Genomic DNA, 72089 nt, shown 5'->3' with positions numbered 1-72089 from the left:
TCAACGACACAATGAATGACACGAAGTAGTTGCCAAGCAACTACGTATTGGCTTCTTCTCCTTGCTTCCTTGGACCCCTACCTAATATAATTAAATATATCTATATACAGTAAAACCCTGGTTTGTGATTAATGTGGAATATGAGCGTTTTGCAAGATTTTTTTTAATTTTAACTAGATATATACGAGTGCAGCCTTGATATACGAGCACCAGGTCCAACAATGCAGATGAGCTGAAGGCCGCTATCAAAGCAACCTGGGCATCCCTAACACCTCAGCAGTACCAAAGGCTGATCGCCTCCATGCCACGCTGCATTGAAACAGTAATTCATGCAAATGGAGCCCCGACCAAGTATTGAGTACATACTATACTGTACATGGACATACTTTTCAGTAAGCCAACATTCCTGTATTAAAAATACTTTTTATTATTGGTCTTATGTTATATTCTAATTTTCTGAGATACTGAATTTTTGTTTTTCACCAGGTATAAGCCATAATCATCAAAACTAAAAGAAAGAAAGGCTTGAAATGTACCACTTTGTGTGTAACGGATCTATAAAAAATATATGAGTTTCACCTTTTGAATTGAATTACTGAAATAAATTAACTTTTGATGATATTCTAATTTTATGGGATGCACCTGTATATATACAAAATATATAACTAATATTAATAAAAACTGGCAGCTGATGGGTGAATCTTGTATAATAGAATTTTGCCAGATAGAGTGTAATTTAAATGGACAAAAGGACAGTAGAGGTTAATTTTGTCTTTATGATCAAATCATTAGGTGTATGTTTGGACAAGTCTTGTTAAATAACGTAATGCCCTTTAATTTTTCTCCCAGCATTAACATTAAATGGTGCTCAAACTGTGGTTATATACAGTTTCAGCTCTGGGAGGATTACATTACATTAAAAAAAATGCATGCTCCCCAGATATACCAGCACATCACGCTAGGCATGTTAGCTGGTAGCTACATAGCAGGCAGGCTGCACATTTACAGCTTACTTACAAAATTACCAGCCTATCACATCAGGCATGTGGGTCTATCCCCATAGCAAGGGAACTGCAAGTGTGAAGACCATCTGCTATGTTAAAACCAGCCCACATGCCCTTCAGCCTTGGGGTATGCTTTGCGAAAACACCCAACAGGTCCCCCAACTGAAGCACCAGTGCCAGATGCTGACGGCCACCAGGCTCTTAGACATGAGCAGTGGCCTGCCAACACATACTTCTGGTGAGTGGATAAGTATACGCAGGTGCTGGATACACGTGGTGTTGAAGTTTGGAACATTTTCAAAAGTTTGAAAAAATATAGAAGGATGATTTATGGACACTGTTTCATTTAAGATAATTTTCCAGGTAGAACTTTCTTTTACTGTGTGGAGGATTTATTGTTAGTAGTATATTTATTACCATTGATTGTTATATTGATTTGGTTTATGACCCCGCACTGCCTGATTTTTATATGAAATTTCTTTAATGAAAAAAGTAATAATACCTTAAATGTTGTCCCCAATTTTTTTGCACACACTTAAAAAAAAGGATTGGCAAAAATACATGTCTCTCCTTCACTCCTATCAAGAAAGATACTCTAACATCTCTTTTATCTCTGATGTTACTGGAGATTTACTCTTTCTCGTTTGGTTTCTATGACAATAAATACACGTGAAATATTTTTTTTATGCTATAAAATATTTCTGTATCTTCTCTCACTGTTTGATCTACCTAAGTCTATCGTCTCTTTGTTCAGCACCCTGCCTATTGATGTACCCTATCTCTATTTCAGAAGGTATTTTCTAAGATATACTGTCTTGCTTAATTTCCATTGTTTCCACTTTCTTCCTTGCCTATACTTTTGCTGGTTCCTGCTGAATATTGTGATGACACTGCCCACTACTAGGGTTGCACAGGTATCGGTTTCATGGTATTAGAGCATTTTTACAATTATAAGTAATCGTGAAAATTCTCGGTATGGGCACCAATACGGATACGGGTACTGGTGGAACCCTACCCACTACCTAAAGGTTTCTCCTCAATTAAGGCTTCATCAGGGAGGGAGTTGTGTGGACAAAATGCTTGGTGCAAGGTTGTGCAAAAAATATGGTTTTCTCTGTTGCAGCCATGAAAATACCTGGTGTTTCTAGGTAAAAGCAACATACAGTATGATCTCTTCCCATATGGCCCATGCACTGTCAAATGACAAAAGGAATGATGTCACTGCTTCTTTTAGCATCAGACACAGCAGATCAAAAAGTGGGGTACAGGGCTAATAAAATGGGCATTGTATCATGTGATCACTGTGACAGTTACAGTACATTGATCACACATGTAAACCTAGGCTTCATATTGCAAAGTGTTTCCAAACAGTGATCAGCACAGCACAGCACAGCACAGCATCCCTAGAGCAGCAAGCCAGTGTCCCTGATCATTAGACACACTCGTATAGTGTTTCCATACCAGCCATAGTGTCCCTGATCACTGGACAACCAGGTACAGTGTCACCATATCAGTGCAGTCAGTCAGTGTTACTGATCACCATCACACTAGTACAGTGTCACTAGACCAGTGCAGTAATCAACAGTGTCCCTGTACAGTGTCACCAGACCAGTGCAGTCAGCCACAGTGTTCCTGAAACAGTGCAGCCAACAACGGGGTTCATGATAGCTGCCATAATAATACAATGTCAACATACCAGTGCAGCCAGCCACTTGACCCCACTTGTGCAGTCAGCCACAGTGTCACCATACCAGTGCAGACAGCCCCTGATCACCACTACATCAGTCACAGCGTTGCCAGACTAGTGCAACCAGTAAAAGTATTCCTGATCACCGATAAAATAGACCAGTGCAGGCAGCACAAGAGTTTCTAAATGCCACCACACAAGTTCCAGTGTTCCCAGACCAGTGTAAGGCAGCAACAGTGTTCCTGATTGTTGCCATCCCAGTATACAGGGCCAGATTAACGTAGGGGCTATTGGAGCTGCAGCTCCAGGCCCCTACCTTTTATATAGGCCCCGGGTTGGCCATATTCACTGTTACCGCTCTTCTGTCACTTGTAAACACAGAAGTCTGGCTTCTATGCTCGCTTCCCCAGGCAGCTCCCTCAGAACCTCCCCACACAGCGCGAAGGCCGGACAAGGAGGGACAGTTGCCGATGCATGGATGTGTTTATGGGCTTCAGAGACAGCATCCCATGTTGAATTAGGCATGCATGGCTTCACCCTTCCTCCTCTGGGTGCATGCCAAGGCACGGCCCTTAAGGCCCTTCAAAATCCTCAGCACCAAGCCCATGATGCTCTTAATCCGGCCCTGCCAGTATACCCAGACCAGTGTAAACTAGCAACTGTGTTCTGATTGCTGAAACACCAGTCCCAGTGTCTTCAGACCAGTGTAAGGCAGCAACAGTGTTTCTCATCACTGCCACACTAGTCCCAGTGTACCCAGACCAGTGTAAGTAAATAACACTTTTTTCTGATTACCACAATACCAGTTCATGTTGCCAGATTAGGGCTGCCAGTGTTCTTAATTTCCACCACACCATTCCCACCCAGTGTCACCAGTAGAGTGCAGCAATCAACTGTATTCCTTCCTGATCACTTCCATATCAGTCCCAGAGTCATCAGACCACTGTAACCCAGCAACAATGTTCAGCAGTGTCATCAGAGCCAGTGCAGGCAGCTAAAATGTCACTGATCGCCGCCACAAGAGTCATAGTGTCACAAGTCTAGTGTAAGCCAATAAAAGTGTTCCCGATTGTCACCATACAAGTGTAATGCCGAAACAGTGTTTCTGATCGCTGCCACACCAGTCCCAATGTCACCAGACCAATGTAACCCATCAATAGTGTTCTTGATTGTTAACTTCATGTACAAGGGATATAGTTGTTTAATATACTGCCATCTTGTGGTCATTTCGGTTACTGCATCTTTTTCAGTGTTCCCTCCTATTCTATGATGTATTTCCCCTTCCTGTTTAGTTAGTGTGGAGGAGAAAATAAAGTACTGAGTGCAGAACCACGTCGTGTCTGTGGAGTTTATCAATGGTAGCAGAGGATGGTTTCCAACTATAGAGTACCACCTAAGTTTGACGAAATCAGACCATACGAGTGCTGGAAAAATGAAATTAGTATTTGGAAACTTGTTACGGATTTGGACAAGAAGAAGCAGGCACTAGCGGTGGTGTTAGGGCTCGAGGGGCGAGCCAGAGAGACCGCTTTGGAAATACCCGCGAGCGATCTGAATGAAGACAATGGTATGGAAACCTTGTTAGCTAAGCTGGACTCTGTATTCTTGAGAGAAGAAAAAGACCGCGCTTATGAAGCGTACTCTCATTTCGACTCGATTTCCAAAGACAGCGCGATGTCCATGGCAGACTACATTATAGACTTTGAGCAGAGATACAACCGCATGAAGAAATACAACATGACCTTGCCTGACGCTGTGTTAGCGTTTAAACTACTGGACACGGCTTGTCTTGAAGAGAAGAGTAGGCAGCTAGCACTTACAGCGTGCACGGATTTAACATTTGCATCCATGAAGTCAGCGTTAAAACGGATTTTCGGAGGAAAAACCAGTGGAGCAAGTGGAGGCAGCTTGACTCAAGATGCGGCGTTTTTCACGGAGCAGAGGCCACCAGGTAAATTCAGACGGAACAACAGCCAGTCACAGAATAGACAGTGGCAGCCACAGCAAGGTACAAACCCGCTCGACAAATATGGTAAGCGAACAAAATGCGTAATTTGTCAGAGCACGTACCATTGGGCCAAAGACTGTCCTCATCAGAGAAATGAAGTAAAGCTAGCAGAAGATGAAAATGTCGAAGAGTGTAACATTACACTGTTTACAAAAGTTATGACGGACTCGGAGATCTTCCTAACTGAATCACTGGGATCAGCTATCATTGACACAGCATGCACACGTACTGTTTGTGGTGAAAAGTGGCTGGATAGTTACATGAAAGACCTGAGCCAAAGCCAAATAAACAAACTGATGCAAACAGAATCTTCAAGCTGTAGACCTTTCAGATTTGGTGATGGTCAGGTGGTACACTCCTACAGAAAGGTAAAGCTTCCCGCTAAGATCGGACCAACAAAATGTCACATTGAAACGGAAGTTGTTCCTGTTGATATCCCTTTACTGCTGAGCAAAATGGCTCTAAAGAGAGCAGGAACTGTTTTAGACATGGAGAATGACAAAGTTGTCATGTTCAAGCAACCAGTGCCTCTTGAGCTCACTAGTTCGGGACACTACTGTGTCGACATTAGAGATGGTAATACTGAAGTGGACACCAATGAAAGTGAAGTTCTTGTCATCACAGCAGAGATGTCTACAAAAGAGAAGCGTAAAATTCTCCTGAAGCTTCACAAACAGTTTGGCCATGCCTCTGCAGACCGGCTGCAGAGGCTTATCCTCAGCTCTGGAAATACTGACAAAGACTATCCAGTTATTCTGCAAGAGATTATCCATGACTGTGAGGTATGTCAAAGATATAATAGGACCAAGCCCAGGCCTGCTGTGGGTTTGCCTTTAGCCTCAGAGTACAATGAGACGGTGGCAATGGACTTACATAAGCTGGAACCTGGCATATGGTACCTCCACATCATCGACCATTTCACACGCTTCAGCGGTGGAAACATTGTGAGAACAAAGAAAGCCTCTGAAATTGTCAACTCTTTCATTCACTCGTGGATAAGTGTTCGTGGTGCCCCAAAACGGATATACACTGACAACGGTGGTGAGTTCAATAATGAGGAGATAAGAGAGATGGCAGAAAAATTCAACATTGAGATGAAGACCACAGCGGCATACAGTCCTTGGAGCAACAGGCTGCTGGAGAGACACAACATGACTCTGACTGAGATTCTTCTGAAGGTGAAAAGGGAAAACGGGTGTGGCTGGCAGACTGCTCTAGACTGGGCTTTAATGGCCAAGAACAGTATGATTAATGTGCATGGTTATAGTTCACACCAGCTGGTGTTTGGTCACAGTCCTAATCTTCCCTCCATTTTGGTTGATAAACTGCCTGCTCTAGAAGGCACTTCTATGAATACTAGAGTAGGACAGCACCTGGCAGCATTGCATGCTTCCAGAAGAGCATTCACAGAGGTGGAATGCTCAGAAAGAATAAAAAGAGCTTTACGAAAGCAGCTCAGGCCTACAGATGAAAAGTATGAGACAGGAGACAGAGTGTACTACAAACGAGCAGACAGTACAGAGTGGAAAGGTCCTGCTGTAGTTATCGGTCAAGATGGCTCTGTAGTGTTTGTCAGACATGGTGGTATCCTTGTCAGAGTACACCAGTCCAGGCTGAATAAAGTTAATGCACAGGATGGGGATACACTTGTACTACCTGATATTCCTGGAGATAGTACAGAAAAAGAAAATGTAATACACACTGATATGTCAGAAAATTCAGATGATGAAATGAGTGTTAATAGAGAAGTGCAAATCCATGAAAACACAGAAACAGATGATAGAGAAGATGTGAGACAAACTAATGAGAGGGATGCTACTAATACAGGGGGTTCCACGGGTGTCAAACTGAAAACAGGTCAGACAGTGACATTTACAAACAGAAATGATGAGACAAAACACACGGCCAGAGTTTTAGGCAGAGCAGGGAAAGCAAAAGGGCAATATAGAAACTGGTACAATGTGCAGTATCTTGAACCAAATGGCAACGAGGGTCAAAAGGAAGCTTTAGACATGTCACAAGTTGATGATCTTCTCACTGAATGTGAGAACACCGATGGCGATGTACTTATTACCAAAGACATCTCTTTTGATGCTGCTAAACAGCAAGAGATTGACAACTGGCAAAATAATAATGTTTACGAAGAAGTCACAGACAAAGGTCAGAAATGTATCTCTACTAGATGGGTCTGTACGTTAAAGGTGTTGTTCCCAAAGCCCGCCTTGTGGCGAGAGGTTTTGAAGAAGTCAATATGCATGAATTACAGAAAGATTCTCCCACATGTGCATCAGAATCACTCAAGCTCCTGTTAGCTGTTATTTGTCAAAACAAATGGCAAGTGAACTCTATGTATAATAAGTCTGCTTTTTTGCAGGGAATGGAACTCTCAAGAGACATTTACATTCGTCCCCCACCAGAAGCGAGTGTGGACAATGTGTTGTGGAAACTAAAGAAATGTGTGTATGGACTTGCAGATGCTTCCCTCTACTGGTACAACAAGGTCAAAGAACTCATGCTGAAAAGTGGGGGTAAAATGTCACGGGTTGATCCTGCAGTGTTTTATTGGCAGAATGAGCAGTCTGAGGTAACAGGAGTACTGGCATGCCATGTGGATGATTTTTTTTGGGCAGGTTCAGAGCATTTTGTAACCAATGTCATCCCTGTGCTTAAATCTGCATTTCACGTGGGTTGTGAAGAGTGTGAGAGTTTTTCATATGTGGGGATGAACATTGCTACTGTGGGTGGTGTAGTACAGGTGCATCAGCACAGTTATATTGAAAACCTACAACCAATTCATTTGCAGGCAACACGTGCTGTACAGAGAGAGGCCCCGCTGAATGAGAAAGAAAGAGAACAACTCAGATCCAACATAGGACAGGTTCTGTGGGTTGCTAAACAAACAAGACCAGATGTTATGTTTGACACATGTAGCCTAGCATCCAACATTAAGAATGCTACTGTTCAGTCCATACATGAAGTGAACAAAGTGCTCTGTAAACTTAAGTCAGAGAAGGTAACACTTAAGTTTCAATACTTGGGTAACAGTGAGGATTTGAGTTTGGTAGTATTCAGTGATGCTTCACTGGGCAATCTTCCAGATGGAGGTACACAGGGTGGGGCTCTAATTGCCCTCATGGAAAAATCAGGAAAGTTCTCCCCACTGTTTTGGCAATCTAAAAAAATTAGACGTGTGGTAAGAAGCACACTGGCAGGAGAAACCCTTGCTATGTCAGATGGTATTGACAATGCTATGTTCTTGGCTATGCTCTACTCTGAACTCACTACTGGTAAAGCTGATCTTAATGCTCTTCCTCTTATCTGTGTTACTGATAACCATTCCCTGTTTGACGCTCTTAAGTCTACAAAACAGGTCACAGAGAAGAGACTAAGATTAGAAATAAGCGGTGTCAAAGAGCTCATACATGCTAATAAAATCAAAGAAGTGCGTTGGTCAACAGCCAAGTCACAACTTGCTGACTGTTTGACAAAAAAAGGTGCTTCCTCTCTTATGCTTCTTAAAGCGCTGTATGAGGGTGTATGGAAACTGTAAAATCTGGTCCATTGAGCATATATCTTGGTATTTTTATTTTGTTTGTTTAAATACGCAAACTCACTTGAATGCTACTGTGTTCTGAAAATCATTTTTGTGTGACAATGTTTTATGTCAAACTCACCCGTTCTTTTTTTTTTATCTTAACCTCCCCCCGTCCGCGCTACAGCCTATATATACGGCTGCAGCGCGGACTCGAATTTTCGGGAGGCCGTTTTTAAACGGCCTCCCAGTGACACGCCCCCAGCGCGCTCCCGCGAGCGCGCTGCGGGGAAAATCTGTGTCGGCCGTGTCCCTTGGACACAGCCGATCACAGATCGTGGTGAATGGCCAATCACAGCGGCCATTCACCACGTGATCTGGCCGTCCAATGAGCGATGATCTCATATGTAAACATATGAGATCATCTCTCATCGCCGGCGCTCCTTCCTCACACGGAGCCTGCAGTGTGAGGAAGGAGGGGGAGCCGACAGCCGCTGGGGACACACAGCAATGTAATCAGGGCACCGATCACCAGTGCCCTGATTACTAAAGGTAAAAAAACCACACACATTGCCCCCACATCAGTGCCCACAGTGCCCGCCATCAGTGCCCCCCATCAATGCCCACAATCAGTGCCCATAGTGCTGCTAGTCAGTGCCCATCAGTGCCTGCTCATCTAGGCACTGATGAGCACTGACTGGCAGCACTATGGGCACTGAGTGTGGGCACTGATGGTGCTGCCCATCAGTGCCGCTCATCAGTGCCACCCGTCAGTGTCCAGTGCCATCCGCCAGTGCCCATCAGTGCCGCCTCTCAGTGCCCAGCAGTGCCGCCTCTCAGTGCCCAGCAGTGCCACCTGTCAGTGCCCAGCAGTGCCACCTGTCAGTGCCCAGCAGTGCCGCCTCTCAGTGCCCAGCAGTGCCGCCTATCAGTGCCCAGCAGTGCCGCCTATCAGTGCTCATCAGTGCCGCCTCTCAGTGCTGCCTCTCAGTGCCGCCTCTCAGTGCTCATCAGTGCGGCATATTAGTACCTCCTCATCAGTGCCCATAAGTGCCACCTCATCAGTGCCCATAAGTGCCACCTCATCAGTGCCCATCAGTGCAGCCTATCAGTGCCCATCAGTGCCGCCTCATCAGCGCACATCAGTGAAGGAGAAAAATTTATTTTCAAAATTTACTCGCAGAAAATAAGAAAAACTTTTTTTTTTTTTCAAAATTTTTTGTCTTTATTCTTTTTTTTTGTAAAAAATAAAAAACCCAGAGATGATTAAATACCACCAAAAGAAAGCTCTATTTGTGTGAAAAAAATGATAAAAATTTCATATGGGTACAGTGTAGCATGACCGCGCAATTGTCATTCAAAGTGTGACAGCGCTGAAAGCTGAAAATTGGCCTGGATGGGAAGGGTGTTTAAGTGCACAGAAGGCAAGTGGTTAAGAAGAGAGTGAGATTGTTAACTTCATGTACAAGGGATATAGTTGTTTAATATACCGCCATCTTGTGGTCATTTCGGTTACTGCATCTTTTTCAGTGTTCCCTCCTATTCTATGATGTATTTCCCCTTCCTGTTTAGTTAGTGTGGAGGAGAAAATAAAGTACTGAGTGCAGAACCACGTCGTGTCTTTGGAGTTTATCATTGATCACTAACCACACCAGTCCCAAAGTCATCAGACCAGTGTAAGTCAGCATTAATGTTCCTGATCACCGCCACACCAGTGCCAGTGTTGCCAGACCAGTGCAGCCAGCAACAGTGTTTTTAATTCCCATACAACGTAAAGGAGACACCGCTCCAGGTGAGAAAAGGAAGCTGATCCCGCAACTGGTCACTCCTAACAGGTGCTGGCCCAGCTCGCTACCACAATAAACTAGGGAAAAAAGAGAAGATAGCCACACACTGCAACAGGATACCAAAAAGTAGCTTCCTTATTCCAAAAATGACAAGTAACACAGCACAGGAATCCAGGGATGTTAACGCATTTCACACCACAGTGCTTAATCATACAGGTGTGAAACACGTTAACATCCCTGGATTCCTGTGCTGTGCTACTTGTCATTTTTGCAATAAAGAAGCTACTTTTGGTATCCTGTTGCATTGTGTGTGGCTATATTTTCCTAATCCTCATCACACCAGTGCAGTAACAGTAAACCAGTGCAGCCAGCCACAGGGTCCCTGATTAATGCTACTTAATGTCACCAGACTAGTGCAGCCGGAAACAGTATTCCTGAAGTGATCACCACAACACCAGATCAGTGCATCTAGCAAGTCAGTTTCTAACCACTACCACACCAGTCTCTGTGTCACCAGACCAATGTAGACCTGCCACAGCATCCCTGAACACTTCCACACCAGTCCCAGGGTCACTAGACTAGTGTAAGGCATCAAGAGTGTTCCTGATTCTTGCCACACGAGTCCTAGTGTACCTAGATTAATGTAAGCCAGCAACCGTGATCCTGATTGCTGCAACGCCAATCCTAGTGGCTTCAGACCAGTGTAAGTCAGTAACAGTGCTTCTGATCGCCACAAAACCAGTTCCAGTGTTGCCAGATCAGGACAGTCAGCAACAGTATTCCTGATAACCACAACACCAGACCAGTGCATCTAGCAAGCCAGTTTCAAATCACTACCACACCATTCCCAGTGTTACAAGACCAGTGCAGCCAGCCACAGTGTTTGTGATCACCACCACACCAGTCCCAGAGTCACCAGATCAGTGTAACTCAGCAACAGTGTTCCAGATTGCTGCCACAGCAGGTGCCAGTGTACCCAGACCAGTGTAAGTAGACAACACTTTTTCTGGTTGCCACAATAACAGTTCATGTTGCCAGACAAGGGCAGCCAGTGTTCATGATTTCCACCACACCATTCCCAGTGTCACCAGACCAGTGCAGCAATCAACTGTATTCCTGATCACTGCCATACCAGGCCCAGAGTCACCAGACCAGTGTAACCCAGCAGAAATGTTCCTGCTTGCTGCCGCAGCAGTGTCACCAGAGCCAGTGCTGTCATCTAAAGTGTCACTGATCACTGCCACAAGAGTCATAGTGTCACAAGTCCAGTATAAGCCAGTAACAGTGTCCCTGATTGTCACTATACCAGCCCCAGTGTGCCCAGACCAGTGTAATCCAGAAACAGTGTTTCTGATCACTGCCACACCACTCCCAAAGTCACCAGACCAATGTAAGCCAACAATAGTGTTCTTGATCATTAACCATGCCAGTCCCATGGTCATCAGACCAGTATAAGTTCCTTTCACTTCCTTTTTTTGGCTATGGGACAGAAAGTGAAAGGAAATCTTCCCAATATGACACAAAAGAAAAAAAACTGACAAGAGTTATAACCCTCTCATAGGCTGGCCAAACATTGGGTGAAATGTGTCTGCTTCCTGATGAACCGTAAACTGGCTTTGTGAATGGCCCTCTTGTGCCCCCCCCCCCCCCAAAAAAAATAAAAATTGTCCACCCTAAAAAATGTAACTCTGCATAGTAGGGTTGCATGAATGCTGTTACCAGTATCAGTGTCGATACTAAGCATTTGCATGACAAGTATCGGTACTCGTGCAAATGCTCTGATACCTGAAACCAGTACTTTCAGGCTTGGTTCTTTCAGCTGTCAGTGGGATTCACCCACTGAGCTAAAATGTAAAAAAAAAAAAAAAAAAAGCTGGACATGATCGGTTGTTAAGGAGCGAGACCGTCATGTCCTTAACAACCGACTACTCAGTTGACAGCTGAAGTGTAAACGAAGTGCAATTGGAGCTATAAAAAAAAAAAAGCAGCCAGGAAATGTTTATCAACAACATTGCTCAGTCGCTGCTGAATCAGAAAGAACATTTTTCTTTTTGTATCTTTCTGTTTATTTTTCTACAGATCAAAGGGATAAACTTCGATCTGCAGATCAGTCACTTTAAAGCAACCTGTTTTTTTTTTTTTTTTTAAATGTTCCTATATTTAACCCTTCATTTACTCTAATCAGCCATATTTCACTCCTTTTTCTCCTCAATGTATTTATTAATTTCCTGCTGATTTTTTTTTTTTAACTTCTATTTTATAAACTATTAATGATTAAAACTTTTTTTTGTTTGTTTGCGTTGTTTGTTAATATTTTTACACATTTAACAAATATTTACACTTTTCACATTGACAAAAAGTGAAAAATTTAAATTTGTAAATAACTTTTTAATGCTTTTTACCATTGCTGACAGCTGAAGTGTAAACACAACAGTTCCGGTAGGTATTGGTTATTGGTATCGGTGAGTACTAATAAAAAAAAAGTATCGGTACTCGTACTCATTGTAAAAATTATGCTATTGCCGAATCACTGGCTGAGTGGACAGGCACAGATAGCTGCATTGACTGGCGACCTATTATTAAAGTGTATAGGGCTCGGCGGTTGTATTTTAGTCATGCACAGGTGGCTGAAACATATCTGCCTGTGCGAATGTAGCCTAACTGACCCAAAAGAAGCAAATAAGAGAAGTTCATTGCTAGTGTTTACATATACCAAAGATTGGAGCAGAAAAACTGCAAGTGTTTAGGAAATAGATGTGATTGATTGGGCATGTCACCATAAACGGTTCTCAAATTTAATAAAGTTGATGCATTAATGGTTTTGATGCTGGCTTGCAATCACTGCTCCAAGGTGTTTGATTGATAGTTGGAGTGGGAAATACTGGCATAATGTGATCTAATGATATGCAGTGCATCCATCTATACTTGATCCATCCAGAGCTGGGATCTGTTAAGGAAGCGTCACCCCTTGAATGAGGCGTTTTTTGCTTACATTGTACAAGGCAGTTTTTGCCCTAAAAAGGTCAATCCACCTGGTGGGACGCTAAGTTGTTCTGTGTGCAGTGGAGCACGGTGTATACGATAATGGCACTTTTCCACTGCAAGTACCGGCTCGTACCGGCTCGGCTCTACTCGGCCCTGCTTGGCCCGGTTTGCTTTTCCACTGCTGGTACCGCATGGTATAGTGTCGGAACGGTTCGGTACGGTACGGTATAGGTTTGCTTTTCAACTAAAGTAGTACTAAAGTTAAGTGGGTGGGATAACAACGGGGTGGGTGGGATTCTCTGACCAATCAGTGGCTAGTAGTGACTGCATGCAAAGGATTGTGGGATATGGTACCAGTTTGGTACCTGTTGGAACCACAATCGAGTAGGTACTGTTTTTTCAGAGCCGTACCGTACCGTTCGGTTCCATGCAGTGGAAAAGCAAACCTATACCGTACCGTACCGAACCGTTCCGACCCTATACCATGCGGTACCAGCAGTGAAAAAGCACAAAAGTGTGCCGAACCGGTACGGTTCCATGCAGTGGAAAAGCGCCATAAGATCACCAGTGTATTTAGGAAGAATCACCTCTAATTAGTTGTTTGGAATCTATACTTGATCACATCGCCTGTATTTATGAGACTTTTTTACATTTTTCATTCAACTACGGGCTCATTTTTTGATATTATTATTTCACTTGGATTGATTGTGAAGGTTTATTATTTACTATATATTTTGGTCTGATGCCATTAACCACTTGCAGACCACCCGCTGTCAAAATATGGTGGCAGGTCTGTAGGTTCCCGCGAATCACCATACCCGTAATGCAGTTCGCGTAAGTGATCGTGGGGGCGTGCGTGCGCCGCTGGAGGAGCGTGCCCGCCCCCATTCGCCACATGGGAAGCTGATGCATGGGGCATGCAGCCGCGATTGCTGCCGGGCACCTGTAATTGCTCCCTGTAGAAAGAGAACGGCAGTCTGCTGATGTAAACACAGCAGACCGTTGTTCTCTCAGTAATCAATACAAGAGCTCCTGTGTTTCTCCTATTTAGAAACACAGGTCCCTGTGTTGATTCCACAAGCCCACCCCCCTCACAGTTAGAAAACACCCCCTAGGCTCACATTTAACCCTTTGATCACCCCTGGTGTTAACCCCTTCCCTGCCAGTGTCATTACTACCGTAACAGTGCATATTTTTAGCACTGATTACTGTAGTGATGTCACTGGTGCCCCCAAAAGTGTCAAAAATGTCAGTTAGGGGTCCGATCTGTCCGCCGCAATGTCACAGTCCCGCTAAAAATCGCAGATCACCGCCATTACTAGTAAAAAATAAATAAATTAATAAAAAATGACACAAATCTTTCCCCTAATTTGTAGACACGATAACTTTTGCGCAAACCAATCAATGTCCACTTATTGGGATCTTTTTTTTTTTTTTTTTACCAAAAACGTGGCAGAATACAAATTGGCCTAAAATGTTGGAAAAAATTTGATTTTTAATTTTGTTTTTTATTTGGAATGTTATATAGCAGAAAGTAAAAAATGTTTTTTTTTTTTTTTTTTTTCCAAAATTGTCTCTTATTTTGTTTATAGCGCAAAAAATAAAAACCACACAGGTGATCAAATACCACCAAAAGGAAAGCTTTATTTGTGGGGAAAAAAAGGACATCAATTTTATTAGGGAACAGCGTTGCACGACTGCACAATTTTCCGTTAAATAAAGCAGTGCCGTTTCGCACAAAATGGCCACGTCATTAAGGGGGGAAACTCTTCCTGTCTAGAAGTGGTTAATGATTATATGGAAAAGCAAATTCATTTGCTATACGCTTTGTGCAGAGCCAGTGTTTCTCTATGCAAAAGAATAAGAAAAGGTTTGGGCTTTTATTAATTGCAAGCTGTAACTCCGATAATAGCCACAAGATGGCGCAACGATCCAACTAACGCACAGAGCTATGGGAAACTAATCAGCCCCTGCCTTGCGTGTTGCCAGTCCCAAGATGGCGGTAGGTGAATGACGTGCAGGTCACATAAGTGTGTGTGGCTGGGCCATGCTGCTCGGTGTCGGTCGCTGTGTATTGTGCGGTGTTCGCACGGTTCCTCGGAGACTGTGGGGCAGACGCAGTAATGTCCTCCCCGGACTGCAGTGGAAGAGGAGTGTGGCTGACACCCGGCGCCCTCCAGGCTTGGAAGAACTGATAAGGAGCGAAGTGTGGAGTGGATACCTACAACGATGGGAAGCGGAGGCAGCTCAGACTGCAGAGACAGGAGACGACCAGCAGAGGGCAGCGCCCTGGGAAGGTGAAGGAGTAAAGGAGGGCTGGAGGAATCAGCATATCCTACCTGTGATAAAAGAGCTGAGAGCTAAGGAGAGAGAGCTGAGTGAGCTCCAACAACTCATGGCAGGTGAGAGCAGGCCTCCTCCCTCTCATTATTTTACACCAGCCTTTTTCAACCAGGGTGCCTTGGAAAAATGCCTAAAAATTGTCCCAAAATTGTATACAAGCCTGCCTTTTAGTTACACAAAGCCACAGATTTTTATTGTGCACCATTATGACCTTCTGGCCAGTACCAGTGCGCAAAAGTGTATTTGATTTGTAAGAATAAATCACCTCCAGTGTTGGGTGTCCTACATGTGTGGATGTTGATACATTATGTAAAACTACTGGAATACCTTTTTTACATTTTTAGAGTGGGGTGCCCCGAGGCTGTTCATAACTTTGGAGGGTGCCTTGAGATTGTGAATACTTTTAAAGGGTGCCTTGACTGAAAAAAAGGTTGAGAAACACTGTTCACACTCCTCAATAGAGATAAATAATTTTTTATTTCCCCCCTTAAATGCAGAATAAATCTCCGCCTGCAGCGGGAAGTGAAACATTTAGGGTCCTTTCACAGGAACGGTCCGAACAGATCAGCCTGTCAGTTTTTTAGACGGTAGAAAAGACAAAAAAGAAAAAGAGGGGCGCACCGACCTAGTGCATTACCATAAAACCATTTATTTAAAATATTAAAAAGTGTACAAAGTACTCACAAGACTGGTGTGATACAAAACACATCAACATAGCATATGCAATCTCCAAGGTCCCAAATGTAGCGAATGGACATGCAGATGGTCGCATGGGGCTTCTGTGGCTAGGCTGACGCGTTTCAGGGGCGAACCCCCTTCCTTAGAGCCAGAAAGAGTGCTGCTGGACTCTTTCTGGCTCTGAGGAAGGGGGTTCGCCCCTGAAACGCGTCAGCCTAGCCACAGCAGCCCCATGCAACCATCTGCATGTCCATTCGCTACATTTGGGACCTTGGCTACCTTGGAGATTGCATATGCTATGTTGATGTGTGTTGTATCACATCAGTCTTGTGAGTACTTTGTACACTTTTTAATATTTTAAATAAATGGTTTTATGGTAATGCACTAGGTCGGTGTGCCCCTCCTTTTTTTTTTTTTTTTCTTTTTTGTCTTTTCTACCAGTTGGTTCTGGATACCCTTGATCCTGAAGGGGGCAGCAAGACCGATAGCTCTTTCAACACCTGAGTTTGTAGTGCATCTCTTTTTACTCCATCAGACAGCACTCGAGTGCAGGAGATTTTGTTTTACTACTTGAATATATAGTTTTTTAGACTGATCTGATCGGATCCTCCATGCATCCCTATGGAGCAGCGGATGTCTCAGCGGAGACTTCTCCGCTGCTATCCGCTTCCGATCCTGTCCGTGAAATCCGGAAGGATGGAGACCCAATTTGCCATTCGTCCAGGGGATGGGATGAGAATGGACAGGTGTTCCGTTCTCATCCGATTCCCCCATAGAGGACAGCGGGGACCTGACAGCTCCATCTCCGCACACAGAGCGGAAACTGAGCTGTCATGCGGGGATCGGCGGATCAATCACCCGCTAAGCAGCGCGGAGTGCCCGCCGGCGGAGGTGGACGGTGTGAAAGGAGCCTTAGTAGCATTATTCCTACCACTGCTAAATGTGTCGGCTCCTGTTAACGGCTATTAGTTGTCACATGCGACCATCCTAACAACAACCAAGGATGAGCTCAGGTGTGTTGGGGCGCAAGTCCAAACCCTCCAGAGTAGAGATGGGCTCAGGCGTGTTCGAGATCCTAGCCCCAAGCCACCGACCCGATCCCGCCAGGACGCAGACACTGTCTGCAGCTGCACAGACCAGGAAACGTCTCGCTGCCTGCTGTGATTAGCGGTGCACAGTGTCGGCTTACTGGTGGGATCGGGCAGGTGGCTTGGGACTAAGATCCTGAACGCGCCTGAGCCCATCACTACTCCTGAGTTATTGTGCTGGGAAGGTGTCAAAGTCAACTGATAAGCATAGGTGGCAGAGACATTCTATGCCCCGCAGTGGCACATATACACCTCCCTTGCATGCGTGTATAAATAATATGCTGCGCCTGGCTTGAATAATGAATCGTAAAAATCAATGTACACGAAAAGCAGCTAACACAAGATCTTGAATATAGCAAGGATCGATCAAAACAGTAGGAATAGGTGTAGCCAGGGCTGTCTTAGTTATTGATTGGACCCTGGGCAAACATTTTCTTGGGCCCACCCAAATTCACTTAACTGTGGGGGCTCAAGAGGCAGCTGCTTTGGGCCCCACAACAATGATTGGGCCCGGGGCAGCTGCCCCTTTTGCTCTTTAAGACGGCCCTGGGTGTAGCACTGATCGATTCATAAAAACGTGTCCACATCCAAGGGGAGAAATATAGCGTGTTTTTCCGCTGATATAATCCTCTGTTAGGACCGCCACTAACATCCAATCACACAGCCTTTTACCGACTCGCATTGACCCTCATTACAAAGGTCAATATGGGCAGCAGATCCTAGGTAAAATGTGAACAGCCGTAAGATCCTTTCAGTGTTCTCCCCTAGTGTTCCTCCCCCTTGGTTTCAAAAGTCTAATAAAATCATGTGGAGATAAGCAGGATACCTCTCGTAGTGTATAGATCATCAAAACATTTATTATAAATAATAGTGACTTACACTCAGATAAAAGCTTTTCAGCATATCCACCAATTCAGAGCAATCACAATGAATCCACGAGTGTTCGTTTCAAACCAACGCATACGTGTGGCTGTGGGACGGGACACGCCTCCACCTTCTATGATTGGTTTTCAGCTTTGATAGCTTCCTTACAGGTTCCCACCTGAGCTCACTCCTACCTGTGACTCATCCCTGCTCGCACATTCACCCGTCAGCTAGGGGTTCCCCCACAATCCATACCAGGTCCTATTCCCTGAACTTGGGGACCCCTTGGCAAAACACCTTGCCCCCATGTTGATGAGCATGCGGACCTCTTTCCCCACAATCTTGACGCAGAGGTGGGTGGGGGACTAATCAGATTCTGGAAGCCCCTTTTAACATGGGAGCCCTGCCCCCCCCCCCCCCCCCAAGGGTAGGGTAGTACCCCTTCTCATTCAGTTAACAAATCCTATATTTAAATAAATAAATGGCTAACAATAAACATCCAGTGTCAGTCACCTTGACCATACAGGTTCATGTCAGTCACGATGAACGATGCTTACTGACCTGCAAAAAGGAGAAAAAAACTTGACGCCCACTGAGACGCTTCCAGCCCTATCGTTTCCCTCATACCAAATGATATCTACAGGTCCACGTCGATAAAGTATATAAAGGGTAGGGGACATGCCATTGACCAAATATAAACATCATTGGCATGGACCTGTATATGGCTAGACAAAGTGGATAATATTGGATGTACACACAATGTGGGTACTTTTATTTTTATTTTTATTTTTTTTATTTATTTTATCAGGTACTAAATACCTCAGATTTTGATAAGCCCCCTGCTACAGCTGCACGATTATTCGTTAAAAAATCGGGATCTTGATTCACTCCCCCTCACAATCTTAAAAAGGCATTTCCTCGATTCATGCAGACTTGTTCTCTGCTCACTCACAGCTGTCAAAAAAACAAAAACAAATGTTTATCAATATTATTAAGGCTAGGAGATAACTATAAACAATGTTTTACAATATATCACGTCACGCAGTGCCGAATCTCAAAATAGGACCTGGTCATTGAGCAGCCAAATCCTCCGGGGCTAAAGTGGTTAATGTGGACTTTACACCTAATCACGTGATAACCCCCTTTTCCCATCTTCATTTACTGTACTAAATGGTCAAAAATCACCCGTGGAGCGATAAAGTTAGAGGAACTTCAGTTTTCTCCACATGGTGTTTTTTTTTTTTTTTTTTTTTTTTTCTTCCTTTCACTCATTACTCGTCCATCGGGTTGTCTTAAAAAAAACAAAAAAACTGGGGATTCCAGCATTGTCTTGTGTTATCAGCCACTCCCTTGCATAACTGGTCCCACACCACCATCTTCTATTCTTATGTCCTCTGGGGGCCAGCTGTTGCTTCTAGTTCTTGCAGGTGGCCCTTTGATGACATGTCTAGATGCATGGGCAGTGTGGTGTAGGTTCTACAGGTGCCTCCTGGTATGTATTCCGTGAGTAACCCAAAAGATTGCGGGTAGCTGGGGCTACGTCGTTCTTGCCTAGCTGAGAAAGGGGGAAGTTTTAACTATTTTATAAAATAGGGTTCCTACGGTCATGAAAAACCTGGAAAAGTTATGGAATTTTACAATGGCAATTTCCAGGCCTGGATAAGTTTTGGAAAATACTTAAACCCAGAAAGTTTTGGAAAAGTCATGAAAATTTGAGAGAAAGGCGCCACTCAGTGTAACATATGTAAATAATTTTATTGACGCATATTAAGAAATTACATGTAGGTGTAAGAGTATCTTCATAGGCTCGACGTCCTTCCGGGTCCGCGGTGTTTCCATCCCTGAGGCTGGCCAGCAGCCGGGAGATGACACTAGGGGAGAACCAATCAGGGGGCTCCGTCTGATTGAGGCAGTGGTGAAGCGCATACCTCACTGGAGGGCCGCACGAACATGATGACGCGGGGGGGGGGGGGGGGGCGCGATAACCAGTTCACGCATGCTCTGAAACCGGTTACCGCCCCCCCCCCCCCCCCCCGTGTCATCATGTTCGTGCGGCCCTCCAGTGAGGTATGCACTTCACCACTGCCTCAATCTGACTGAGCCCCCTGATTGGGTCTCCCCTAGTGTCATCTTCCGGCTGCTGGCTAGCCTCAGGGACAGAAATACTGCAGACCCGAAAGGACGCCGAGCTATAAAGATATAGACGCTTACCTCCATGTAAGTTTTTTTTTAATGTGTGTGTGTGTGTGTGTGTATGTGTATATATATATATATATATATATATATATATATATATATATATATATATATATATATATATATATATATATATATAATAATTTTTTTTTTTTTTTCCAAAAATTGTCGACCTTTTTTTTTTTTTTTTTGTTTATAGCATAAAACATAAAAACAGCAGAGGTGATCAAATACCACCAAAATAAAGCTTTTTGTAGGAAAAAAGGACATACATTTTATTTGGGTACATCATTGCACAAGCTCGCAATTGTCAGTAACGCAGTGAAATGTCGCAAAAAAATTGCGTGTTCATTAAGGGGGGTAAATCTTCCAGAGGGCAAGTGGTTAAGGTAAATTAAACTTTCTTTAGCACAGTTGCAGTGTTTTCTGGAAATAATCAGTGGTAGCTCACGTTTCTAGGTTTCACAGGGCAGAAACTTTGCAAGATACAAATGAGGTTTGTCTATTGTCTTTAAAGCGGAGTTCCGGGCACAAAATCGACCTAATCGATTTTGTGCCCATCCGCTTGCTTTGCTTCACCTGAAAAGGAATTGGATAGTTAGGATTATTTTTTTTTTTTTTACTTACCTCGTAATTGTAGAAAGAAATACTCACCTTTTTTTCACTTCCTCCCTCTGTGGCCGCGGCCCGCGCCGCCACTTCCGGTTTGCAATGATTCCTGGGAGCTGAACTTCATCGCTCCCAGGAATCAATGCGACGGCACCGGCCCGCTCGTCACTTCCGGTGCGACGCCGCATTCCCTGCTAAACAGCTTCTGGGCATGCCCAGAAGCTGTGTAGGGATGCGGCGCTGCACCGGAAGTGACGAGAGGGGCCGGTGAAGGCGCATTCTGGGAGAAGAAGACGCGGAAGAGGACGCAGAAGAGGATCGCACTGGCTTCAGCTGCCCACAAGAGAGATGGCAATGCTGTGGAAGAAATGTTATAAGTGAGTATTTCTTCTTGCAGGTAAGTGCGAACCGGGACAGATCAGAGGCTAGCCATTGTGGAATGTACTAGCCCTGACTGTCCCGGGGGTATGTTCATTGAAAAAATGTTTCTGTGCCCGGAACTCTGCTTTAATATCTATGTTCTTTTGCTACTTACAGATGAAAATGAAGATTTAAGAGCACTGGCAAACGCAGAAGTAGCATCTTGTGAAAAAGAAATAATGAACCTAAAATACCAGGTAATGTACACATATTATCTTCTTTTTTTTTTTTTTTTTTTTTTTTTATGCCTCCGTGTGATAACTGTTCAAGATACTGCTTAGATTTTGGATTATTAAAGGAAACCTTCACTCTGAGGAATTCCTAGGCTGCCTTTGTGATTTTTTTTTTTATTTTCTTCTGTCACTTTAAAATAGTTTGTTTTGGGCCAAACTGGTTCAAATGAACAATTACCTTCACTAACAGATGCGCTTGATGTGAGTGCTGTATAAACTGTGTGTAGCATCAGCTGTACGCAGTATACACGCTGTGTTCTGGCAGCAGTCTGGGTAATTTAGGCCCATTCCCAGAACAAAATTGAGTTGGGCTGAGTGATGCTCAGCCATTCAGAGGAAGCTTTGTATGTTCTGAACTAGTAGGATTCCTCTGATTGATTGGCTGAGGTGGAGATCACAACTTCATCAACCCACCAGTTCACTTTAGCCAATCAGAGGAAGCCTTGTATGCCTTCAGAAAATACAATGATTCTTGTGCATGGCTGAACAGAGCTCAGCTCATCTTTGTTCTGGGAATGTGACAGAAGTCCCCACCCTGCTGCCAGAACACAGCACCATATACTGTGTGTAGCTGATGCTACATACAGATTATACAGTGTTTACAGTGGGCACATCTGTTAGTGATGGTCCAAATTAACTATTTTAAACTGACAGAAAGCTGGAGTTAGGCTTTAAAACATTCTGGATGATTAGCCTGGAAATTGTATGCAACAAGTGTAGTCCAGAATTTTTATTTTTTGTGTGTACATACCAATGCCTAGTGGCAGTATTGTCGGCCTCCCTCCATGTTCTTCTACAATTGGATGAAGGAGCTCCACCTCATCGGGTGCAGAGCCCACTCTCATGCAAATCATGCAGGCAATAAAATCTCAAGACACAATTCAGTCTATCCATCTATCTATCCATCCTGCTCAGAAAAGTTTAAAGGAACACTTTTTAATCCGAGTACAGCATCAAGTCAACCTCCTGAGATATTGATCTGGTCAGTTAAGTAGCAGAGGGGGTTCTTAATCATTTCGGCTGCTTTGGCGTTAATGAAATTAACACATGCCCTAGATGAGCAACAATGAGACAACCTCCAAAACAGGAATAATTTTACAGGTAGAGGCCAATGGCATTTTTTTCCCTACTCGTCTTTTCTGACTGTTTCTCACTAGTTTTTCATTTGGCTAGTGTCAGTGTCACTACTGGTAGCATGAGGCGATACCTGGACTGCCTCTGCAACCTCTATAGGGTCCAACTTCCCCAGGATAGCACATCAATACTTGCCATTGCCAGCAGGTTTGCTGCGTCTCCCAGCACAGTATCAAGAGCATGGAGGAGATTCCAGGAGGCGGGCAGTTACTCTAGGAGAGCTGGACAGGGCCGTAGAACGTCCATCAGCAGGATTGGTATCTTCTCCTTTGTGCAAGGAGGAACAGGATGAGCACTGCCAGAGCCCTGCAAAATGACCTCCCAGCAGGCCACTGGTGTGAATGTCTCTGGCCAAACAATCAGAAACAGACTTCATGAAGGTCGCCTGAGGCCCGACGTCCTCTAGTGAGCCCGGTGCTAACTGCCCGGCAGTGTGAAGCTCAATTGGCATTTGTCAGTGAGCACCAGAATTGGCAAGTCTGCCACTGGCGCCCTGTGCTTTTCACAGATGAGAGCAGACAGACGTGAAAGGGCCTGGAGAAGCCGTGGAGAATGTTATACTGCCTGTAACATCGTTCACCATGACCAGTTTGGTGGTGAGTCAGTAATGGTCTGGGGAGGCATATCCATGTAGGGATGCACAGACCTCTACAGGCTAGACAATGGCACCCTGACTGCCATTCGGTATTGGAATGAATTCCTTGGATCCATTGTCAGACCCTACGCTGATGCAGTGGGTCCCAGGTTCCTCCTGGTGCACGACAATGGCTGGCCACATGTGGCGAAAGTTTTCAGCCAGTTCCTGGAGGGTGAAGGAATTGATGCCATTGATTGACCCCCTACGCTCGCCTGACCTAAATCCAGCCGAACACCTCTGGGATGTTATTCGGTCCATCCAATGCCACCAGGTTCCACCTCAGTCTGGTCAGGAGCTCAGTGATGCCCTGATCCAGATCTGGGAGCATATACCCCAGGACACCATCCGTTGTCTCATTCGGAGCATGCCCCGACGTTGTTAGGCATGCATACAAGCACGTGGGGGCCATACAAACTACTGAGTACAATTTGAAGTTGCTGTAATGAAATTTCAGCAAAATCGACTAGCCTGCTGCATAATTTTTTCACTTTGATTTTCGGGGTGTCTTTTAATTCAACCCTCTGAGTTGATGATTTTCATTTTCCATCAAACGTTGCAGCATCCTTTCGTTCTTAACACATTACCCAGTCCATATCAGTATAAATATCCAGCATGATATTTTTCCCCATTGAGATCCGATGTGTTCTCAAAGTGTTCCTTTAATTTTTTTGAGCGGTGTATATACTCGCCGACAACTTTATTAGGTACACCTTGCTAGTACTGGGTTGGACCCCCTTTTGCCTTCAGAACTGCCTTAATTCTTCGTGGTATAGATTCAACAAGGTGTTGGAAACCTTCCTCTAAGATTTTGGTCCATATTGACATGATAGCATCATGCAGTTGCTGCAGATTTGCCGGCTGCACTTCCATGATGCAAATCTCCCATTCCACCGCATCATAAAGGTGCTCTAATGGATTGAGATCTATTGACTGTAGGGGCCGTTGGAGTACAGTGAACTCATTGTCCTGTTCAATGTTTCTCTGTAAACCCTAGAGATGGTTGTGCGTGAAATTTTAAAGAAGCTGAGGGTTAAGGCGATGGACTGGCCAAGCATTAGATTACAGAAACACACACTGGACATTATATTAAACAGTAATAAAGTGGATTTGAGTATTTTACAAACACTAAACTAGGGCTTATTTTCAGGGTAAGGCTTATATTGCAGCCCTCCCCGAAAATAACAGTCAGTCTTATTTTCAGGGTAGGTCTTATTTTCGGGGAAACACGGTATTTCCCAAAGACAACCCCTGGATATGACGCTAAGCATGTGCACTCAACTTCTTTGGTCAACCATAGCAACCCCAAGGCCTGTTCTGAGTGGAACCTGTCCTGTTAAACCTCTGTATGGTCGTTGCCACTGTGCTGCAGCTCAGTCTCAGGGTCTTGACAATCTTCTTATAGCCTAGGCCATCTTTATGTGGAGCAACAATTCTTTTTTTCAGATCCTCAGAGTTCTTTGCCATGAGGTGTCATGTTGAACTTCCAATTTGCAAGGCGGCTACCTGGTCGTCTGTATATATTTACCAAGTTTTACAATGCTGATGTATTGCCATCCTTAAATACGTGTTTTGGCTGCAAGGGTTTGCAGGCGGCTGTTTGAGGTTCTTGTTTTAGGGGGTTCTCGGGTGGTTGCGTGTTTACTTTTTGGTTTCCCGTCCCTCATTGAGGCACTGCTTTGGGATGTCCTTTTGGTAAAGAATGTGATAAATCTGTGTCCATGAATGAACGTAAGAGAGAACTTGTTTCTTTCTGCCTAGTCTCCTACTCTTGTATGTGGTTCTATAAATACTATGGTCAAAAATATGAAAAAGCTGTGTCCGTCATTAAAGTGAGAGAGAGGCATTTTTATGGTAATAAAATCCCGTTTTCTCTATCGTCCATCGACAGACACAGCCTCATCTCCATGAGCTGAGTGGGATATGCTGCCACCTGCAGGAGTAGTCTAGGCAGTACGTTAGTACAAAACGTTTAACATGTACACGCCCATGGGGTTGTCCCTCCAGGCATAACCCCCCACTGCCACAGCCCAGCACATCAGTTTGTTTCTGCCTAGAGAAGGAGTAGGACCTAGGTTTCCTGCTGGGACTCTGGTCTCCTTTTTCTTATTCTTTTCAGAATATTTTCTTTATTTCTCTTTTCTCACTTTCTAGGGAAGAATATTCCTGGTGATCTACAAGCAACGATGCCTGCTGGGGCTTCGCACTGGATAAGCTAGATCCTTATAGTCCCCCCAGTCAGGCCTATGAGCGTGAGCAGGTTATAGTCACGACCTAGGCCTAGCCATGACGGTGCTCCTTTTCCGGATGGGGAAGAGCCTGCGAGCGGATGCCTCGACGGGACCTTACGACCTGGAACGCAGCGTACCCCCTCGGCTGGCAGCACCGCCACTTCAGGTGGGAGGCAGTCTGCCCGGAGTGGAGCCCACCCCTCCATGTTATGGTGAGTAAATGTGCCCCCGTTGCCCCTGCTGGCCTTGTGGGGATGTGGGCCCTCTCCAGGGGATAATGGGATTTGTGCCTCCCAAAAGATCCCCCTGGGCTGCCTAGTGCCCGGTCTGTGTCCTAACCTCCCCCATTCCCTGTCCCTGCGGTGGCTGTGTGTCTGGAGCGACTGGCGCCCTGCGGGGGGGACATGGTACCTTGGGCTTGCTGGTTTTTGTTGTGGTTCCTGAGGCCTTCATGTGTCGGTCCCTAGCCGCATGGTTCGCCGTGGGCACCGCCATCTTAAGTGTGGGCAATGTGAATTTTTTCCCCATAGACATGTATGAGGGGACCCTTTTTCCTGTAGCTTCCTATTGATATGTATGGGCATCCATCTTGGTGTAGCCCTTGTGCTATGCTGAGCCATGTGACCTTCCTCAGGCGGCATCACTTCCTGTCCATTTGTTTCCTGCTGCTGAGCTAAGGTCACTTCCTGATTTTCTCTCTATGCTGTGGAAGATTCAGGAGGACGTGTGTCTGAGGTGGTAAAGTATTGAGGGTCCCTGCGGGCATATTCTTGCACTTTCTGCTATCATTTTGGTTTAAAGGGGTTCCCTGCAGGCCACTGCGATCGGTGGTGGATACCGCGAACGGCGCTCTTAAAGCGATAGTACTCTGTTTTTTGCAAATTGCATTATGGAGTCCCAAACTGTGCAATCACCCTCAGACCCACTCTGTGCGACTCCCGGACAGTCTGGATTGCAGTGGCTGGCCGCAATTTCAGCTGCCCTGGAAAGCCTGGCGACTAAAGTTGATTTAGTCATAAAAAAAAGGTTGATAGCAGAAAACGGCCGCTGCCTTCTCCATCTATGGAGGTGTCCTCTGATTCAGAGGCTGATGGGGTTGCCCTGGACGCCTCCCTACCTGAGAGGTCGCCGTCCTTGCAAGCCAGATGGTGAAAAGGACCGTCATCTTCAGCTGCAGCGCGGGAACGCGTATTAGTGGAAGCCCTGATTATTTCATTACGGGATAGCTTAAAATTTGCTGATGAGCCCACGCCGGCAGGGACGCGGGTGGCTTTTGGCTCTCGGAAGTCTCCAAAAGCTGACAGGGTTTTCCCTTGTCCCGACACTTCACAATATTGGGAATGACCAATGGTGGCTTGTTAAGCATGTGTTAGTGTTGCCAAAATGCTTTAAACGCCAGTACCCTTTTGCTGAAAAGGTTTCCAACCATTGGACGAGAATTGTTGTTTGGCGACTCATTGGATGAGTTAACAAAAAGCCTTACTGGCGGGAAGAGTACTCTTCTTCCTCAATCCTCCAAGGGTAAGACACCCTGTACTAAGCGGGGTCCCTCCTTTTCTGCCCATAAATGTTTTTTCGTGTCTCCGGGGCGCAAGAAAAAGGTAAGCCGTTCAGAACTTCTGGAGGAACTAAGAAGCCTTGGAGCAAGCCCAAGGCCGGTCAATCTGGTGCTGCAGACAAGTCTTCAGCCTGAAGGGGCGCCCTCACCCATCTGCGCTTCTTTCAGGAACCCTGGACTTCCTTCATTTAGGACGATGAGTTCGCAAACTGATTTTCTCCTGTACAAGATCGAATTTTTATCCCGGCCAGGGGACAGGTTCTTACAGTCAAATCTTCACCTGTCTCCGGAGCTTTTGAAGGATCCGCAGGAGGCTGTGCGAGATCTCCTGGCTCAAGGGGTGATTGTGCCGGTTCCTCTGCAGGAACGCTCTCAAGGTTTCTATTCAAACCTATTCACGGTGGCCATAAAGGAGGGCAAAGTGCATCCAATCCTGGACCTCAAGGCTCTGAACTGCTTTGTGCGGGTGCAGAAGTTTCAAATGGAGTCCATTCAGTCGGTGGTGGCATCTTTGGATCAGGGATTTTCTGGCTTCCATCGATCTCCGATGCGTATCTCCACGTCCCCATATTCGAGGGACACCAGCGATTCCTCTGCTTTGTGGTGGCAGAGGAGCACGTTTGATTTGTGGCATTACCCTTTGGTCTCGCCTTGGCTCCCAGAGTTTTACTACGGTCCTAGCCCCTGTGCTGGCCTTGTTACGTCGATGAGGTATCTCCATTGTGGGATATATCTGGACGATCTCCTGTTGCGAGCAGTCTCCCATTCGGATCTGCTGGACAACATTTCCATCACCATTCAGACCCTTCAAGAATTTGGGTGGACTATCAATTTCCACAAATCTGCCCTGACACCGTTTGTGCGGGTCACTTATCTGGGACTGATCCTCGACTCTGCTCTGGCGAGGGTCTTCCTTCCCTTGGACAAGCTTCAGAAGTTGCAAAGGGCGGTCTGGTTGCTGATGGAGATCGGTCAGTCCTCATTGCGGGCTTGCATGAGGGCCCTGGGTCTGATGGTCTCGACCTTTTGAAGCAGTCCCGTTTGCTCACACGAGACAGTTGCAGAAAGAGATTCTGGAAAATTGGAACAGAGATCCTCGGTCCTTAGACCTGAAGATTTGGTTGAGCCATCTCACAAAGTCGGCTCTCTTGGTGGCTCCAGCCACCTGTCCTGTGCCAAGGCAAGTCCTAACTGCCGGTGTTTTGGTCACCATGAATGCCAGCCTGTCAGGCTGGGGTGGAGTGCTGGGGAAGCTCTGTGCCCAGGGAACTTGGATGCCGATCAATATTCTGGAGCTGAGAGCGATCAAGCTCTGCCTGCTAACTGGATGAGTCGGCTAAGCGGCTCTCTGGTTCGTGTTCAGTCAGACAATGCCATGGCCGTGGCTTACATCAATCACGTAGGGCGCACCACGAGTGCCCTAGCAGCCAAGGAGGTGGCCGAGATTCTGGTGTGGGCGGAACACAATGTCCCGGCTCTCTCCGTAGTCCACATCCCGGGTGTGGAGAATTGGCAGGCGGATTACCTGAGTCGTCGGGTGTTGGTCCCTTCATCCGGAGGTGTTTCATCTCCTCCTGTGTGCCCAGTGGGGGACTTCGGAGGTGGATCTGTTTTGCGTCTCGTCTCAACAGGAAAGTTCAGAGGTTTGTGGCCAGGTCTCTGGATCCTCTGGCTGACCCCACGGACACTCTGGTGGCTCCTTGGAGTCCGTGTCGCCTGATCTATCACTTCCCTCCGCTTGTTCTGCTCCAAAGGTTTCTTCACCGGTTGGCGATGAAAGGCATTCCTGTCATTCTGGTGGCACCAGATTGACCTCAGGGGTCCTGGTGCACAGAACTGGTAAAAATGGCCATGGATCCTCCATTGCGTCTTCCTCTGCGGGAAGAGCTACTATCTCAAAAACCGATCTTCCATCCTGCTTTACGGTCGCTGGCTTTAACGGCTTGGCTGTTGAAAGCAAGGTGTTGAGGGATAGAGGTCTCGATGATTTGGTGATTCCTAGCCTTTTGAAGGCCAGGATGTCAACATCTAGGAAGATCTATCATCGTACATGGAAATTTTACATTTCATTATGTGTATCTCTGCAGCTGCACCCTTGCTTGTCCTCTATAGCTAGGGTTTTGGCCTTTTTACAAAAAGGGGTTGAGCAGCGCCTGGCGTTGGGCACTGTAAAGGGCCAGGTGTCGGCCTTGGTGGTCCACAGGGATAAAGTGGTCCTTCGACCTAATCCATCCTTTCTTTGTAAGGTGGTGTCGGATTTTCACCTGAATGAAGACATTGGGTTGCCTTCCTTATGTCCTAAGCCTAAACATCACAAAAGTTGCCTTGCACTCCCTGGGTGTGGTTCGGGCGATAAGGGTTTATCTGACGGTTACTGAGTCTTCCAGGAAGTCGGACTCTTTGTCCTTCTGGACGGTTCTCGCAAAGGTTTGGCTGCGTCCACTGCTACCATTTTGAGATGGGTCAGGCAGATGGTTGTTCAGGCTTATTCAATCAAGGGTCAGGTTCCTCCTTTCCTTGTGAAGGTGCATTCTACTAGAGCGCTGAGTGCCTCTTGGGCTTTTCGCCCTCAGGCCTCTGTTGTACAAGTTTGTAAGGCAGCGACTTGGTCTTCTGTGCACACCTTTTACCAAAATTTACAAGATGGATTTGTTGGCATCTTCGGATGCCTTGTTTGGCCGCAAGGTTTTGCAGGCTGCTGTTTCATAAGAGAATGTCTCTTTTTTTTTTTTTTTTTTTTTATTCTCTTAGGGGTCTTTCACCTGGGTGAGCTCCTGTTTTTGGTTGCGCTCCATGTTGCCGGATTGGCTAAGTTTAGCCTCTTGTAGTTGTTACTGTCTGGTTGCGTTTTTCCCACCCCTCCTGCCTATACTGCTTTGGGATGTCCCACTCAGCTCATGGAGATGAGGCTGCGTCTGTCAATGGACGATAGAGAAAATAAGATTTACTGTAGTCTTTTTCTTTGATTTCATCGACCAAAGCAGCACCCGCCCCTCTGTATGAGGATTGTTCTTTTGTCTTCACTGCATGCAACTAAACTGATGTGCTGGGCTGTGGCAGTGGGGGTTATGCCTGGAGGGACAGCCCCATGGGTGTGTATATGTTAAGTTTTGTACTAACATACTGCCTAGACTACTCCTGCAGGTGGCAGCATAACCCACTCAGCTCATGGAGATGAGGCTGCGTCTGTCGATGTGGACTTCAGAGAAAAATAATTTACGGTAAGATTTTACAAAAATCTTATTATTTTTACTGCCGATTACAAACTCCTGTGCAGCATTATTAAAGGCAGAATGCAAGCAACATTTAAGCTTTTCTGTCTTCCTAAGCTTTGTGACATTTGTACTTAGAAGCTGAAAGATGAAAACTTTTTTTTTTTTTTCCTTTATTTTCAGATAGCCTGGTTTTTGATTCCAAGAGATGAAGTGGATGACTGTAATCTTATTCTGGAGCTTACATCTGGTGTTGGAGGACAGGAGGCAATGCTTTTTACTGCTGAAATATTTGACATGTATCAGCGTTATGCTACTTATAAAAATTGGAACTTTGATATATTGGAATACTCCCGCAGTGATCTGGGTACATTGTGCAATATACTAAATAATTTTTTTTGCTGCACAGTGGATAATGAATCGAAATGCACTGATACATCAGCCCCTGACAATTATTGGCCAAAAATAGGGTTAAAGGCGTGGTGCAGATAGAAAAGCAAAAAAAAAAGGTTGGCCATTACTGCCGAAAAGATTAGCTCACTTTACGTGCCATTGCCATGCCGTAATACGCAGCCTCGGCAGACACTGCTCTGTTCCGCTGCCATTACTCTGCTCCAGTGGCTGGCCTTAATAGCTCAGATATTTTTTGCCTGACCCTGTCGTCACCTCCACCCGCCGGACCCTTCCCCAGTCAGTTAAAAGGATTGTGGAGGTAAATCTATGAGCAAATTTAAAAGTACATTTTTTTATAAAGTTAGTCACGTCCCCTTTTTTTTTTTTTTTTTTTTTCTAATTAAAAATATACTAAATATATTATATTTTTTGTTATTTAGAAGATTAATATAATACAATTTTTAAAAACTGTCCTATTCAGTCAAGTGCATCCTGAATTTTCGGTTTGCGTCCAGAGTTTTTATTTCGGTGTACAACTAATGAAATCTGAATGTACTGCTAGGTTCAATAGAGAATATCATACGGATTTTCTTATGTTTTTATATTAGTACAAAAATTTGTTCCTGAAGAGCCAGTGATGAGAAGGGCTGTAGCAGCATGTCAGCTTAGCAATATAGTCTATTTTTAAATGAACCTTTTGGTAAAGAATAATTCCAGGCATGGCTGTATTACACATTGGCTTAGCCAATGTTACTATGTACTGTATATACAATACCTGGCTGATGCCAAGTTGGAAGTCACTGAAGTAGACACTGCTACTCCAGTGATCCCCACTTTTTGAACACAGGAGGTTGGCCGCTCGGCATGGGTGCCATTCAGACAATGCTTTGCATATTCTGAAGGCAGTGATGTCCCCTGGAAGCTGGAAATTACTGATGCAGACTTACTCCAGTGATCTCCACTTGTTTCTAGGTCTCATACTGAGCGTCCGGTCTCCTGTATTCACAATGCCTCAGGTTCTCAGCATGGGACACAGTAGCAAGTGGATCTATGCTCCAAGCATTTTCTTTTAATGCTTGTATGAATGAATGGTGGCAAAACCAAGTGGCATAGTATATTTATTCTTCTGTCTTTGTAAAGGAAACATGTCTTAAAAGAAACATGGAGATTGCCATTGTGTCGAATTCGTATCACAATGCTCCCCTGCTGCTCTGTTGCAGCTCCCACAGAATGCCAGGTGTCAGAGCTTGCAGGTAGTGTTATCCTCATACCCTCAGTCACATGACAATGTTGGAGGTTAGTAATTTGCTGCGAGGCCCAATCACGGGAGGCAGTCACATGCTCCTTTGTGGAAGAACTGTGTATTTTGTGAGGGCTGTGATGAAATAATATTTAATATTACTTTTTATTATGTATTAGGTGGAGTGCGACATGCATCAGCAAGCGTAGGAGGTTCAGATGCCTATAGATGTTTCAAATATGAAGGTGGAGTGCACAGAGTTCAGCGAGTGCCAAAGACTGAGAAACAAGGAAGAATCCACACAAGTACTATGACTGTAGCAGTATTGCCTCAACCAAGTGAGGTAAAGTAAAAACTAAAAGAAGCTGTAAATGTTATATTGACATGTGGCAAAATGTTGGGATGTTTTAGCTGTTCACTGGAAAAAGTTTGATCATCAAAAAGCAATAGAAATAACATATGCTTAAAATATTTACAGCAATGCAGAAATGCACCTGTGTTGGTTCATGCCTCATTTTCTGCCCATTGTGGTTCATTGGTAGCCCATATTTTACAGTGTAACATGCCCCTTTACACCCCTAAGTGAAAATGTCCAAAATGGGCCCAGAGTGTCTATTTTGTGTGACCACCATTTTTTTCCAACACTGTCTTAACCCTCTTGGGCATGGAGTTCACCAGAGCTTCACAGGTTGCCACTGGAGTCCTCTTCCACTCCTCCATGATGACATCACGAAAATATTACAAAAATGTGATGGGTGTTCTCACTTTTGTGAGATACTGTATCTGTAAATGAATGAACTACAAGTACCATGGGCCGTATCGATGGATGGTTTGTAGTCCTCAATGAACTATGAGGGTGCTGGTGAGCACTTCTGTAGTTCATTGAGTCCTCCTGCAGTTCAGTAACTGCCTGTACAGGAGGTATTGCCAGACCGCTGACTGAGAGTCTGTAGGAACCTGGCATTTCACCCACGACCTGCTGATCATGGGTGCAACTCTTTACAGCAGACGGCAGTGTAAAAAAGAAAATTTAAAATGCACATCTTTTTTAACCCACGAAAATGTGTGTGGTGTTTTTTTTTTTTTTTCCTTTGTTTCACAATTGAATGTTAAAAGCAAAATAAAGTACTTTTGAAATTACATTTGTCAAGCTGTCAATTGTACTATGATTTTCATTTCAAAGTCTACTAGTTTATGGCCAGTTTTACTTTTTGCCTATTCCGCAAAGCTTTTGCATTTAGGATGTTTTCACCACCTTTAAGAGCCGGTTCACACTGAGGCGATCTGACTTCGGGTGGGGGGGGGGGGGTGACCTGTGAAGTTGCGTGCACTGCTGTGCACCTCGACTTTGGCGCGACTTGCAGGGACTTCACATAATGGAAGTCTATGCAAGTCGCTCCCAGGTCGCCCCAAAGTAGTACAGGACACTTTTTTTCTAAGTCGGAGCGGCTTGTGTCGCTCCTATTAGAACGGGTCCTGTACTACTCAATGGACCGCGACTTGTCAGGCTGATAAGTCGCGCTAGTCTGAATGGGCTCTTAACCACTTGCCGACCGCAGCAAGTACATATACTGCGGCGGTCAGCCCCGGCCACGCAAAGTGACTTACCGGTACGTCACTAGCCTGTCACTCGCTTGTGAGCCAATAGCGGGCGAGCGCGCGCCCGCACCGGCTCGTTCCCTAACAAGTCACCCGATGTCCGCCGGTCACCCCTTCACGGCGATCGTTCGCCGTGAAGGGAGAAAGGCAGACGGCTAATGTAAACAAGCCGCCTGTCATTCTCCCCTGTGTAAAAATGGAGATCAGACGGTTCTACTATGTAGGACCGTTGATCTCTGTTTTTACACTAGTAGCCATGTCCAATCAGTTAGAAACACGCCCCTAGGACACACTTAACCCCTCCCTCTCCAATACAGTTAACCCCTTCCCTGCCAGTGTCATTTTTACAGTAACAGTGCATATGTATAGTACTGATTACTGCAGTAATGTCAGTGGTAACCCCAAAAGTGTCAAAAATGTCAGTCAAGGGTCCGATCTGTCCGCCGCAATGTCGCAGTCCCACATAAAAAAATCGCAGATCGCCGTCATTACTCGTTATAAAAAAACAACAAAAATGACAAAATGCGCAAACCAATCAAAATACACTTTTTGCGATTTTTTTTTTTTTTTTTTTTTTTTTTTTTTTTTTTTTTTTTTTTTTTTTTTACCAAACATATGTAGCATAAAACAAATTGGCCGAAAATGTTAAAAAATTTTAGATTTTTACATTTTTTTTTGGGGGGGGGGGGGAATTTCATATAAAAAAATGTGAAAAATATTATTTTTGCAAAATTGACGCTCTTTTTTTGTTTATAGCGCATGATCAAAAAATCGCACAGGTGATCAAATACCACCAAAAGAAAGCTCTGTTTATGGGGAAAAAGGACGTCAAATTTGTTTAGGTATAGCATCGCACGACCGCGCAATTGTCCGTTAAAGTCACGCAGTGCCGAATCGCAAAATACCCCCTGGGCAGGAAGGGGGTAAAATCTTCCGGGGCTTAAGTGGTTAAGGAGGTCATCTACTTACTGTGACTAGCCTTGAAAAAAGCTACAGTTTTCCTCCTGTAGTCTTCAGGGTAAGCATTGCAGATGACTCCTCCCACCTAAACCCAACCCACCAAAAGCTGGAAAATTCCTGGAGCAGACCTCTTCATTTGCTAGCCACAGCCAGCAGTGTCCACCATGCTTATGCTAAAGGGTAAGCTGACTCTAGTTCTGTAGCTTCTGTTGGGCTAGTGATCATAAAAGCCAAGGCTGGTTGACCGTTAAGTGGGTGGATTTTTTTATTCTTCTTTCATTTATTTTGTTTGCCAATGGTCATGCTTTATTGCTGTCTGTGTCCCATGGGCAAGATTTCCCTTAATTTCTGTCCCAATAACAGCATTGTTACCAGTATGGGAAATAAGTATAACTCTATCCCACTGTGTCATCATAGGAGTAAAATGTATTTACAAAGTCATCTTCTAGTACAGCACATGAGAGGATGTCTTCTCCAACCTGAAACTGGACTCCCAATGCTAGCCAATTATAATAATGTACAATCAGATGTACTGTTTTAAGTTCTTGTGTTTTTTTTTTTTCCTTTTGACCTTGCAGGATCAATTCCATTGGACCTAGTTTTTACTTTAGTTTAGATAGTGTGGATGCTCCTACTAATAGCATTAATGTTTGTTTAGACACCATAGACCTACTTGGTCTTGTAGGGTGCAGGTTAAAGGAGAGCTTGCTTATGTGCAGTACAGGAAGTCTTCGATCTTCTCAGCAGGGCATTATTTTTCTTTCTCTGTCTGGTTTCCCTTCCCTCGCATTTCAACAGTCGCATGTGTAACAATCCCTTCTGTTAGTGAGTACTAGTTATTTCTCTTTATAAGCCCATCTTCTAGGTAAGACCTAACTTTTGCAAGCACGGTCTAGTACTCTGGAGCAGTGTTAATTTCGTAGACTAAAACCGACTAAAACGTTTTCGTCGACTAAATTAACACAATTTTAGTTGACTAACATACGACTAAAACTAAACAATTCAGATGACTAAAATACGACTAAAACTAAAATGGCATTTTAGTCAAAAGACTATAACTAAAACGAAATCTAAATTTACTGCCAAAATTAACACTGGTGCATGCTCAAAGCTTAATAGCCTAAATAATAACATATTAGATTTTTCACTCCAGGACCAGCAGTAGTATATGAGTTTGGAAATTGTGGAGAAATGCTTAAATAATGCATTACAAATTACAATTGAACTACACCCATTCCATTATAGATGACTAAAATTTCGGACGTTTTTAGTCGACTAAAATTTCGGACGTTTTTAGTCGACTAAAATTTCGGGACGTTTTTAGTCGACTAAAATTTCGGGACGTTTTTAGTCGACTAAAATTTCGGGACGTTTTTAGTCGACTAAAATTTCGGGACGTTTTTAGTCGACTAAAATTTCGGGACGTTTTTAGTCGACTAAAATTTCGGGACGTTTTTAGTCGACTAAAATTTCGGGACGTTTTTAGTCGACTAAAATTTCGGGACGTTTTTAGTCGACTAAAATTTCGGGACGTTTTTAGTCGACTAAAATTTCGGGACGTTTTTAGTCGACTAAAATTTCGGGACGTTTTTAGTCGACTAAAATTTCGGGACGTTTTTAGTCGACTAAAATTTCGGGACGTTTTTAGTCGACTAAAATTTCGGGACGTTTTTAGTCGACTAAAATTTCGGGACGTTTTTAGTCGACTAAATACGACTAAAACACTTGCAGAAGACTAACATGGGAGTAAAACTAAATTGAAATTTGCTGCCAAAATTAACACTGCTCTGGAGAGGGCTGCCTGATGCTGTGGATTTAGGATTGGGGGAGGTGACAAAGTCTGATGACTGTCTTAAAGTGAGGATGGGTGCTGCTTGCTCTGTTGCACACACCTTTCCCTTCCCCAGTACTTCTGTGTCATGGTGTTCACAATAATGTACTGGCTTACAGAATGTTGTAGTAAGGGACAGGAGGAGACTAGAGTTTATGCAAGGGGTGAAGAACCTTCTTGTGCATTTAAAGCGGACTTTCACCCTCCCAAAGAAGATAGAGCCTCTCCACCCCTCCTCTGCAGAAATAGGGCATTTCCTTTTTGTTTTTTTATTTAAATTCCGCCAAAGGCTCCCCATTCATGTGACTCGTCTTAGGCGAATTGCACCCACACACACGGCCTGCTGTGCCTCACAAAATATGTACAACTGCACATGGTTCCAGCCGGTGGTCACTTCAGTACCCACTTACAAATACAGCCCTCTCTACAGGAATGTGTGCATTGGGAATAGTGTGCTAGAGAGAACATGGTGGCGCAGGACAAAAAAAAAATGGGGAGGTCGGGTGGAGTTCCTATTAGTATGCTATCTCTATCTGCCAGGCAGAAACAGCAGCCATAGCTTCTACTTAACAAAGCATCAGGGCATCTATAGTAGGTTGGAGACCTGTTTGTTATTCTATGTTCTTTTCTCTTTGATTTGTTGTCGTCATCTGTTACTTTTGTCTTGTCTATGACTGCAGATAAATTTAACAATTAATCCCAAAGACTTGCGTATAGAAACAAAAAGGGCCAGCGGTGCTGGGGGACAGCATGTTAATACAACAGACAGCGCAGTACGAATTGTTCACATTCCGACAGGTAGGTAACAAACTGTTAAAGGAAATTCTTTTCCTCTTGTCAATGAATATACAGCCGACATAAAAAAATACAAAATTTGTACTCCTACGTGTTTGTAACATGCCTAATGTTTAACCACCCAGCCACTGCAAATAAACAGCTGGGTTGGAACTTTCTAGATTTGAGAGGATGTATCTGTACAACATCTCTTGTCTTGTGTGAGCCCTCTGGGGAGTGTAGGGATGCGGCCTGTGAAGGACACAGCGGATCACACATCAAGGTACAGGGCCTTTTTTTTCATTGTAATTGCTGTGACTCATCTCAGAAATCACACGTGCAAACAAAGGCTGCATGGTACAACCTTTAAACAGTATCACAGCAATCACATGTGAGAGGAAACAGTGTTTAATATAGTGATCAACACTCGGTGGGGGGAAAAAAAAAATATATATATATAATATATACACAGTACAGTGAGTCACTGAAGAAATTACACTTTGCTACAATGTAAAGTAGAGGAGGGGATATCTAGTACAATCTCAGTATTTGCAGATGATACTAAACTAGGCAGGCCAATATCTTCCAAGCAGGATGTGGAAACCTTACAAGCGGACCTGAACAAAATAATGGGGTGGGCAACTACATGGCAGATGAGGTTTAATGTTGAAAAATGTAAAGTAATGCACTTGGGGGCCAAAAACCAGAAAGCAAGCTACTCACTAGGGGGGGTGAGTCTAGGATGGAAAAAGACCTGGGGGTACTGGTAGACAACAGGCTTGGCAGTGGCATGCAATGCCAAGCCGCTGCAAGTAAAGCCAACAGAATACTGGGATGTATAAAAAAGGGGATTCACTCCAGAAATAAAGAGATTATTCTCCCACTCTACAAGACTCTGGTCCGGCCACATCTGGAGTATGCTGTCCAGTTCTGGGCACCGGTCCTCAGGAAGGATGTGCTGGAACTGGAAAGAGTCCAGAGAAGGGCAACAAAAATAATTAGGGGAATGAAGGACATCAGCTATGAGGAAAGACTACAAGCACTGAACCTATTCTCTCTGGAGAAGAGACGACTGAGGGGGAATATGATATCAATGTACAAATACTGTACTGGCGACCCTAGCATAAGGAACAAACTATTCAGAGAAAGGAGATGCAATAAGACACGTGGCCACTCACTAAAACTAGAGGAAAGGCGGTTTAACCTTAAAATGCGTAAGGGGTTCTTTACTGTAAGAGCGGTAAGGATGTGGAATTCTCTTCCACAAGCAGTCGTATCAGCAGGGAGCATTGATAGTTTTAAAAAACTGTTAGATGGGCACCTTAAAGACCACAACATACAGGGGTATACAATGTACGGTTAAAAGCAAACACACACACACACATCATAGGATGGACTGGTGTCTTTTTTCAACCTCACTAACTATGTAAAGTAGTGAGTATACAGCTTGTATGACAAATTAATGTAAATTTGCTGTCCCCTCAAAATAACTCAACACACAGCCATTAATGTCTAAACTGCAGGCAACCAAAGTGAGTACACCCCTAAATTCGAATGTCTAAATTCGGCCAAATCAGCCATGTACCCTCCCGGTGTCATGTGACTCGTTAGTGTTACAAGGTCTCAGATATGAATGGGGAGCAGGTGTGTTAAATTTTGTGTTATCGCTCTCACTCTTTCATACTGGTCAGTTGAAGTTCAACATGGCACCTCATGGCAAAGAACTCTGAGGATCTGAAAAAAATAATTATTTCTCTACATGAAGATGGCCTAGGCTATAAGAAGATTGCCAAGACCCTGAAACTGAGCTGCAGCACGGTGGCCAAGAGCATACAGCGGTTTAACAGGACAGGTTCCACTCAGAACAGGCCTCTGCATGGTCCACCAAAGAAGTTGAGTGCACATGCTCAGCGTCGTATCCATAGGTTGTCTTTGGAAAATAGATGTATGAGTGCTGCACGCATTGCTGCAAAGGTTGAAGGGGTGGAGTCTGCCTGTTAGTGCTCAGACCATACGCCACACACTGAATTAAATTTGTCTGCATGGCTGTCGTCTCAGAAGGAAGCCTCTTCTAATGATGATGCACAAGAAAGCCTGCAAACAGTTTGCTGAAGACGAGCAGACTAAGGACATGGATTACTGGAACCATGTCCTGTGGTCTGATGAGACCAAGATAAACTTATTTGGTTCAGATGGTGTGAAGCGTGTGTGTCGGCAACCAGGTAGGGAGTACAAAGACAAGTGTGTCCTGCCTACAGTCATGCATGGTGGTGGGAGTGTCATGGTCTTGGGGCTACATGAGTGCTGCTGGCACTGGGGAGCTATAGTTCATTGAGGGAACCATGAAAGCCAACATGTACTGTGACATACTGAGGCAGAGCATGATCCCCTCTCTTCAGAGACTGGGCTGCAGGGCAGTATTCCAACATAATGACCCCAAACACACCTCCAAGACCACTGCCTTGCTAAAGAAGCTGAGGGTAAAGGTGATGGACTGGCCAAGCATGTCTCCAGACCTAAACCCTATTGAGCATCTGTGGGGCATCTTCAAACGGAAGGTGGAGGAACGCAAAGGTGTCTAACTTCCACCACCTCCGTGATGTCGTCATGGAGGAGTAGAAGAGGACTCCAGAGGCAACCTGTGAAGCTCTGGTGAACTCCATGCCTAAGAGGGTTAAGGCAGCGCTGGAAAATAATGGTGGCCACAAAAAATATTGAGGGCCCAATTTGAACATTTTAACTTAAGGTGGACTCACTTTTGTTGCCAGCGGTTTAGACGTTAATGGCTGTGTTGAGATATTTTGAGGGGACAGAAAATTTACACCGTTTATACAAGCTATACACATTTACAAAAATGTGGGGGTGTACTCTTGTCAGATTCTGTAACTGTGAATGAATGATGCAGTTGTGTGGGCGGAGCCCACGTACATGTGTGTGTGTGTGTGTGTGTATGTATGTATGTGTATGTATGTATATGTGTGTGTGTGTGTGTATATGTATATATATATATATATTACATTACACCCCTTAAGCAGTGTAGGGTCACTGTGGTGACACTGTACTGCCCTGTCTGGTGATCAAGGGCACTGACTGATGCACTGATGACACTGTATGCCAATACAGCAGCCACTGTCTTCGATTCCTAGCTACAGCAGTACAATGTCATAATAGTTACACTGCACTGCTCTGGTAACAATATTTAAAAAACCTACTGTCACCAAAGCAAGTGCGAAGTAACTATGATGACATTGTACTGCTGTGACAGTGATTATGTACAGTGGCTGTCTGCTCTGTCACTGTATGTCAGTGCAGCCCAGCATTGTCTTTGATCACCATCACAGTAGTACAATGTCACAAGACCAGCGAACCCAATCGGAGTCTCCATTTACCACCACACCAGTCACCGTGTTATTGTAAGGCCTCATTCACATGTGTTGTGCTCTCTGAAGAGCGATCAGTGTTGGGATCGCTCTTCAGAGAGCATTAGACAGGCAGTGAGGAGATATTGTATCACCTTCTCCCCCCCTGCTTTAACCACTTGGACTCTGGACATGCGCCCCCATTCACTTGAAAGTGTCACGATCAGCAGGCGCTTTGCCTGCCAAAAGCGACAGGATATAATTCCTGCCATAGCTGTGAAGCAAAGCATTGCAGCCATTTAATTTGTACACTCACAGCTACTGCCTCAGTTTAAGGGGGGCAGCAGTTGGGGGGCTGTAAAACTATGGCTCAGCCGCAAGGCTTTACTGTCTCCCAACCTCACACATAAACAAGCCTTAATAGTGCGGCTGGTCGCAGTGTTGCCAGACCAGTGTTGCTAGAAAAAGTCTTCCTGATTGCTGCCACACCAGACGAGTGCAGCCAGCAACAGTTTTCCTTATCACCTCCACACCAGTGTATTCCTTCAACGGTGTTCCTTATCACTGCCACACTAGTCGCAGTGTCACCAGACCAGTGTATGCCAACACCAGTGTTTCTGATGGCCACCACACAAGTTCCACTGTCACCAGGCAAGCGTGGGCCAGCAACAGTGTCCCTAATTGCTGCCACACTAGTCGCAGTGTCAGCCAGCAACAGTATTCCTGATTGCTGCTACACTAGTCCCCAGTTTGGTCAGACCAGTGTAAGCCGTCAAATGTGTTCCTGATCTGTCACGCCAGTGAAGCCATCACCTGTGTCCCTGACCACCACTACATCAGTACAGTGTTACCAGAGCTAGTGCAGCCTGCAGCAGTGTTCTTGATCACTACCACAGCAGTGCAGTGTTGCCCTGGTCTGTTTATTGACCATGCTTCTGCCTGCTGTCTGGACCTTTGCATGTATGTGGATCATGTCTCTACCTGCCGCCAGAACTGACCCTACTGTACGTCCCACTGACTATGTTCCTGTGAGACGCCAGTCCCAGCCATCCCCTGCAGGCAACTGCACTCCTGGAACTACAGGAACACTTTTTTGTTGTTCATTTTTCAGCCTCCGATAATTCCTGGTCAGTAAACATGGTATTCCTGGGGTAGCCACATACCAGTAGGCTAGGCTTTCTTGGTTTATAGAAACAGGGACTGTGAAGGTGATGCTACACAAAGTTATATTGCCTGACCACCTATACAGAGGTGACCATTACAGTATACTGTTGATACAGTTGAATCATTTTTTTTTTTTTTTTTAGATGATAAACAAGATACAAAAATAATCAGTCCAAACAATGAAAGTCTCACATGTGGTATCCCCATATTTGGGAGCAGTAGCAGAATATATTTTAGGGTGAAATCCTAAGTATGCCTATGCTGTGTGTAAAAATATCTTAACCACCTTAATACCGGGCAATTTTACGCCCTTCTTGCCCATGCCCATTTTCAGGTTTCAGCGCTGTCGCACTTTGAACGACAATTGCCCACTCATAAAACACTGTACGCTTATGAAATTTTTATCTTTTTTCACACAAATGGAGCTTTCTTTTGGTGGTATATAACCACTGGGTTTTTATTTTTTGCTAAATAAACAAAGGCCAAACATTTTGGGGGAATAAAAATTCTTCTTTTTTTCTGTTACACAATTTTGCAAATCTTTTGTTTCATAAATTTAGACCAAATTGTATTCTGCTACATTTCTTTAGTGAAAATAATCCAAAATTAGTGTAGGTTACCGTATTAATTGGCGCATAACACTCACTTTTTCCCCTGAAAATAGAGGGCAAACCATGCGTTTTATACGCCGATATTTTTATTTTTTTTTTTTCTTTACCAACGTTGGGAGGGGGGGGGGGGGGTACAGGGATCGGCAGTCCGGAGGAGGGGTGTCAGACTGGCCGCCCTGCCTCTCCTGACCCTGGGACAGCCCTGCCAGCGTACTCTGCAGTTAAGAAAAAATCACCAAAATGGCCGCTCTCCTCCTCTGAGTGTAGCTTCAGATTGGTGGAAGAGGGCGGTCAAATGATCGGCCATGAAAGAACAGCGCTAACAAGGTATTTAGAGGCATTGGTTTACAATAAAAGTGACACAATGTAGGACGCATCTATGAAAGGGGCTGGCAGTGATTTTTTTTTTTACTTTAGAGTTTGCTGGCAGGGCTGTCCCAGGAGACTGGGGGGGCTGTGCAGTGTAAAGGGGGCTTTAGAATAAAAGGGGTGTGTACTGTGCATAGGGGAAACTGTGTAATGTAAAGGGAGGGCTATATAATGAAAGGGGCTGTTTACTGTTATTTTTAATTGTTTAAAATTTTTCTTTCCTGAAACTTCCTTCTTAAAAAGAAGGTGCGTGTTATACGCTGATTAAATACGCTCTTTAGTAGGAAAATTCTAGAGTCCACAAACTATGGTATATATCTGAAAATTGATCAATGCTGTTGTACGGACAGCCTGTCTCATTCTTGAGGCACGAAAGCACCAGGACAGTACAAATACTCCCCAAATAGCCCATTTTTGGAAAGTAGACAGTCTGAGGTAATTGGTAAGAGACCTTTTTTTTTTTTTTTTTCTTTACGTGCTGTCACCAGTGCAGTACAGTGGCAGTGGCGGTGAAAAGGGACACTGGCTGGTGACAGTATGTGTAAAAATAAAAAAAAATATATGTATGTATGTATGTATGTATGTATGTATGTATGTATGTGTATATATATATATATATATATATGTATATAGATAGAGAGATATATATAGAGATATAGATGTGTGTGTATATATATATATATAGATAGATAGATATAGTAAAACCTTGGTTTGAGAGCGCTTTGCAAGACGAGCAAATTTTTTAAATAAATTTTTACTTGATATACAAGTAGCGTCATGTAAAAAAAAAGAGAAGAGAAGCGCCTCTAAGTGTAGCAATATGGTTACATTTAATGAAGGTTCAATATTTAGCAACTCACATGGTTGATGATTAAAACAGGCACATCTAAGTATGCAGGCATCTGGGGTAAAGCTGTCCACATAGACCATCTTCTGCACAGCCATCTTCATCATCCCTTCCCCGCTGCACTCCACGAGTGACTCAAAGCCTCACTTTCAGATCACTCTACTGCAGGCTATTCTTCCCGGTCAGGATTGCAGACTGACAGTGGTGAGAGTCGGTCGTTCAGAAACTGGTCTATGACTCAGTGATGGCGAACCTTGGCACCCCAGATGTTTTGGAACTACATTTCCCATAATGCCTAACTACACTGCAGAGTGCATGAGCATCATGGGAAATGTAGTTCCAAAACATCTGGGGTGCCAAGGTTCGCCATCAATGGTCTATGTCAAGGATCTTCAAACTATGGCCCTCCAGCTGTTCAGTAACTACAATTCCCATCATGCCTAGTCATGTCTGTGAATGTCGGAGTTTTACAATGCCTCATGGGATGTGTAGTTCTGCAACAGCTGGAAGGCCATAGATTGAGGATCCCTGGTCTATGTGGACAGCTTTACCCCGGATGCCTGCATACTTAGGCGTGCCTATTTTAATCATCAACCATGTGAGTTGCTAAATGTTGAACCTTCATTAAATGTAACTATATTGCTACACTTAGAGGCGCCTCTCATCTCTCTTATATTCTGTAGCTCTGCTAGATTTTATTTCTAATCCCCTTGGGAAGGCTGCATATTGTGGATGGACATTTTATGGTTACACAACCTATCACGTTGCTATAATCTTTGTATATAGACTATAAACTGAAGGACTTGTGGAACGAATCATCTGAGTTTCCATTATTTCTTATGGGGAAATTTGCTTTGATATAAGAGTGCTTTGGATTACAAGCATGTTTCCAGAACGAATTATGCTCGCAATCCAAGGTTTTATTGTATGTGTGTGTGTGTGTGTGAGAATATATATTATTTTTTTTTTTTTTTTTTTTTTTATAAACCTACTTTGAGTAAAACACTCTAGGGAGTTGATCAGGATTTTTTTTTTTTTTTTTATTAAATACTATGTTTGGTTATAGCAGTGAATTTCACATACTAAATGACAGTGTGTAGACACTGTCTTTTGTTGTGATTGGTCAAAATGGGGGCTGTGATAGGCCCTGTTTGTAACGTGATTACTGTGACCAATCACAGCAAGCAACACAATTGTATTCAATGAATAGCCTGAAAGCAAGCCATTCATTTTGTACAACTGTCAGGTGGTCTGTTGTGATTAGTCACAGCGATCACATGACACTAGCAGCTGGCATGAAAAGTGATCGGTTATTCTCTGCGTCCGATGCACGCAGTCACGACGGAGCACTGTCTGTTCTCATGACAACGTCGTATGACGTTGTCCCAGAATAATAGGGTTCCCACCCGTCCGTCATTTTACAATGACGCGGACGGGAAGCAGTTAAATTGACAACTTTGTGTATTTCACATTTTTCCAAAAACTTTAAAAAAAAATGCCTTCAAGAGACTCACCAAGCTACTTAAAAGTACCTTGGGGTGTTTACTCTTCAAAATGTGGTCATTTTGTGGGTGTTTCTACAGTCCTGGTCCTCCAGGGCCTCCCAAAATGTGATTACTAGTCAGGAAATAAGATGCCTAATTTGTGCCCTTAAAAAAACTTAGGTGTTCTTTGGATTTTTGAGCCTCTGTATGTAGTTAGGCTGTGAAAGTCTCACGTATGTGGTATCGCCATACTCCGAAGGAGTAGCAGAATGTGTTTTGGGGTGTAATTCAATGTATGTCTGTGCTGTGTGTAAGAATCGTCTTATTGACGACTTTGTGTAAAAAAAAAAAAAATTCAATTCTTTCCACGTCTTCCAAAAACCGGTGGCAAAAGACGTTTTAATAAGACTTACTATGCCTTTCAGAAAATACCTTGGGGTGTTTGCTTTCCAAAATATGGTTATTTATTGGGTGTTTCCCCTGTCCTGGCACTTTAGGGACTCCTGAAATAAGATGGGTAGTCAGAAAATATGTCATTTATGTTCATTGAAAGCACAAAGGAGCTGCTTAGATTTTGGGCCCCTCTGTGTCTAGGCTTACACATGAAGTATCCTGATACTCGGGCAGCAAAGCAGAATGGGTTTTGGGGTGTAATTGTAAGTATGCGTATGCTGTGTGTGACAAGTAACTCGTTTAAGACCACTTTGTGGGGAAAAAAAATATTAATTTTTTTATTTTCCATTGTGACAAAAAATTACAACTTCAAAAAAACTCACCATGCCTCTTACTAAATGCCTTGGACTGGCTACTTTCCAAAAAGGGTTCTCAGAAATGATATAACATTTAGCACGGAGTACAGTGATGCATGACTTAGGAATTGAGTGTGACAGAAATGAAAACTGAAAATAGCCTGGGCAGGAAGAGGGTGAAACAGTTCAGTCTTCAGGTGGCTAAACAATTGAGTCAGTCTTTGAGCTCACATGTGTGGAACCCTTAATTCTGTTTCAGTTTACTAGCAAGGGTACTGAATGATGTGTACCTTTTTTTAAAAAGAAACTATAATAGTATTTGGCTTTTTTATTTTTAAATTTACAAAGGTTTAAACTTTTATATCACTACTAGTTAGCTAAAGAAATGGCACATTAGGCTCTGCTGGCTTTGCAGATCTTTTTGTCTTAATAAAGCCTCAAACCAAGCTTTTTTAAGGGATGAGTCAATGCTTTCTGACTGAGGGCCATTTCAAACCAGAATGCAGTGCAGGAAGCACATTCAAAACGCACTGCGTTGATGATCTGTTGCTGGTGCCAGTAAATGAACAGCAACCCCAACTCGGTTTGCAAAATGCAGTGCATTTGCAGGCACCAGGTGGCATGGTACCGAAGAACCACGAGATTTGGTGTGGTGCATTTTTGGAAAGTAATGCTTGCACTACTTTTTATGCATTTCAGAGCAATTTGCAACCCATTTAAATGAATGGACAGCAAAATCTCACTGCAGGGGAATGTACAGGAACATGGGCAGCGTTGCTTTGCTATTCTGGTGTGAACCAGCCCTCATTGAGTTCTGTAAACCGCTTTTGGAAACCTAAACTTGAAAAGTAAACTAGAGCATCACCTGCTGGCTCCAAAATAGTTCTAAAGTAGTTCTAAAGGCTCAATATTTTTTCCTGAATGCATTCTTTGTATTCAGGTAAAAAATGTCCCAATTACAGTAATTGTATCGCCCACCCCCCTTTTACTTACCCGAGCCTGATCTAAACTAGGACAGTGGCCATAATCAGCAGCTCTCTCCCCTCTCTCTGCTCACAGAGGAAGGAGCTTGCTGTCATTTAAATCCTGTGAGCATAGGGCAAGGGATAGGGCTGAGCTGCATTACGTGTGTCAATAGACACACATAGCCTTGATCAGGTTCAAGCTTACAGGTGCACTCCAGAACCCAGAAGAGGAGGTTTGGGGTCCCTCTGTGTAATGCCATTGCACATAAGTATAACATGTTTATCTTCCCCCTCCCCCCCCCCCCCCAAAAAATAAAAGATATAAAAAAATAATCTAGCTGTTACAACCGCTTTTAAATAAAACCTTTTTAGTGATTGGCATAATAAAATACGTACAAAACCACCTATGCGTTCCCTTTTTTTCTCCCCAAATTTAAGCAGACTTCAAGTCTGACAGTTTTTCCCCAGGACATCTTACAGGGCAGCATATATGGATATTTCCTTGATGATGAAACCGGACATGCAAGCACGAACAAAAAACTTTTGCCTTTTAAAAAAAGGTGCCTGAACTTTCCATGACTGCAATTCTGCAGTTTACCAGAACCATCTAGTGCAAATTGTTTAGCTTTCTGATCGCACCCAGAGCTGAATTGAGGGGGAGGGGGGATGGAGTCTGAGGGGTGTGGACGTCTTTATGTGCAGCACTCCTGAAAATATTAAAGCGGAGTTCCACCCAAAAGTGGAACTTCCGCTTTAGGGAGTCCTGACCCCCTGACATGCCACATTTGGCATGTCATTTTTTGGGGGGGGGGAGCGGGTACCTAGTTTTGACAGGTACCCGCTCCCACTTCCGCTCGGAGCGCCGCGGCGCCCTGAGCGGAAGTTCTCCTCTCCCCCTCCCTCCCTGCAATCTTCTGGGACACGTCGGAGGTCCCAGAAGATTGCCGGCCAATCACGGCGCGCAGCGCGACTCGCGCATGCGCAGTGGGTACCCGGCTGTGAAGCCGCAAACTGTAACAGCCGGGTGCCCACAGCAGTGATGCCGGCGCCGAGGGAGAGGATCGAGGCTTCCGGCGGCCGCATCGCTGGACCGTTGGACAGGTGAATAAATGGCTGGAACTCCGCTTTAAGTGATTTATGTGGGCTAATCTAGGTGCTGAGGTAGTATAGTAAGAGCAGGAACCTTATTACTTATTGTGCTTGCTATAACTCATATTTTAGACCACGAATCCTCAAACTACGGCCCTCCAGCTGTTGTGGAACTACACATCCCATGAGGCATTGTAAAACTCTGACATTCATCGATATGACTAGGCATGATGGGAATTGTAGTTCCTGAACAACTGGAGGGCCGTAGTTTAAAGACCCCTGCTTTATACCAATGCTCTAAATGCATTGCTAAAACTATTGAACGCTGACTTCGTTTGCTACATTTCTGCCACTTTGGGCCTCAATGCAGCCCTTCTTTTTTTCTACAGTTTTTGTACAGGAAACCAAAATGATTTGGTAATCATTGATGTTAAACCTTTGCCTCCTTCTCATATAGGAACAGTTGCTGAATGTCAGCAAGAACGATCTCAGATCAAAAATAAAGACACTGCAATGAAAGTTCTTCGAGCAAAGTTATACAATATGAAATTAGAAGAAGAGACAAATAAAAGACAGAGTGCAAGAAAAATACAGGTAATGACCACTAAAGACTTAATGTGTAACTTTAGCCAGAAATACAGTGGATATAAAAAGTCTACACTCGCCTGTTGAAATGTCAGGTTTCTGTGATAAAAAAAAATGAGACAAAGATAAATCATTTTGAACTTTCTCCACCTTTTTGATGTGACCTTTAAACTGTACAACTCAATTGAAAAAAAAAAAAAACTAAAATCTTTTAAGGGGGAGGGTAGGAGTAAAAATAAAATGTGGTTGCATCTCATTGTCAAAATGTATCAGTCTGGAGAAGGTTACAAAAGAATTTCCAAGGCATTAGATATACCATGGAACACAGTGAAGACAGTCATCAAGTGGAGAAAATATGGCACAACAGTAATGTTACCAAGAACTGGACGTCCCACCAAAATTGATGAAAAGACGAGAAGAAAACTGGTCAGAGAGGCTGCCAAGAGGCCTACAGCAACATTAAAGGAGCTGCAGAAATATCTGGAAAGTATTGGCTGTGTGGTACATGTGACAACAATCTCCCGTGGTTCCAAAAAAGGATGCTGCGCGTCCTTGGTGTCTGATGTTGAGTGGGACAAGATGTGCCCCCACAGATATCCTTAGGCTCTAGATGGTTCAAACGACAGACAAGGGGTGCCCCATGGTGTAGTATATAATTACATGCGAAAACGAATGCATATAAAATTACATTTGTGGATGATCACATTCAGTGGGAGACGCCGGGATACTTCCGCGTTCCACGGCTTCGGCTCCCTTAACCGGAAGTGACGTTGGCGTACAGAAACTCCACCCTACGCGTTTCGTCATACAGATGTCATCTGGAGCTGCCGCTCCTGCTGAATGTGATCATCCACAATTGTGAGTATATCTGCATTTGTTTTTGTATGTAATTATATACTACACGACGGGGCACCCCTTGTCTGTTGTTTGAGCCATCTAGAGCCTAAGGATATCTGTGGAGGCACATCTTGGCCCACTGAACATCAGACACCAAGGACGCCCAGGATCCTTTTTTGGAACCACAGGAGTAATAACCCTGTCACAAGGGACTGCAGAGGGGTCAGTGCAATACCTAGTGGGGGGCCTCGGGTATAGGCACGAAAAACACCCGCACTATTATTGTTTAAAAGTCAATATACTGGAGTTATTCACTTGCACCTATTTGCTAAACACAAAACACAACAGTGGGAGGGAACTCCCTATCTATGTTTTTTTTTATTTAATTTTTTTTGTGTTACCTAGATATATGGTTTATCTTTGAGAGCACTGCTATATTACACACCCACTGAAGGCAACAAACAAATAGCACTCTCAACACTGGTAATCCCTCCAAGGAGGAAAAACACCATAAGCACCTTTTTATATAAGTTATTAAAGTCTTTTTCATGCACTGGGCACTCTTTATTTATTTTATTTATTTATTTCATAGCCTCAAGCAACACTTGCACTGAGCACTTTGTATGAGCATTTGTATATGCCCAATCAGCTATTCACTTAAAACGTGCACTTTATTTGAATGAACCAAGCAATAATATCCTTTCCCAAATATATTTATTGCGTGTTGGTTACAATATTGGGAAAATTTTGATTTGAATTCATCTTATTATACTGGAGATGTATGTTTAAGGTTTGCACTATATATCAGGTGGTTTCTCCACTTCAATTCCCTATAACAGGTAGCGCCATTTATCAACATTTTTTCTCTTTATTATTACTTGTAATTGTACCCTTGGTTTTCCAAGGGTAAGTTGGTGGCAGCTTACACCTGCATATATCATTTACATACTCCATAGCGCTGGTCACACCTGATTTTTTTTTTTATTAGTTTAAGAGTGTGCACACTTATGCAACCATATTATATTATTTTTACTTCCCTCCACCTAAAAGATTACAGTTTATAAGTCGCATTAAAGGTGGAAACATTTCTGAAATGATTTTTCTTTGTCTCTTTTTTTTTTTTTTTTTTACATCACAGAAACCTGACATTTTAACATGGGTGTGTGGACTTTTTATGTCCACTGTATAGGTTGGGCTAGAAACCTTGAGGCTGGCCTCTTTTGGAGGTATAGTTACTGTTTCCCCGAAAATAAGGCCAGGTCTTATAATAATTTTGGCTACAAAAAACACACTAGGGCTTATTCTCAGGGGATGTCTTCTTTATGGTATGTACAATGATGATAAAGTGGTTGTAACCCTAAAAAAGCATCCTGATACTTTGAAGCATGATAGACAGCACAGAGCTTGTGCTGGGTCATTTACCCCTCTCTATGTTCTAAAAAAACCTAGAATAAAACAATAAAATGTTTTTTAAAAAGTTTCTCTCTCCCCTGTCTTTTCTCCCGCTGTCAGCTCAGGAGTCAGCATTATGACATTCTGTAATTCCAAAAATAAACCTTGGGTAAGGTCATTGTAAAATTATGTAATCAGTTTTGTAAAAAATATTCTATAATGTTCAGTGTGTCTTTTTGTGGAAAATGCCTTTTTTACAGAGCTGCTGGGCATCCACGTGACCCGCCGGAGCGCTTCTTCCCCGCTCTGAATACTGCAGAGGGAAGGGCCGAGATCCCCGCTAATGTCACCCCCACTCGGAGCACTGCATAGGGAGGAGAGGAGATCTCCGGCAGGTCACGTGAGCGCCCAGCGGCGCTGTAAATAAGGTATTTTCCACATTAAAGTTACAAAAAGAAGACACCCTGAACATTATATAATCTTTTTACAAAACGGATTTCATTTTTTTTAACAAGGACATTAGCTAGGGCTGATTTTCAGGGTAGGGCTTACATTGCAGCCATACTGGAAAATCCCACTAGGTCTTTTTTCAAGGTAGGGCTTATTTTCAGGGAAACAGGGTATGTAAACATTAAAAATAAGAGTCTATACTGTAAAAAATACAGTAATACTCTCTCACCCTGCTCTGCACACGCTCAGTTGCTCTCCATTTTTGGGCTCTGCAGAGATTGTAGAGGCTGATCTGCTGACAGCTTTAAAGCAGAATTAAGCCCTCCTATCCTTTACAGCCAAGGAAGCTGCTTCTGTTTGAGCTGCAACTGCCATTGTGCTTCATATGTAATCATTTGACACCAGCCATTTGATGGTTTGACAGTTTGGTTGAGGACACAAGAAAATGGGACAGTTAGCAATCCCGGCATTCCAGGAATTTAAATGTTTTTTGAAGATGGGTTTAGTTCCGCTTTATAATTTTTTGCTGTTCAGGGGCTCGGTCCTCCAGCAAAATGGCAGCCTACAGCAAGAAGAAAGAGGAGCAATGTTGGAGGCAATTTACAGCATAATTATTAATGTGGAATGTATGTTTCTTGATAAAGAATATAAATAAATATATATATTTTTCTGTGGGCAATTCAGCGTTGGATAAAAGTGATCCTTTTAATAATTACTTTTAGAGGTAGCAGGAGAGTTCCCCCCCCCCCCCTGCTGCTTTCTGGTCGTTTCCGGGTTTACCAGAGCCGTCGGTAGACCCAGAAGCGATGCAATCCATCTGATGGCTAGGCAGGAAGTCGAGTGAGGGCAGCTCTATGCCCTTGGAGGACCGGAGTGACCTCTGACCTCACTTCCGGTCCTCAGACTTACAGAAATGATTTTTTTTTTTTTTTTTTTTTTTAAGGTCTGTGTGAAAAAAAAATTTGTTTTGCTTTTTAAAGGTACATGAGAGCCCTGGGGTCTTGTTGACCCCAGATCTCTCAATACACAGGACCTGTCGTGTTTATTTCTATTACAAGGGATGTTTATGTTCCTTGTCATAGAAATAAAAGTGATAAAAAAAGTAAAAGGACAGTGTAAAAATAAAAAGTAAAGTAAATAAGAGAAAAAAAAATTAAAGCACTCCATCCCTCCATGCTTGCACGAATAAGCGAATGCATATGTAAATGGTAAACCACACATGTGAGGTATCACCCCATTAGAGCGAGAGCAATCATTCTAGCACTAGACACTAGACCTCCATAAACTCTAAAGCTGTAGCCTTTAAAAAATGTTTTTTAAAGCCTCGCCTATGGAGATTTTTAGGTACCGTAGTTTGTCTCCATTCCATGAGTGTGCGCAGTTTTAAAGAATGACCTGTTGGGTATCTATTTAGAACATCATCTTTCACATTATACAAAAAATATGTAATGTTTGGGAGTTCTAAGTAATTTTCTAGCAAAAATTACGAATTTAAACTTGTAAACAAAAGTTCCAGGAAAGGCCTGGTCAGCATGTTTGTTCTGTTGAAAGATAAAATCGTAACTCCAGGCAGTTACCTCACCACCTCCAAAACAGTGGATTTTATAACTGGCGCTGCCTATAGGTGTGTATAAAATATAAATATCACAGTACCGTAAATTGTAGTAACTCATATGCAGAAATTAAAACGTGTATGAATACTAAAGATAAAACCTTATAAATAATATAAATATAAAGTGCAATAGTGTAAACAGTATATGAGTAAAACGGTCACACAAAGGAATGTATTAAAAAAACATATGTAAAGTGCTCCGTGATAGGGGTGACCAGATGGGGTGAAGGTACTAGCCTATGAGCTATTTATTAATAAAATTCAAAAAAATTTCCGCGCTAGTGTGATAAGTGAGATAATAATGTCAGCAGCCAACACAAAATCAACCAACAATGACTCAAATTAATAATAAAACGTAAAAGTGTAGCGCTAAAGGTAAAAAATGATAAATAGTGTCCAAATGAATAAACAGCTGATAATCACAATACTGTGTATATAAGAAAAAAGGAAAAAATTAGTGTCCAAATGAATGAGTCCCATAGAAAACTGGTGTGAAGTCAAATCAATCCGCATGCACAATAATCCAAGGGGAGATCTTCCCGTGACACCAAGGGTATGTGGAAGAAAGGAACACCTCTGTGATGGGATAATAAAAGCAGCTTACCAGATTTCCATGGCTGCTCAACTTAATGAGTCAGCCTCTCCCAGCTTTTAATCAAGACCACTGAAGATCTGATATTACATGGATGCTTATTCAGTACAGATGGACCACCTCTCAAGATGTGTAAAGGGATCAATACAGGATAAAGTTTCCTCAAAATTTTCCAACAGTCATAAATGAATATGTAGGGAAAAAGAAAACGAAGCCCATAGCGTGATCCCGTTTAAAAATACAATCTTATTTATTTAAAATGGTACTCACAATGTGGCATGAATAAAAGGCAAATCAATTGGTATTCCAAGGGATGGAGGTGCGGCGTCCCGCAGGTTATCCCAGGCAATAAGAAAATGAAGGCCGGCAAAAGTTGCAAGGGGCGTGTGGACATTGCATCTGGAGTCGCCAACGTTTCGTCTCAATAGACTTCGTCTGGGCGTCTTTATCCTTGAAAAGATTGGTTTTAATATTTTTGGTGTGACCCCTTTAGACCTTTCTTTTGATAGCATACCTCTCATTTTCAAATTTAAAAAATGGTAAAATAAAGTCAGCAACTCTGAAATGTATTGGTCCTATGTTTCTTCACTTTATTTAGAGAAGCAGGCAAAGAGATAGAACTACAGCTCACAGGGTTGAGAGGTGATTGGCTGTCAGTGTTACTAAGCAGAGAGAGTGTTTATGATTTCAGTTTTGGCACTTATTAGTGTCCTAAAATCCTATATTATAACTGGGTGAATTGACCCTAACACCATAAACGTCTTAATTTTCACCACAGTATTTTATAATTTAGTGAAAAGGATTCTTTTTCTATTACATTGTTTAAATAGAGGTTCCTGACAAAGTAAAAAAATCTTGATGCAATAAATAAATTTATGTGATCCTTATAGACATTCAAAACCTGAAAACTGGTCGGTTCTGACCCTAACATAAGAGGAGGGTTAAGTGATGCACGAACACATATCCCACAACTTTAAAATTCTGATAGTACCATTATTTCCCTAATAATCCTATTGCTATGGCAACAAATATGTCATAGCACATGGCTATTATTCTGTGTAAAAATGTTGAATGAATACTGTATATTCTGCATTAGTTTTAGAGATATTTGAAATTATTTTTATAACAAAGTATGTAGAAATGTAGACAGGGATTTGACTGTAGCAGATTTGGACAGAAATGTTTGAAACATTTCCTAAAGTGTGTGCGTGTGTATTGTCTTAATTGTTTTCAATTTTGGAGTAGGGGAGGTTTAAAACCCCTGTTAGTTTATTTTTTGCCTTCTGTGTCTTGTTGGAAAGAATCCACTTCACTTCCTGCCCTGGGGATGCAACAAGAAGTGTGGGGAAATATTGTTAAAACAGTGGGAATTCCACTTTTAGTTGTCACCAGAACAGATGTTCCCATGGGAAGATTTATCCTAAACTTTTGTTGACAATCTAAAGTTTTGGATTTCCTATCACTTTCTGTTGTGGCGACAGTGGTCACCTGGAAAAATAGGGCAAACCTACCTAGTGGTTACATAGACAGCAATAGGCATTGTAATCTTTCTGTACACTATCCAAAACAAACCTATGTCTTCAACCAAACATTCACTGGTGGTGAATCACTCTATCAACACTTGTACTGAGAAGATTCACCTGCAGTGAATGATTGGTAATACTTTAAAAATCTAGGACTGTTAGCTTAGAAAAGCCATGTTTTAATCGCACCCAGTGATCAATGATTTTAAAGCTTACATGTGGTGTGCTAGAAGATGTGGTATTATCTCCTGTGCCTGGTTTGGGATTAATGCCAAAAAACGCAACCAAAATTAGTATTTTTTTTTTTTTTTCCCTCTATAATTTTGCATAGAACCTGGAAGGAATAGAAATTCTGTTTTGATTGCCATTTTCTCTATTGGAGGAGAATCCCCAGATCATACTCTGTCCTGCTGACCACACAGGAAGTGAGAATGTCCCTAACCGACAGAAATAAAAACATGATAGTCTCCAAACTTCTCCATAATAATAGGGAAAAAAAGCGCTGTCTTGTCTAATTACTGAATGGATATATAATGTATATACATTTTTTTTTTTTTTTTTCTGTAGGTAGGCACAAAAGGACGATCAGAAAAAATTCGCACATACAACTTTCCACAGGACCGGATTACAGACCACCGTATTAGCAAGTCTATGCACAATATAGAAGGATTTATGTTTGGTGATGAACTTTTAGATGAAATGATTCAGGCTCTCAGTGATTTTGCTGACTATGAATCTCTTGTGGAAATTATTTCAAATTAAAATATTATTGCTTGTATTATATTTTTTGTAATGCAGTAATAAACATTTTTTATTGCATTCAGCGAACTCTTCAAATTATTGACAAATGTTTTTTTTTTTTAACCTTTTGGCTAAAGTGGGGAATGTTTTATAAGTTGTCAGTTTTTATTGCTATCTTTGTCACTATTGGTAACCTTGTTCTGTGTTTCTGTTGGGGATGTACCCTTCTCTTTCAGTCTTTGTTACAGTAACCACCTGCTGACTGCTCGCAGTAAATCTACTGTGAGCGAGCAGCAGGTACAGGTATAATCGCGTACCTGTATATCTGGTAGGGGGCATGTGCGCGCACCCCCTGCTGGCCCGTGCTGTAAATGGACACAGCACGAGTTTGGCAGCAGATTTTAGCCAATAATTTTGGCTAAAATCAACTGATCGGCTGTGTCCAATAACACACAGACTTCTGCGTTTACAAACACACAAAACTCTGTGTGCATAGAAATGGAAATCCAATGGTCTGTTCTCCATGAAAAGCAGGGAGAAAAAACAGCCAGATCAGAAAGTAAAAGCAGCACACACTGCTAGGCACACGAAGAATACCTTGTTTGCCCCTAGATGTTAACCCCTTTCCAGCCAGTGTCATTAGTATAGTGTCTGTGTACAGTATTATCCCTGATCACTATATTAATGTGTCACAAGGGACTTCAATGTCAGCTAGTGACTCTCCCAGATAGTTTGCTAGAACCAGAATAAGTGCTACCCTATCACAGTCCCACTATAAGTCCCTGATCAACGCCATTACAGTATAGCATCTATAGCTGCATAAATTCCAGTGTATATATACACCATAGGTGATAAACTCCTTAGGGACTGAAAAATCCTATAGGTGAAGAGGGGATTATGATGGCTTATAAAAACCATCAAAAACAATAATACGTCAAATTTAGGACGTGGGTAATGTGTACCAAAATGGAACACTAGAAAAAAAAAAGGTGGGTTAAGGGACCATAAAAAGAAGGTACCTAGACACATCCAGATAATGTTGCCAAGAAGTTTTTTATTGAATAAAAAAAAATCCAACAATTAGATATTAATGGTAAGGAAAGCAACCTTCACCACACAACTGTGTATAAAAAAAATTAGAAACGCATGATAAGTCCGGACTCTAAAGTGTAATGCAAAGCTGTCAAGTTGCTGAGTGGCAAAATTCAGTATCCGCTACCGCTGTGAAGATCACAGCAGATAAATAGTGGTATATCTGGATAGGGCCAAATCCGCACAGTGAAAACTAAAGCCCCGTACACACGCACAGATTGTTGGCCGTAAATTGTTGGCCAACGTCCGATCTGCCGATTGTAGGCTTGTTAGTTTGATGCTTCCGACAACCAACTGCGAATTTTCGGCCGAAAAAAATCTGGTGTGCAGGCTATAAAATTTTTTTTAGCCAACAAAGAACGGCCGATTGTTCGTCAGTCAGTACAGATTTCGGCAGACAAAAATCAGATGAGCAAGACTGGGCATGCTCAGAGAAGAAAAAACACACTGAAAGTCAACCAGAACATGACATCACTTCTGAAGTTGTTTTTTGTTGGCCAACAAAAGTCCAGTGCAAGTCTAGAGCACATTTCAACCAACAAACACTGGACAAAAGTTGGCCGATCAGTTGGCCAACAATCTGCGCGTGTGTACAGGGCTTTACTGTAAGACATGTTTACACTGCAGAACAAGACAGACCTATAGTCTTCACATCATTAGAGAAGTGGACATCTTTCCTAATTACTGCAGTGTTGGTCTTTTCATGTGGATGCCTGCTTTGCCCTCCGTCACTATTTTCCAGCTATCTTGACGTGAACTGTGCTTTTTATATGTCTGGTTTATCTCAACATGCTACTCTTTTCAGAGATTGTCACTACTCCACAGCAGTCCAGGCTTTCTACAACACAGTGTTGCATATATCCCTTACTGCTATGGACTGTGCAGTTACTCTATTTGGCTACAATAGTGATTTTTTTTTTTAGTGATTGCATTTATTACTTGTTACATGTAGCCACTTAGCGCTCACTAGTAATCTCTAGTCTCCTTTACACCCTAAACTGTTTTATCAGCGTGGTTTACAGATTTTTTTTTTTTTTTTTCCTCCATATAGGATTTCCCTAAATGCAGTGATAAATGCAGATATTGTGCAAAAATTTAGTCCTATTTAGCATTTATAGATGTACATATAGCACTGTCCATGGTTTGAAGAGTCAATACTCGCTGCTGTAGTCCACAAGTTCAGGTAGGTCTGAAAAAGGACATCCAATTGAACAGGGAGCCGCTAGCCATTTCAATCCACTTCAGTAACTGATATAATACTTGAGCGGTGATGAATGAGGAACACAGGTGTAAGGTAAACGGGTGGTAAAAATGAGCACTGCAGCCCTGACTAATAAAGCCTGGTTAAGCATAAAGACAGTCTGTCCCCAGGACATAGCTCAAAAGATAGCCATAGTCTCCTGAAAAATAGGTAGAGTTGGGGGTCCCCCTAGGGTGTGGGACTTTAGCGGCAAACACGCTTCCACAAACAAGTAAAAATTATATCATTTTATTAACAAATTAGTTAAAATAGATCTAACCTTTCACATTAAATGTTCTTGTACAGAAAAGAATGTATGAATGTAATTCAAGGAAATAGAAAAATTGGTGCTGCATATACTCAAGGGTATATGTTGGCTTCTTAAGGAAATCCTCCCACCCAACGCATTTCAGGCACGCAGGCCTTTCTTCATGGGGTCTGAAAGTGGGGAGAATTGTGATTTCCTGCATAACATAGTAAATGGTATTTTTGTTAGTTACTTTAGAATAGATTACGTTGCAGATAAGTTTCAAACCATAGTTGGATACAGCATGTGTAGATAAAGTTTGGATACTCAGAAATGCATACCTGTGGGCTGATAAAGATGTGACAAGAGAATCACAGCTGATAAAAGAAAAGGAGGAAAGATTCCGCTGTGCCGGGTGCCGGTCTGTGTGCCTGAAAAATAGGTGAACTGTTGTCTACGTTTTTCGCTTGCTTGTGTGGATGCAAGCTTCCGCATCCACCGCTCTAGGTAAGCCTTATTATAGGCCTACCTATAGGTAAAAATATCAAACTAGGGTATACAATCGCTTTAAGGTAGGCTCAGGGAAAAGAAAAAAAAAATAACCTCCCGGTTTAGTTTAACCACATCCCTTAAGCCCCTCTCCCTGTTAAGAGTTTGGCCATACCCAATTTTTGCTGTCAGTTCCTTCCTCTAGTTACTCATTCTGAAATTCAAAAGTTGGGAGATATAGTTACTATGCCAGGGTCATGGACCCGAAGACCAATGAGGAACCGGCCCAGGTGAGGACTGTGTTGGATCCCTGGACAGGTGAGTGTTTGTTTCTTAACCACTTTAAGACCACTCCATAGCAGTTGTACTGCTACAGGGCGGCTTTCCTGTGCAGAATCGATGTGTGTGTATGCGCATATATATATATATATATATATATATATATATATCTCAAAAAAAATTAAACACTTTGAAAACGCATCGGATCTCAATAGGGAAAAATATCATGCTGGATATCTATACTGATATGGACTGGGTAATGAGTTAGGAACAAAAGGATGCCACGTTTTTTTGAAGGAAATGAAAATTATCAACCTACAGAGGGCTGAATTTAAAGACACCCCGAAAATCAAAGTGAAAAAATGATGCAGCAGGCTAGTCCATTTTGCTGAAATCTCATGGCAGCAACTCAAAATGGTACTCAGTAGTTTGTATGCATGCCTGACAACATCGAAGTATGTTCCAAATAAATGACAAGTGGTGTTCTGGGGTATTTCCTCCCAGATCTGGAGCAGCGCATCTCTGAGCGCCTGAATACACTGAGGTGCAATATGGCGGCGTCGGATGGACCAAAACCTAACATCCCAGAGCTGTTCTATTGGATTTTTGTGAGGGGAGAGTGGGAGCCATTCATTGGTATTCATTCCTTCATCCTCCAGGAACTGGCTGCATACTCTCGCCACATGAGGCTGGGGCATTGTCGTGCACAAGTGTAGGGTCTGACGATAGGTCCAAGGATTTCATGGCCATACCGAATGACAGTCTGGGTGCTATTGTCTAGCCTGTAGAGGTCTGTGTCCCTCCATGGATATGCCTCCCCAGACCATAACTGACCCACCACCAAAACCGGTCATGTTGAACAATGTTACATGCAGAAAAACGTTCTCCACAGCTTCTCCGGACCCTTTTACATCCGTCACATGTGCTCAGGGTGAACCCGCTCTTATCTGTGAAAAGCACAGGATGCCAGTGGCAGACCTGCCAATTTTGGTGTTCAATGGCAAATGCCAATCCAGCTCTGCGGTGCCGGGTAGTGAGCACAGGGTCCACTAGAGGACATTGGGCCCTCAGGCCACCCTCATGAAATCTGATTCTTTGGTCAGAGACATTAACACCAGGGGCTTGCTGGAGGTCATTTTGTAGGGCTCTAGCAGTACTCATCCTGTTCCTCCTTGCACAAGGAAGCAGATACCGGTCCTGCTGATGGTTTAAGGACCTTCTACGGCCCTGTCCAGCTCACCTAGAGTAACTCTCCTGGAATCTCCTCCATGCTCTTAAAACCTTCTGGCAATGGCATGTATTGATGTGCCATCCTGCAGGAGTTTGACTGTCTGTGTAACCTCTATAGGGTCCAGGTAACGCCTCATGCTACCAGTAGTGACACTGACCCTAGCCAAATGCATTACTAGTGAAAAACAGTAAGAAAAGATGAGTAGGTAAAAAAAAATGTCAGTGGCCTCCACCTGTAAAACCACTTTGTCACGTTGCCCATCTAGTGCACCTGTTAATTTCATTAAAACCAAAGCATCTGAAACAGGTTATCAACCCCCTCTGCTACTTAAAGTGGTTGTTAAGCCACTACTATAAAATAATCGAATTCCCTCTGTAATATAACACAAAGTACTCCTGACAGCTCCAGTGAGTGGGCCTGAACACTCCAGCTGATGTCAGCCGGGGAGGAAGGGAAGAGAGAGAGCCGAACAGTCACGTGGTCCCTGAGAGCCGCTGAGATATAGGTACAGATTGCATATTTTTTCCATAAGACAGGCACAGGAGCACTTAATGTGATATTACAGAGGGGATTAGATTATTTTATAATAAATTTGAGAGCAGCAGGAGTGGAGGGGTGGGTGCTGACACAGCAGAGAGGGGAGGAGGACACAGGAGACCGAGAGCAGGGCTGCGAATGACAGAGGCACGTACACTGACCACTGTGTCAGGGCTCAGTAGCCATGATATACTGTGGTCAGTGTGCAGAGGGGGGGGTAGAAATCGGCAGGATCAGACAGGTTTTTTTAGGTGTTACATGGGGCCAAATGACAGCACAAGCACTGTGCTGTATAACGTGCTTAAGAGCCCATTCAGACTAGCGCGACTTGTCAGCCTGACAAGTCGCGGTCCATTGAGTAGTACAGGACCCGTTCTAATAGGAGCGACACAAGTCGCTCCGACTTAGAAAAAGGGTCCTGTACTACTTTGGCCGAACTGGGAGCGACTTGCATAGACTTCCATTATGTGAAGTCCCTGCAAGTCGCGCCGAAGTCGCGGTGCACGCGACTTCACAGGTCGCCTCAGTGTGAACCGGCTCTTAAGGAAACAGTGTTTTTTTATTTTTAGAGCAAATAAATGCATTTTTTTGGGTTCTTTGGAGGCAGGCAAAACATCTGAACTTCTGTATAGGGGTATATATATATATATATATATATATATATATATATATATATACACACACACACTTATATGTATTTTACACTTACACATATATAGGTGTGATAGGAGCGGAGCCATATTAGTGTTAATTATTTCATTAGCGCAAGTATAGTGTTCTGCTACTTTCCCACCTGGGTATATATACATATAAGTATGTGTGTATATATACCCCTACACAGAAGTTCTGATGTTATGCCTGCCTCCAATAACCCCCAAAAAATGCCCAAAAAAACGCTTAATACTAAACCGGCAAGGTGTGAAAATAGCAGAGCCATATCCCTGTTCTATAAGTGACATAATACAAACAATCTTTTTTTTATGGTTCTGGACATGCTACAGAGCTGAAACTTCACGGGTACACTTTTTAGACCCCCCAGACACTAAATCCAAATTCAAAATCAAAAAAATCTCATTTTTTTTCCAATAATTGACTCTCTATCAAAAATGACAATTTTTAAGAACGTTTCTTTGTGTGATTAATAGTCCCTGGAACCCTAGGCACTTTTTAGGGGCATTTATTTGGTTTTAGGGCTTAAAAATGGTGTTTTTTGATTACCGATGTTCAGGTCCCATTGATTTCAATGGGGTTCTGAAATCCGGGCCGAACTTTCGGGAAGTTCGGATGTTCTGGCCGAGCCAAACTTTTGAAAACTTCGATCATCCCTAATCATGATCCAGTTATCACTGTTCCTCAGTTTTACGCTGCCTAGCGTCAGGAGTAGGCTAGCTCTTCCTTGCTGGGACCTAGCATCTCAGTTTCTTTATGTTTTTTTTCCCCAAAATAAATATGTTTTTTTCTTTTGAAAATAGCTTTTTATTTCTCTCACTATCGCTAGTTAGTCAGGGAATTTTCCTGGAGGACTACAAGCGACAGCAGAGCTGGGCCTCGCACTGGATAATATATATCCTTATGGAGTCCCAGCCTGCCAATGAGCGTCGCAGGTCACTGGTGCGCCCTGGCCTCCCAACGACGGTGCCCCTCGGGATGGGGATGAGCCTGCAGAGGTCCATCTTTGCTGAGGGTGTCTCAACTCTGGAACGCCCGTGTGTTGCTAGCATCCCTCCCTGGCTGACGGCACCCCCACTCAGGGTGGGAGGTCATCTGTACCAGAGCAGTGCCTGCTTCTTCTGGACTGGTGAGTACTACTACCCCCTTGTCCCTGGGACTAGATCCTGTGGGGGGGTTCTGTGGGCCCACACTTAGGGGATGGCAGTGCTGGTGGTCTCTGTGATATCCCCCTTCTTGCCAGCATGGTAAGTTTCCCTCACTTCCTGGCCCTGCTGAGGGCGCTGTGTGGGGTACTTGCTGTTCCTGGGGGGCGTGGGGGGGCTCCATAGCATTAAGGGGTTCTCCCTGGGGTCCCTTGTGGTGGCCAGATCGTGTGTACTGTATACACACGATCTGTTTAGCACTGCCGCCATCTTGGATAAGGGTGGGTTGTCTGGGCTCAGTGTATGGGCAGCAGCCATACACTGTCGCAGGGGGGGTCCACGGGAACCGCCGTTTTAAAGGGCCAGCTTCCCATTTATTTTAAATTACATTCCATTACTCTTCCATGGCTTCATTATATGCTGCTCTTGCGACTTTGGCGTCCAAAAGTGGATGTGCTGATGTCTGAACGCACTTCTCACAAACGGCCTATTCCATCGCAGTCTTCTGACTGTGCTCATTAGCTCCGTTAAGGAGACTTTACATCTTAAAGATGAGCCCTCCCTGTTGGGTAAGCGGGTTTCCTAAGGGTCCCGCACAGCCCAGAAGTCAGGTCAGGTTTTCCCCTGTCCCAAGGAGTTTTACAAAACCGTGAAGTACCAGTGGCTTTGCATTAAGCATATGCTGATGGTACCTAAGTGGTTTTCATACTGTTACCCTATTGCGGATCCTGTTGATAACCGTTGGACGTACGGGGGACCGCACTGTTTTCTAGACTATGTAAATCCACTTTCATGCCGTGGAGGACTTCCCGGTGTTTTCAGGATCCGGCAGATAGGTGTGGGAGATGCTTTCCTGCCATATCTACTTGGTGGCAGGCTCCCTGCTCACACCTGTGTTCGCTTTGGGGATGGACCGGGGCACTAAGATGCGCGTTAATGGCGGAGTCGGTATCTCCGGCTGTCCTGGACATGGTGGATCAAGTGACCCAGGCCGTGATGTCCCGGTGTGCTGCGGCCCTAGACGGGGCCCCTTTGGTCACACGGCTGTCTGCGGTCGGGGTTGCGATCTGCTGCATTGCGTGGCTAAGAAGCTGGTCGGCTGGCCACGCTCCCAAAAAGACTGTGTCTAATGTCCCTCATGTGGGTAATAGACTTTTTGGAGACTCTCTAGATGAGTTGATCAAAGGCCTTACGGGGGGCAAGAGTACTCTTTTTTCCCCAGGCCTCTAAGGGTAAATCCCCTGTGCTAGTTGGTGCTCTTCCTTTAAGGCTCATCATGGGTCTTTTTCGTGCCTTCGGGGCACAGGATAAAGGGGAATCCTTCAAGTCCTCAGGTGGTGATGAGGAGCCATGGTCAGGTAAGACCAAGGGCAGTCAGGCCGGTTCGGCGGACCAGTCCCTCTCTGCCTGAAGGGAGGCCCTCACCCGTTTTCAGAGGTGGGGGGATGTCTGCGTTGTTTTCAGGAACCCTGGTTGTCCCGAATCCGGGACAGGTGGGTTCACAAACTGATTCCTTCAGGGTACAAGATCGTGTTTCGATCTCACCACGCAGACAGGTTTTTTTTCCTTCGTATCTCCATCTGACTCCCATTTTGTAAGGGTACAAAAGTTCAGGATGGAATCCATCTGGTCGGTGGTGGCATCATTGAGTCCGGGGGACTTTTTGGCCTCCATCGGCTTGCAGGATGCGTATCTGCACATCCCTATCTGCGAGGGTCACCAGCTGTACCTTCGCTTTGCGGTGGCAGGGGAGCATTATCGGTTGTGGCGTTGCCCTTCAGCCTCGCTTTGGCTCCCAGGGTATTCACCAAGGTTTTGGCTCCAGTGCTGGCTTCACTGCGTTTTAAGGGGATTGCGGTCCTCGATTATCTGGGCAACCTCCTGTTAAGGTCGAGCTTGTGTGCCACTCAGCCCACGATTATTGGGATTTTTTCCCCCATGTAACGTAGCAGAATACATATTGGCCTAATTTTATGAAGAAATTGGATTTTTTACTTTTTTTTTCAAAATTGGTGGTCTTTTTTTTGTTTATAGCGAAAAAAATAAAAAATGCAGAGGTGATCAAATACCCTCAAAAGAAAGCTTTATTTGTGGGAAAAAAATGACACAGTTTATTTGGGTACAGCATTGCATGACCACGCAATTGTCAGTTAACCTGTTGGTGCAGAGCACATGCAAATATACAGCCTCTTGGCGGCCGGGCCTTGGGGCCGAGTGCACGCATATTTGCATGCAATAACGCTAACAGAGCTGTGCCAAGAGCGCGCGCTCTGCGCACTCCTGACACAGTGGCATCTCACGGAAAGCTCCCGATCTTTGCTTGCGATCGGGAGTTTTCGGATCATATGACAGCCAATCATGGTAGTCACATGACCATAAGCCTGGCAATCCAAACCCCTTAAAGGGCTGGCGGGAGCTGGCGCCAAGGGGTTAAAGTAACGCAGTGCCATATTGCAAAAAATGACCTCGTCTTGAAGAGGGGGGGAAATCTTCCGGAGGTCAAGTGGTTAGAAGTCAGCAGCTACAGTTTTTGTAGCTGATGATTTTTAACATGTGCAGAACTTACATAAGAACCACTGACCATAGACAGTTTAAATCTTGGCCAGTTCAGCAGGAACCGGCCGAGATTTGAAACGCGTGTGGGCAGGCTGAATGTACCAAGGTGATCGATCTATCAACTTGGGTACAACCAGCCTGCCACCAGATTCCCTTGTGATTATCGCTAGTGGCTGCTATAGCTGCTAGCATTACTGACTTCTGGTGGGGTCGCTTCCGCCACCTTGCCCCCACCGCCAGGAGCAGAAAATTGCTTGGTAGGACTGCCTGTGTTGATGGGGGGATCATTCAAATGGTTGCAGGAAAGAAATTTGCACTGTCTATTTACAACTACCCTGTTCACATTGTGACATCGCTGGTTCCAAATTTCACTGCTGAATAAACAGTGTTGTCACTATGTTCAAAGAAGTGAAGAAATGATGTGCCTACTGGCATTCTCAATAGGTTATAAAGCCATATAGCAGAGGGGGCTCAGGAATTCAAACACTGCTGTGGCATACCTCCCAAATTTTTGAGTTGGAACGAGGGACACCTATTAGCAAAAGTATGTAGGCATAGGACACTGCCACTCCCACTTAAAGGAGAATTATACAAATAAAAATATTGGTTAAACCCACAACTTTTTTTTTTACTACTACTATAAGGTGACCCGATTTTTTAAATGAAATCCGGGGACATTTTTTTTTTTTAATTCCAATAGATTTTTATTGAGATATGCAAAAATAATACAAAGATAATACAACAACAAATGGTCACAGTAAATTGCATAAGAGGCAGTAGAAGATTAGTAAACAAAGTCTACAGATGCTCAACAATAGTCATTAAAAGGAAGTGAAGGTCACAAGACCGTTACATAAAAAAAAAAAAAATTAATACATGAGGTCAAGTATTGAAATGAAAAGCCAATACAAACAGAATAAGAGGAGAATCCCTGGCACCCCTATAGGGAACCTGCTGTGTCCAGAGACCCTCCTAGTTAAACAATTAAACATAGGCCATAGAACGGGCTGAGCCAAGTCAAACCTCATATAAGGCACCCCCAATTTAATGTCAAACCAAGTAGACCATAAAAAAAAAAAAAAAGGGGGGAAACCCCAATTATAGAAAATCATAACTGTGACATGCAGTATCTAAAAACCAAAAAGATGATCCCTTTAGCTGAAAACAGCCCGGGAGAGAGAAGAAGAAAGAGAGGTCGGAAAAGGAAAGGGAAAGAAAGGAAAAAGAAAAAGTGGAGACAGAAACAGAGTCCAGGGAGAGTGAACATGCCGATAGGCATCAAAAATCCAGGCACCCAGAACAGAATTTATACCAGTGAAACCTTAATATATTCGGCCCAGGGTTCCCAAGTAGCTTCAAACCGTGCTGACAAATTTTCCAATACACTGACCAACTTTTCCTGTGACATGATCCATGATATTTTCCGTTTTGCCCTGGTGAAGGAAACCGATGGGCATTTCCGCATACCTGCTATTGTCAATTTGGCCCCCGTAAGGATAAAGTGAATGAGTCGCTTAGCAGACTTACTGGCTTGGAAATCCCTGGCATGTAGCAATGCAATCAGAGGAGATTGAATTAGGGCGACTCCAGTAATTCTGCGGATAACATTAACAATTTTGTTCCAGAAGCCCCTAATTCTAGGGCAAGTCCACCATACATGCATCATGTCACCCTGTGGAAGCACAACCTCGGAAGCAAAGAGGCGATGTGGACGGGAAAATACGTGAGAGTCGCGATGGTACTAGGTACCAGCGCATTAGTACCTTTAGATTGGCTTCAATCAGAGATATATTGAGGACACCTTGATAAGCTCTAAAAGAATTTCGATACCAGACATTTTTTTTTTTATTGGCAAAAGACACAGGACTGCATAATACACAGAGCGCCTGGGCACAGGACTGCATAATACACAGAGCGCCTGGGCACAGGACTGCATAATACACAGAGCGCCTGGGCACAGGACTGCATAATACACAGAGCTCCTGGGCACAGGACTGCATAATACACAGAGCGCCTGGGCACAGGACTGCATAATACACAGAGCACCTGGGCACAGGACTGCATAATACACAGAGCGCCTGGGCACAGGACTGCATAATACACAGAGCTCCTGGGCACAGGACTGCATAATACACAGAGCGCCTGGGCACAGGACTGCATAATACACAGAGCGCCTGGGCACAGGACTGCATAATACACAGAGCGCTGGGCACAGGACTGCATAAAACACAGCGCTGGGTACAGACTGCATAAAACACAGAGCGCTGGGCACAGGACTGCATAAAACACAGAGCCCTGGGCACAGGACTGCATAATACACAGAGCACTGGGCACAGGACTACATAATACACAGAGCGCTGGGCACAGGACTGCATAAAACACAGAGCGCTGGGTGCAGGACTGTAAAATGCATAGAGCGCCTGTTCACAGGACTGCACAATACACAGAGCGCTAGGCACAGGACTGCATAAAACACAGAGCCCTGGGCACAGGACTGCATAATACACAGAGCGCTGGGCACAGGACTACATAATACACAGAGTACTGGGCACAGGACTGCATAATACACAGAGAGCTGGGCACAGGACTGCATAATACACAGAGCACTGGGCACAGGACTGCATAATACACAGAGCACTGGGCACAGGACTGCATAATACACAGAGAGCTGGACACAGGATTGCATAGTATACAGAGCGCTGGGCACAGGACTGCATAATACACAGAGCGCTGGGCACAGGACTACATAATACACAGAGCATTGGGCACAGGACTGCATAATACACAGAGCGCTGGGCACAGGACTGCATAATACACAGAGAGCGCTGGGCACAGGACTGCATAATACATAGAGCGCTGGGCACAGGACTACATAATACACAGAGCGCTGGGCACAGGACTGCATAATACACAGAGCGCTGGGTACAGGACTGCATTAACCACAGTGCGCTGGGCACAGGACTGCATAATGCACAGAGCGCTGGGCACAGGACTGCATAATACACAGAGCACTGGGCACAGGACTACATAATATACAGAGACATTGGCATTCGAGCCATTAGGCTGTTTCTCAGCCAGCATGGGATGCCCTGTCTATGGTATTCTGGCCCTGAATCCGGGGACAAAACTGGGGACAGGCTTGGTCCGGGGACAGTGTCCTCAATCTGGGGACTGTCCCTGGTCACCCTATACTACTAGTACTTTATATTGGCTTTTGAAATTTACAGATGCAGCAAAGAAATTGAATGAAAGGTTTAGCACTGCGAAACACATTTTTTTAAAAGAGATAAAAAGTGCATTTTATATACAACTCTAAAGATCAAACCAGAATGAGGGACAGATGAGGAGGAAAAAGGAACAGAGGGACTTTGCTCCAAATCAGGGACAGTTGGGAGCTATGTCAGTGGTAATACTAGCGTAACACTGTATGGGCTCTTTCACATGGGCGGTCCGATCAGATCCGCCTGTCAGTTTTTTAGGCGGATCTGATGCTCCATTCAGCCCTATGGAGCAGCGGATGTCAGCGGTGACATGTCCGCTGACACCCGCATCCGATCCTGTCCGTGAAATCCGGACGGATGTAAACCCTATTTTCCATCTGTCCTGGGGATCGGATCGGATGAGAGCGGACAGGCGGTCCGCACTCATCCAATTCCCCATAGAGAGCAGCGGGGGCTGTGACACCTCCCTCTCCGCACTGCAAGCGGAGACGGAGCTGTCATCCGCCGGCTCAGCGCAGATCGCGGATCGATCCCCACTGAGCAGCACGGATCCACTTACGGAGGCAGACGTGTGAAAGAGCCCTATTACATATGTCATGTTTTATTTTATCAGTTTCACACTTGAACAACCTGAAAGTCGCATGACTGAAAGCAATTCCTGTGTAGTCTTCAGGTTTGTGGACCTCAAGGCACATCAAAGTCGGACCAAAGTATTGCAGGGACTACTTTGAAGTTGCTGCGACTTGAAGTCGCACAGGTATGAACGGTACTCATTGAAAATCATGGGGTATGACTTGTCATGCAACTTTGCAGTCCCAAGTCGCAGGGCAAATGTGAAAGGTGCCTAAGCATGATAACCCAACAACTTCTCCGTACAGCACTGCTTATTTCTCCCATAACAGCTTTTAAATCCTACATTTCAACTTTCAAAGCGGATGCTTTTGCCAGTATGCAACATGGCGCTTCTTGTACACTGAAGCAGGGACGTGGCTTAAAGCTCTGAAGAACCTGAGAATACGCGATCGACCAATGAACATCGGAGACTCCAAGGCGCCAACCCTCCCCCTCATTGGCCAGTGACAAGGCGGAACTTAGCTGCGATTGGCTGGAAGTTTTAGGCACGAAATTCAAAGGTTTTTTAAATCGTCTGAGCAGCTGGCGCCTTTTATATGACACAGGCAGGCAGTGCGAGCAGTAGCCGGGCTTCTGTGGAGTGCGCGCTTGGGGCTGAATCCGACGAATCGCCTAAAGGCATTTTATTTTTATATTTTATTACAGCCGCCCGGCTTAAACTTTAATATCTATTTTATATGAAAGGGGCAGCATCCAATCAGCGTGCGATCTGGGATTTAACCCGAGCCAGAGGGGACGATCTGGAGTCTTGTAAGTGATTTATTTTAATTTTGTTTGTGCAGATCTGATGAAAACCCCCAAGTCTCCCCTAATGGGGGCTATTTGTATGGTTTGTGATCTGGCGATGTGTCTGTTCATATAGAGGAAGGAGGGAAATGTGACATCCGGGCTCCCGCTATTATCTATATGGATCATAAAGACTCTGAACCAATCAGTAGTCACTAATAAACCCCCCGATCTATCATCTCTCCCCTACATCTATAATCCACCTTGTATTGTCAGTATTGATGAGGTGTCCCCCCACCCGCCAAAACATTCCCTCCATCTTGTGATGGGGGAGGGGGGCTCCAGTGTGCGGCTGTACAGGGTCTCTGCACACTTCACAACCCCCATTCACAAGTATTAAACCCTTTCCATATGTTAGAATATTTTTATAGTTCAATATCCTTGTGTATAAGGACAGAATTTAGGCGGGGAGGGGTTGGTGGGGGATGGGGAGTCTGCCATGTCCTGATAACAAGCTGCCCTTTCTTTTATTACACAGCTCTCTATTATCTGCTTCCCCTTATAACATGGATTATTATATTAGTCTTTATTAGCAGGTCTGTCCTGTGGTAACCATTCAGTCCCTATGATTATTGCTGAGGATTCCTGATACAAAGTTTCTGTGTTTATAAACAAAATGGCTGTGCTGGACTTTCCCAGTCCTTCCACACTATGGTCCTGAGGTGACCTTTACCTCCAAAAGGCTTATCTGCCGCCATGCATTGCGTCCTCTGCGCTGTAATATAAAGACTGTTGTTTGTGGCGTGCGTTTTCGCCCCTTCGTCTTAATACAGATCTTCACCCCCCCCCCCATATTTTTTATTTACCCCTGGTTGCAGGTCCTGTGCAGTTAAAACAAATCTTCACCTATAAATTGAAAGTCCCTCCTGTCCACCCGTCTCCTCTCCGCTCCACAACCTGGATGGTGGCTTTTTTTTTTCGGTTCTACCTCCCAAGACAAGTGTTCTGTATACTGCATCATGCAGGCAAGATGTGGCCCTTCACTTGGTTTTATCTGGCCCTCAGGGCACAATTCCACCCACTAGTCACTAATTATGGGGCGCCAGTGACGGTGGGGCTGCGCCTCCCGCTGGTGCCAGTGACGGTGGGGCTGCGCCTCCCGCTGGTGCCAGTGACGGTGGGGCTGCGCCTCCCGCTGGTGCCAGTGACGGTGGGGCTGCGCCTCCCGCTGGTGCCAGTGACGGTGGGGCTGCGCCTCCCGCTGGTGCCAGTGACGGTGGGGCTGCGCCTCCCGCTGGTGCCAGTGACGGTGGGGCTGCGCCTCCCGCTGGTGCCAGTGACGGTGGGGCTGCGCCTCCCGCTGGTGCCAGTGACGGTGGGGCTGCGCCTCCCGCTGGTGCCAGTGACGGTGGGGCTGCGCCTCCCGCTGGTGCCAGTGACGGTGGGGCTGCGCCTCCCGCTGGTGCCAGTGACGGGGGGGGCTGCGCCTCCCGCTGGTGCTAATGACGGGGGGGGCTGCGCCTCCCGCTGGTGCTAATGACGGGGGGGGGCTGCGCCTCCCGCTGTCGCCCAATGACGGGGGGGGGGGCTGCGCCTCCCGCTGTCGCCCAATGACGGGGGGGGGGGCTGCGCCTCCCGCTGTGCCCAATGACGGGGGGGGGGCTGCGCCTCCCGCTGTCTCCAATGACGGGGGGGCTGCGCCTCCCGCTGTCTCCAATGACGGGGGGGGGCTGCGCCTCCCGCTGTCTCCAATGACGGGGGGGGCTGCGCCTCCCGCTGTCTCCAATGACCGGGGGGGGCTGCGCCTCCCGCTGTCTCCAATGACCGGGGGGAGCTGCGCCTCCCGCTGTCTCCAATGACCGGGGGGGAGCTGCGCCTCCCGCTGTCTCCAATGACCGGGGGGGAGCTGCGCCTCCCGCTGTCTCCAATGACCGGGGGGGGCTGCGCCTCCCGCTGTCTCCAATGACGGGGGGGGCTGCGCCTCCCGCTGTCGCCCAATGACGGGGGGGGGGCTGCGCCTCCCGCTGTCGCCCAATGACCGGGGGGGGCTGCGCCTCCCGCTGTCTCCCAATGACCGGGGGGAGCTGCGCCTCCCGCTGTCTCCAATGACCGGGGGGGGGGGGGCTGCGCCTCCCGCTGTTGCCAATGACAAGAGGGTGGCTATGCCTCCCGCTGTCGCCAATGACCGGGGGGGGGGGGGCCTGCGCCTCCCGCTGTCTCCAATGACCGGGGGGCTGCGCCTCCCACTGTCGCCAATAACAAGAGCGTGGCTATGCCTCCCGCTGGCATCAATGACGGGGGAGTGGGGGGCTATGCCTCCGACTTGCACCAATGATGAGGGACACCTTTGCCTCCTACTGGTGCCAATGACGAAAGGCACCATTGCTCCCCCCTCCTTGGTGCCAGTTATGGGGCACCATTGCTCCCCCCTCCTTGGTGCCAGTTATGGGGCACCATTGCTCCCCCCTCCTTGGTGCCAGTTATGGGGCACCATTGCTCCCCCCTCCTTGGTGCCAGTTATGGGGCACCATTGCTCCCCCCTCCTTGGTGCCAGTTATGGGGCACCATTGGCTACACGCATTTACAGTATATGCAAGTACTTACCTAAACATGTGTTTGCGTACAGATATTTTATGGGGCACTCTAATGAGCACA

At 44.5% G+C, this 72089-nt stretch overlaps 2 protein-coding genes across 2 annotated transcripts in view; both read left to right on the top strand.

The window, feature by feature from the left end:
* The first annotated feature begins 14992 nt into the window (after nucleotides 1-14992).
* On the top strand, nucleotides 14993-55411 carry MTRF1L (mitochondrial translation release factor 1 like). The gene is made up of 7 exons (XM_082248934.1): nucleotides 14993-15405; nucleotides 21319-21398; nucleotides 30387-30570; nucleotides 32016-32179; nucleotides 36907-37024; nucleotides 48095-48231; nucleotides 55196-55411. The coding sequence occupies exons 1-7, from the start codon at nucleotides 15051-15053 to the stop codon at nucleotides 55388-55390; spliced, it is 1233 nt and encodes a 410-aa protein (XP_082105060.1). The 5' UTR covers nucleotides 14993-15050; the 3' UTR covers nucleotides 55391-55411.
* Nucleotides 55412-69261: 13850 nt separating this feature from the next.
* FBXO5 (F-box protein 5) overlaps nucleotides 69262-72089 on the top strand; it is an 11076-nt gene continuing 8248 nt past the window's right edge. Inside the window, exon 1 of the mRNA XM_082248848.1 lies at nucleotides 69262-69458. The gene's annotated coding sequence lies outside the window, so the exon portion shown is untranslated. The remainder of the gene's footprint in view (nucleotides 69459-72089) is intronic.

Source organism: Pelophylax lessonae (genome assembly GCF_965119305.1).
Source record: "Pelophylax lessonae genome assembly, chromosome: 3".
Classification (NCBI taxonomy): Eukaryota; Metazoa; Chordata; class Amphibia; order Anura; family Ranidae; genus Pelophylax; species Pelophylax lessonae.
This window is presented reverse-complemented; position numbering and strand designations above follow the sequence as displayed.

Bases quoted from the DNA above. Each gene is read 5' to 3' on its own strand.
- MTRF1L (XM_082248934.1), top strand. From the start codon at position 15,051: ATGCTGCTCGGTGTCGGTCGCTGTGTATTGTGCGGTGTTCGCACGGTT. The intron at 30,571-32,015 runs GTACATTGTGCA...ATTATGTATTAG, and splicing joins ATACTCCCGCAGTGATCTGG to GTGGAGTGCGACATGCATCA. The intron at 37,025-48,094 runs GTAGGTAACAAA...CTTCTCATATAG, and splicing joins AATTGTTCACATTCCGACAG to GAACAGTTGCTGAATGTCAG.